At 37.1% G+C, this 60,948-nt stretch overlaps 6 protein-coding genes across 6 annotated transcripts; 5 read left to right on the top strand and 1 right to left on the bottom strand.

Moving 5' to 3' along the window:
• Window positions 1-14,288: 14,288 nt before the first annotated feature.
• On the top strand, window positions 14,289-17,876 carry LOC145002331 (uncharacterized). The gene is made up of 4 exons (XM_078961626.1): window positions 14,289-14,465; window positions 14,916-14,931; window positions 14,977-15,355; window positions 16,883-17,876. The coding sequence occupies exons 1-4, from the start codon at window positions 14,289-14,291 to the stop codon at window positions 17,874-17,876; spliced, it is 1,566 nt and encodes a 521-aa protein (XP_078817752.1).
• A 1-nt stretch (window position 17,877) lies between these two features.
• Window positions 17,878-18,830, top strand: LOC145002330 (uncharacterized). Its single transcript, XM_078961625.1, has 3 exons — window positions 17,878-18,159; window positions 18,343-18,434; window positions 18,524-18,830. Exons 1-3 carry the CDS (start codon window positions 17,878-17,880, stop codon window positions 18,828-18,830), a joined length of 681 nt encoding a protein of 226 aa, XP_078817751.1.
• A 1,258-nt stretch (window positions 18,831-20,088) lies between these two features.
• Window positions 20,089-23,522, top strand: LOC144999815 (pollen receptor-like kinase 4). The gene is made up of 3 exons (XM_078958977.1): window positions 20,089-20,951; window positions 21,710-22,312; window positions 22,681-23,522. Exons 1-3 carry the CDS (start codon window positions 20,312-20,314, stop codon window positions 23,358-23,360), a joined length of 1,923 nt encoding a protein of 640 aa, XP_078815103.1. The 5' UTR covers window positions 20,089-20,311; the 3' UTR covers window positions 23,361-23,522.
• A 326-nt stretch (window positions 23,523-23,848) lies between these two features.
• On the top strand, window positions 23,849-25,528 carry EMB2768 (Tyrosyl-tRNA synthetase, class Ib, bacterial/mitochondrial). Its single transcript, XM_078958978.1, has one exon. It carries the CDS (start codon window positions 23,894-23,896, stop codon window positions 25,385-25,387), a length of 1,494 nt encoding a protein of 497 aa, XP_078815104.1. The 5' UTR covers window positions 23,849-23,893; the 3' UTR covers window positions 25,388-25,528.
• A 3,459-nt stretch (window positions 25,529-28,987) lies between these two features.
• Window positions 28,988-30,688, bottom strand: LOC145000953 (large ribosomal subunit protein eL13z-like). The gene is made up of 5 exons (XM_078960255.1): window positions 30,578-30,688; window positions 29,879-29,994; window positions 29,666-29,796; window positions 29,409-29,567; window positions 28,988-29,332 (listed from the first exon to the last, which is right to left on the bottom strand). The coding sequence occupies exons 2-5, from the start codon at window positions 29,985-29,987 to the stop codon at window positions 29,111-29,113; spliced, it is 621 nt and encodes a 206-aa protein (XP_078816381.1). The 5' UTR covers window positions 29,988-29,994; window positions 30,578-30,688; the 3' UTR covers window positions 28,988-29,110.
• A 21,977-nt stretch (window positions 30,689-52,665) lies between these two features.
• Window positions 52,666-54,099, top strand: LOC145002965 (Ankyrin repeat family protein). Its single transcript, XM_078962141.1, has 2 exons — window positions 52,666-52,853; window positions 53,363-54,099. The coding sequence occupies exons 1-2, from the start codon at window positions 52,732-52,734 to the stop codon at window positions 53,943-53,945; spliced, it is 705 nt and encodes a 234-aa protein (XP_078818267.1). The 5' UTR covers window positions 52,666-52,731; the 3' UTR covers window positions 53,946-54,099.
• The last annotated feature ends 6,849 nt before the right edge of the window (window positions 54,100-60,948 follow it).

The raw sequence follows: 60,948 nt of genomic DNA, 5'->3' as shown, positions 1-60,948 counted from the left end.
CACACACAAATTCCGATACATGTTGGTAGCCCTCGGATGAATAGAAAAACAAGATCTATGAGCCTCCTCTAAAGCGATCTGTCTGATCCACCAGACATCGGAACCCAGACCCGACCACAACGGGTCAACAATCCCCTGCTATCCAGCACAAACCGGGTGTTTTCACCCTCAATCCTCTCCATTTTCCAATTCTCCCTACGCGTACCCTCTGCCTGAGCTTCCCTAAGTAATCCCATGAGTAGGTTATCCACTGATATCCTGAATGCCACTGAAATAGAAGATCTGGTTGTCTTGCAACTTAGAGCATCCGCAACCACATTCGCTTTACCAGGGTGGTAAAGGATCTCACAGTTATAGTCCTTGACTACATCCAACCACCTGTACTGCCTCGTTTTGAGGTTTGGTTGATCCATAATATATCTCAAGCTCTTGTGTTCCGTGAAAATGGTGCATCGGACCCCATGTGTGGGGTATCTCGTCTCGTGCGGCTTCAGTTGCCGCGAAGCGTAAGCTATCACTCTTCCTCTCTGCATGAGGACCGCTCCCAGGCCTGTGATGGATGCATCACAGTATACCACAAAGTCATTCATTCCTTCAAGAAGGGTCAAAACTGGAGCCTCGCATAAACATTGTCTGAGGGTCTCGAACACCCTCTGCTACTCAAGGCCCCACCGAAACTCCACCCCATTCCTCGTTAGACGAGTAAGAAGTACAGCAATCTTGGAGAAATCTTGAATGAACCTCCGATAGTACCCTGCCAAACCCAAAAAGCTCCTGATATCCAAGGGAGATTTCGGAACCTCCCACTGCATAATTGTCTCAATTTTGGCCGAATTGACCAAAATCCCATCCTAGTTAACGAGATTCCCCAGAAACCGGACCTCTCGTAACCAAAACACGCACTTTAAGAATTTGGCATAAAGTCGTTCTCGCCTAAACCCCCCCCCCCCCAATAACTCCTGCAGATGCTCATCGTGCTATTCTCGAGTCTTGGAATACAACAATATATCATCAATAAACACAATGACCGAGCAATCGATCATCGGTCTGCAAAACCGATTCATCAGGTACATAAATATCGATGGCGCATTGGTGAGTCCAAATGGCATCACCACAAACTCGTAATGCTCATACCGTGTCCTGAACGCAGTCTTATCCACATCCTCTTCCCTTACCCTGACCTAATGGTACCCGGACCTCAAATCAATTTTGGAGAACCACGATGGCCCCTGCAACTGATTAAATAGGTCGTCTATCATGGGGAGTGGGTAACGGTTCTTCACCGTCAACTTGTTCAACTCCCTGTAGTCTATGTATCCTGTGCGATCCATCCTTCTTCTTTACGAAGAGTATCGGTGCTCCCCATGGAGTATTGTTAGGTCGAATGAACTGCTTGCCCAACAGCTCCTGTAACTAGGATGACAACTCCTGCATCTCAGGTGGTGCCAATCGGTACGACGCCTTAGCAACAGGGGCCGCACCTGGCACTAGGTTGATCCTGAACTCTACCTTCCTCTTCGGAGGCACTCCAGGTAACTCCTCTGGAAACATGTCAGCAAACTCCTTGACCACTGGAACCTCTGCAACTGAAAGATCGCTGACCCATGTTTCCACCACATATGCTAACCTGGACACCCATGCTGAATATACTATCGAGCCCTGGCGGCTAAACAAAACCTTGATCCCACTCTGGTGCCCTCTCCATAAACAAACAGCTCCCCCACTTGGGGTTCAAACTACTACCCGCTGACCTTCGCGCTCAATCAGGGTACCGAATCGAATGAGCCAATCCATCGCCACAATCACGGATACATCTCGCATGGGAATCGGAACTAGATCTATCGGAAAGGACACTCCGAAAATCTTCAACTCACATCCTCGATAGACTGAGGAAGCAGAAACTTCATGTTCATTGGCGATAGAGACATGCAACGGACACTCTAGCTCACCTACCGGCACACTGAACTCCCTACTAAAATTCTAAGATACAAATGACCGACTCGCCCCGAGTCAAATAAAACCAAAGCAGGAAAAGAGTTTACTAAAAATGTACCTAAGCACATGTAAGACAGATAAGCATAACACAAATATATAATAAATGAGATAATAGAAACATACCAGCAACCACATCTGGTGTTGCCCTTGTTTCCTCTGTCGTGAGCTGAAAGGCACGCCCATGAGTCTTTAGGGACTCTTCCCTACCTGTCCTCCCGTCCGTAATCCTCAATGTAGCTGGAGCGGGAGCCTGTGCCGGCTTAGCGGAAAGCAACAGACAGTTGGCCTTCAAGTGGCCAACCTGATCACAGTGATAACATAACCTCATACTTGGAACCATGGTGGGCTGGCGAAAATCCTTCGCATAATTCCCATCATTTCCACACTTGTGGCATCCACTACCTGCTCGACAAACTCTAGAATGGCCCTTTCCATACTTCCCACAAAGGTGCATCTGCTGGCTCCCAACCCTAGAATCAGCGGTTTTAGGTTGCTTCGATGCCGGCCGAGACTGTGTAAGGGCCTGCCGCTGCTCCCTCGTCTGTAGCTCAATCTCTATTTCACACCGCTTAGCAGCCTCCTGCAACTCCAGAAGAGTATCGCATCGTTGTGTGGCAACAAACTGACGAATGTCAGTCTTGATCATGCTCAGATAACGCGCTATCTTAGCCTGCTCCAAGGAAAACTCCGGGTAGAACATCGCCCTCTCTGTGAACATCTGAGTGATCTATGTCACTGACTCTCCATCCTGTCTCAAACTAAAAAACTCATGAGCTAATCGTTCCCGCTCAACCTGGGGAATGAATCGAGCGTGGAACATATCGTTGAACTGCTCCTAAGTAACAGCAACTCTCTGATCATCAGTATATGACCCAGTCGCCAACCTCCACCAGTCCTTGGCCCCGGACCTTAGCAGGTTCATAGCACACCTGACCTTCTGGTCAGTAGGACATGAGCAAGTAAGGAAACATCCCTCAACATCTAAGATCCATCTCATAGCCTTTATGGGATCCTGCATCCCATCAAAAGTAGGGGGCTTCGTATTATCGAAATCCCGGTACTAAAAACCCCTACTAGCTCATCCCCCTACCGCGGATACAACTGATGCAGCTGTTACGACAGCTGTCTCTGCAAGGGTTGCGTAGCGCTCATGGAAGTACTCAACCATAGCGGTCTTAATAGACACAAACATCTCCGACAGCTGTGCCCGAAACATAGAAGCAACCTTATCTTGAAGGATCTCTTGGATCCTAGCATCCAACTCCTATGTACCCATCTGCACCACAGGCTCAGGTGTCGCTGGCCCCTCCTAGCCTTTGCTTCCTGATCCTGATCCTGAACCGGATCCCATCACAAAGCACCTCGTCATCACCATTCTGAAACAAACCAAACGATATTAGATAATTATCATAATAACTAGGAACCAATTCCCAACTATACCCTAGGGATTGTGACTTCCTTGCTACGCGTATGGGTCATGTGCTTTCAGTAGTACGGTCCCATACTACCTTCCACTCCTACCCGAATTTATCTCAAGTATCACCACAATACCCTAACCATATACATATATAAATATAGCGAGCACTCAATCCTCACACCTAGAGGAATGTTAAATATCTCAAAACTGGCCTCCCGGCCTCACACAACCCTCCCATCCATGAAACTTCCACCAACTATGCAACACTATTGTATACTAGTCATGCATAACACTGGACCCTATAGGCTTTCGAATATCCAATCCTGCCCTAAGCTCCCAATTAGACAAGAACAGAACGTAAGGCCAAATCAAACATTCTCAGGCTATAAGATCTAAATTATGTATAAATGTGATGCATACACAAGCATCTACAGTAATGATGTCAATTTCATATAAACAAAACCCTATGCTAGCAGGCATCATGTAATTAGGCAAGTCTATCATGCAATTCCTGAAGATCCCAAGCCTAGTACTAGCATGATGTTCTAGCATATCACACAATCAAATAACTGTATGGTATTTTGGGATCTACTTACTAGCTCCAGCTAATCGTACACCCTGCATCATCCTTTACTTATTTTGAAAAAATATTTAAAAAATCATTTTGAAAACCTTTTCCCCTAGTTTGAGACTGGGTTCACACAAGTGTTCCTCCAATTCGCTCAAACCAAGGCTGTAATACCAACTTGTAACAACCATAAAATTCGAGCCAATTTTAAACCCTTCAAAACATTTAAAATCAATTGTTAATACGAACTTGTTTTCAAAAATTTTCTAACATCAGAGTTTTCCCAGAAACATAAACAAATCATGAGGAGTTGTACAATCACGCATTCGCCTTGCCGTGATCCCCTGATGTACCTGAAACAATAAACTGAAATTGTAAGCCTGAGGCTTAGTGAGTCCCCCAAAATACTGATACACTGTACATAACACATATGCAAATAACAACATGAACTGGGTCCACAACTTTGCAGACTGGATTACCCCTGGACCCACAGTGTGAGTCTGGATTATCTTCCGGGCCCACAGCTCACATCTGGATTGCCACAGAGCCCATAATGCGAGTCTAGCATGCCCCACCTGGCCCTCAGCTCATATCTGTAATGCTCCCGGGTTTGTTGGTTACCGTACAAAGCAGTATCCTCAACCCACCCCACATAATATGTCGAAATATAAAACAACGAATGCGCATACAGATAAACACATAATAACATAGGTAGTCCTAAAGATCTACCTAACTGTATAATACTGACTCATACTCGACATACCGCCAACTACTGGGATATCATATCCGATGGGCCGGCCTTGGTGTCTTAGACCCCTTAGTATAGTGAGGAAACTCACCTCGTAAGTAGTGCTGAAATACTGTAAATCTCTGGCTGCTGACTCACCGGAAATACCGAATTGTTACATAATGAAATTACTTAGTTAATACCCAACATTATTTCCTTAACTAATTTTCCTCATTACTCATTAAGTCCATTCCTTTTTTTGGGCCGAAGGCCCACACCAAATCCCTAACTTACTGGTCAAGTCATAATCCACTATTTGGCCCATTTACCAAATTGGGCCCAACCTCCTTATTGGGCCTAAACCCATGATCCACTACCACTAATGGCCCATGACATCTTATTTGTTAAGCCCAAAACCCGAAGTCCAAAATTTTCATGGCCCAATAGAGGTCATACGCGGGGAGTACTCCTCTGGTACGCGGGGCGTACTCGACCGGAGGTTGACCACCATCGGGGTGGTTGACCCAATATGTTGAGCGTATTGAAACTAAGTTGGGCGTACTCCATCTCTTGACAAAACCTTATTAAGTGCTTAATTGCTTAAGCACTTAAGTTCAAATCTCAGATCCAGAGACCTAACATGCCCAGGGTCCATAAAGTCACGACCTTTTTGACTTTGGACATCCATAAGGTCCTAAATGTTTGGTCTTAATCCATTAAGACCTTATTCCTCTTGCATGGGACACTTATAGCTAATGGGACCTGATTTTTATCACTAAAAGTCCCCTCAAGAGCCTGGAAGGACAGCTCTTTATGTTCATAACACAAAATACACCACTTTATGGCTTTTGGGACAAAAGATGCCTCTAATAAAGTAAAAATTATTTGTTCTAAGCATATGTGCATAAAGTTTAGAACTTTATACTTTTAGGAGCTTCTTGAGCACAAACTAACTTCATATCTATGAACTTGATCTTCTTCTCTAACACTTTAATGCAATGATCTTCTCTTGAAACACTCCAAAACACACACCAATCAAGATTACACCCACAAAGAAGAGTTAGGGTTTGGGGAAGGACGAATGTAGGCTGTGGAGGCTGAGGATAATCAAGGGAAATGATCCATAAGGGTGTTTATATAGCCCCGAACCCCTAAATATTAGAGTTTGCTCTAGTCATTAGTACGCCCGACGTACATGCGTGTACGCCCAGCGTACTAGGACATGCCTAGTACGCTCAGCGTACCCTTATGTACACTCACCGTACTCTCTCTTGACTTAAAGTGGCAACTTTAGTCCTTATACTTCTCAGGCCCAACTCAAACATCTCAGGGGCTACAATTGGAAACTTGCAAAAGAGGAGGGATTTGAAATTTACCTACAAAGTTCGGGATGTTACATTAGTCTTCTATTGTCATTCTCGACACACATATCCTTGTATGTACTTCTCTATACTCACATATAAGGTTTAAATGGAAAATTGATTTTGATGCAGATGGCCTCGCGTACCATGGAGATCCAACCCATCTGAATGGACCCAGACCATTATGGGTTTAGATGAGTCTTAATTTTCATAATTAACTTGTTTTTAAGTTTAAAAGAACTTGTTTTTATCTCGTTTGGTTGTTAGCTACTTTTTAGGATTTCCATTGGGTTTTTATTTGTCCGATCAATGTTTTATGAGGAGTGTTTTCTTATTGATTAAACGTACATTTCCTGGGAATTCTCTGTAGTTTTCGTTGCCAATTAAATTGCCACAAAAACTGGATCAGTTGGTATCAGAGCTCAGAGCTCATAAATCGCAATGGTTGCCAATCAATAAGGACATCGACAACAACCATGTACAGATGACGATAGCGGCAACAAGGACAACGTACGAGATCCACATGATATTGCGGCACGGTTGCAACAACAAGTCCGAGACATGGAATTGAAACAAAAAGAATGAGAAGAAGAAACTGAATCAAACATCGGTTTTTTTGTGATGGTGATGGTCGAAACCCTTTTGGGAGACAAGACCAACCACATAGGTGGTATGAAACAGACCTGATGTGCAATATGGGAATGGAAATTGATATTCCTGGATTCGAGGGGAAGAATCAACTTGATGACTTTATTGACTTGATCAACACAGTGGAGCATTTCTTTGACCTGAAAGACATTCCCGATAATTATAATGTAAAAAGGGGATATTAGCCTTAGGTTACGTAATTATGCATCATTGTGGTGAGAAATTTTGAAAAAAAAAAAACAAACACAAGAAGGGAAATTGAAAGTGGAAACCTGGGGAAATATGAAGAAATTATTATGTGCCAAATTTCTTCCAATAAACTACCGCTAAGAGGCCTTTTTAGAATATCTCAACTTGTCCAAACGGAACACTACTGTTGAGGAGTTCATTGCTAAATTTGATTGGTTGAGAATGCGTTGTGGAGCCTATGAATAAGAAGAACAAGTAATTGCCCGATTCTTAGGTGTTTTACGGTCCGAAGTCTCTGATGTTGTATAGCTTCAACATTAATGGACCTTCACAGACGTGTGTAGCTTAGCACTAAAGGTGGAGAGACAAAGAAACAACAACAACAAAAAAAAAAAAAAAAAAAAAAAAAAAAAAAAAAAGCGACCCTACTCAACACTTCCAAAACCGAATCAACACGTTTTCCCAACAATTCCTCACCCAGAAGTGGAAGCACAACAAGTCTATTCAAAACCGAGACCTCACGAGGACCCCCACCTGCTCCAACAACCACTCCAACTTGATTAAGGTTTTGTTTGTTTTTTCGAAGCAAAAATTCATGAAGTCTGCGGACCACCTCTGTAATCCTCTGTAGCAGAAGAGGTGGAACAAACAAATGCAACTTATAATAAGAAGCATGTTTGTTTTTTTAACATCTACAGACTGCTACAGTAAGCTGAAATTTAAATAAACTAATTTTATAAACTGAAAATAGTTCTCAAGACCGAAATTTTAATAATTCTAGTCTTAAACATTGAAAGAATACTAAAAAGAACATGTAAAAAAACAAAAATATAAACTTAAAAAAAAACCTTACAAAAATATAAAAGAAGTTAACAATTTTATTCTAGAAAAAAAAACTAATTTTAAACAACATAAAAATAATAATAATAATAATAATAATTAAGAAAGTATTGCAAATGATGTCCACAAAGTTCGTTAAAAATTACACACGTTAAAAAAGATGCAACTAAAACTGAAAATTTTAACAGAAACGGTAAAAAAAAAATCAAGTTAAAAAAATTTATGGAAACTATAAAAAGAAATTGTATCAAATCCATAAATAATATAAAAAAATAAAAAATAATAAAAAAAATAAAAAAAATCAAAGTTGTAACAAAAAAAACTTAAAAATAATAATAAGTTATACCAAAATTTAATAAATAAATAAATAAACACACACACACTTGGAAAAAAAATGAAAGCTAAAGAGGTTTGAAGAGTCAAGTCAAGTGTTGTGTCACGCAGCACACGCGCAGAGGTTTTGTAGTCTGAAACCTACCAAAAAACAAACTGTTGTGAGAGCAAAAGTGTTGTGAGTGTGCTACGCCGCGCATCAGAAAGTGGTTTAAAGAGGTTTTTTTTTAAATGTCAGGGAATGGGTGTAACATCATGTTTTGAGTTGTTTTATAATTCAGGATCGTGACCTGAAGATTAAGTATTATAAGGCTTCGAGCTTTGGAAAAGAGAGGTTTAAACCCATTTAGATGTGCGTAATATAGATTGTGTGATCCAAGAGTTTGGACCACACAAAATATTACTCTTATAAGAGAAATAGATAATTTAAAGGATAATTTCATACTCACGGTCACATACTCCATTTATGGCAACCAAAACCAAAGAAAAACCCAAATACTCCTTATTCAATTGAAATGATACTTATCAAAATGAACATATAAAGAAAAATTAGGATTTCTAGTTATGCTATTAAGAAACATTAATCAGAAAAATAACTTATGTAATGATACTAAACTACATATGATATTTTTATGCAAGCGTGTTATTGAAACAATTATCATATCTAAAAGTAATATTGGAAATCATACATTTATTCCAAGAAGATCTTTACTTCTTCTGAAAAGAAAAACCATTCAAATTCCAAATGAGACATTTTACAATAGTTATATGTTTTACAATGACAATTATTAAGAGTCAAAAGACAATCATTATCGAATGATGGTTTATTTCTCGAACAACCTGTTTTTATATAATGTCAATTGTATATCACCTTATCTAGAGTTTAAAGTAGAAAAATGATTAAAATTGTTAATTTTAGATATGAAGGCTTACAAATTCATCTTCTAATGTTTATAAAGAAATGTTTAGAAATTAACAAAAAATAATAGCCTTTTATTATTTATAACATATTTTATTTGTTAATAGTAAAACATAGTTTATTCATCATTTTAATTTTTAATTTATTTTGTGTTCATGTATCTTATATTATTTTATTTTATAATTTGCCTAATTAACAATGATATTTCTATTATTGATTGTCTTTTGTTTTTGTTTTCAATCTATTCATTTTTATACTTCATTGTACAACATAATTATTTTATCATTATCTAAATATCAAGAATGTCATTTGTATCTTTAAACTATTTTACATGTTGATTTGAATTAACTGTTATAAAGTTATGGACAAAATAACTAACTTTGTAAATAAATAATCGTTGCAAATATATGATTAATTTTCTTTCAAACTTAAAAAAAAAAAAAAAAAAAAAAAAAAAAAAAAAAAAAAAAATCTAACGCTTGTACATGGTGATCGATGCTAAACTTATAAAAAACAATACAACTAAAACGACAAAACATCATTTCATATATAACTCTTAGTTATATCTTTAAAAATATTACCACTGATGATCATATAATAATCATGAAAACAACCACATTGTATCTATGATTTATGAATTGATTTATGAATAATGCTAATACACGTTTGAGACTTTAAACTTTAAAGTATGAAAATGAAAATTAGTTCCTTTCTATTGGTTCGATCAGCAAAAAATTAGTTCTAAGATAATATTTACTTTTTTGTTTGATATTTTTAATTAATATGATAATAGATATTAAAACGACTAAACTTTAATTTTTGTAAGTTTTTGTTTAAGAAAATACGTCATAAGACTTGGCATAATAATAAAACAAAAATATGTTATCAATAATTAAAGAGTTATTATGAGAAAAGTCTTCCTAAAAATATATTTAGCTTATCTCATTGAAAAGAAATGAGAAGATGACATGTTTTGATGATTTATATAGGAATCAATTGCAAGTCATTTCTTCGTTCCTTAGGACATATCTAAGAGCATGTTCAAGATGATATATTGTTTAGAATTTAAAATTTTCGAATAACAATATAACTTTCATGTGTTAAGGATCGTGATTATATAATTTTTCAAAATTTGTAATTTGTCTCTATAGTCTATAATACATGTGATATGTTTTCAAAGAGATATAGAGATGCTAATGATCAAATTTCGAGTATGAATGTTGTAACCTTTTTTTTTTCTAAAACATTCATTTTCCTTTTATATAAGAAAGAATGCGGTTAAATGGTGGTTATACACCAAAGTGGCGCCAAAAAGGTTGGTTGAGTGTAGTTATTAGACAAAATAGCATCCTACATCATCATGATATACTGATGCAGCAAGAAACACAATGAAGAGAACACCAACATGTTCTTGAACAAATTATGGAATCCACGAGCCGTAGGAACAGGAACATATCACTTTATTGAATTTCCAAGATGAAAAATTTTCGAAACAATATGCTAATGAGCTTTATATAACAGCTCAAAATTCAAAATCAAGATAACTCCTAAGTTTTTAAATAAATAAACAGCTAATATCTAAAATTCAAATTCCTAAAATTACTGATGTGATCTTTATCCTGCAGCTTCTTATCTTCCGGCTATTTTCTGGCACGTCTTTCTCTATCTATTTTCTCTTCAAACTCAAGGACTTCATGTTCTACATCATATCCTCAATATGTTTTTGGCAGGAAAGATATATCCGGACCGTTTCCTTTTATACAAAACCACTATGGGATATGCCCCTTGGAACCTTATACCCAGGGGTGCTACCCCGAAATCCTTGTATTCCTGAGTATGGATGAGTTTTTCAACCGAAAAACCGAACCGAAACTGGTTTGAACCAAGTAGTGGTATTCAATCCGGTTTTTAGTTCTTAGTTTAAGGCTTATTCGGTTTTTGGTATTTTTGGTTCTGGTCTGGTTCGATTCAATTATGATTCCGAACACCTTCTTGGATGACACATTTCTTAATGAAACCAAACCCGAACCGATCGAAGCCAAATAGTGGTATTTGATCCCGTTTTCGGTTCTTAGTTTGAGGCTTATTCGGTTTTCAGTTTATTCAGTTCCATTCTGGTTCAGTCCAGTTCCAGACCAAATAACATCCTTATTTCTGAGTCCACATTTATCACTCTAAATGTGCATCCCGCACCTCCAGTCTCGGATAGTAAATAGAACAACCTATGTCAATAGTAATAATAACAATAGTAACATATGTTGATAACACTAAAATCACCAACATTCATCCCCAACTTTTGTATAATCCTTTATTAACTAAAAGCAAACACAAAACCAAACTTAGGCATAAATGAAAATGTAACACCCGATTCCTGGTATGCCTACTATTCAAGTATTTTGTGTTTTTCTCTGGGACTCGACGAGTTGGTGGCCCAACTTGTCGAGTAGACTCATGACCCGTGGACAGTTTAAGTAACTTACTCGACGAGTCGAGGGACTGACTCGGCGAGTAGGTGCTGGTTGAGTGAAACCCTAAATATGAGGGTTTGCACCCTATTTAAACACTTTAACTCAGCCTTCATCGCCCTTATCACTCCCAGAAAGTTGTGTATCGAAACCCTAGCTGTTTTTGTGTGTTCAAAGGCCATTTTGGTACTTTTGGTGGTTTGTGAAGCTTGAGAAGAAGAAAGAATCTTGAGAGTTCGAGTTGGGGGCTTAGAGATTCAGAGATCTATTTCCATTTTCAGCACAATCAATGTAAAATGCCCCTGTCTTGGTCTTCTATGTGTTTTTTCATCTTTAGACTTGGATTTTGGGCACATTTAGGGCTTTCCAAGCCATTTTCGGATTTGTGGAGTGTTATATAGAGTCTTGACTTCAGACTTGAGTCATTGGAAGGGTCTCATGGCATAAAGGTGCCAACTTTATGGCCATGAGATCCCCATGTATCTTGTAGAACACCTTTTATGGCTTTTTGAGCCAAAACCCCCATGCATGTGCACCAAGTTTGGAGCTTTACGTATGAAATGGACATTAGGGGACCAGATCTATGGTTTTGAGGTGTTAAGACCCATCTAAATCGACTGCATAGTGTTGGTAAAGGATAGACTCAACGAGTTGTTCTTGGGACTCGGTGAGTCACGGTATAATGACCACTAAATCCTTTCTATGGATGGACCAGTTGTTAGGGAGGAAAGTCCCTTAGATGTTTAGACGTAAAGGTACCTGGAAATCATAGGACTCAACGAGTGCTTAGAACAGGCTCGGCGAGTCCAAGGCAATATCCCAATCTTTGAAGATGGACTCGACGAGTTGTTCATACAACTCGACAAGTCTTAGACCGGACACGTTCTTATGAGGGAGATGAACTTGCCGAGTTCAAGGAAGAACTTGGCAAGGCAGATGAAGATGGTCCCGATGGTTTGAATGAAGGAGAACTCGCCGAGTTCTTGCTAGAATCGACGAGTGGAGTCAGGGTTGGATCGGGTTAGTGGAGTATGGACTCGGCGAGTTGGTAGACCAACTCGGTGAGTCAGGTCAACGAGGTGTTGACTTTGACCAATGTTGACTTTGCCTGGTTTTGGCATTGACCCTGGTTAGGGTTGTATGTTCTCTTTGATGACTTGAGGGTTGTCGTGTAGGGATTGAGCAGTCGAGGAGAGCCGACCTTCACGCCAAGGACAGTTTAGACACTACATGACATCGAGGTGAGTTACCTTCCAGTAGAAGTGGGTCTAAGGCACCAAGGCCAGCCCACTAGTAATTATTAGTTGGGATGATTATCTTTGTGATACTTGTCTAGTCTGTTATTGTTGGATATGTAAGTATTCTGGACTATTAGATATGTGAGTATGCTAGTTGCTAGATGCCATGTTATATGAGAATTGAGATAGTATCGGTAGGAGGGGACTTGTCCCTGATTCGGTCGTTAAGACCAATGGGTAGGTCAGACACCCCCAGATATGTCTGACAGCATGATTATGATATGATATTATGTGTTAGTAGTAGGGGGTGTAATAGTCCCTGTGTTCGGTTGAGATAGACCGGAGGGTAGGTCAGCACCCCAGAATAGCTTCACATGGGTAGGCCAGCACCCCAGAATAGCTTGACATGGGTAGGAAGGAAGGAGTCAGCGGTGTAGGAGCACATCACACATACACACATGATTTCCGCTTAGAGTTTTTTGGGATTGTACTCTGATATTTCGTTACTTCAGATGATTTGATTTTGAGACATGATATTACGATTTTATGTATTGGTATGATCTTGGCAATGTTTTGATAAGCTAATTTATTAATCACCTAACAAAAAAAAAAACGAAATTTTTGGCCTTAAATTTTGGGATGTTACAAAAAATGTCTTGAAGATTAAACTTTCACTTTAGCATAACAACATTTCAAATAATTGAGAATCAAGGTATCCTAATTATTGAACCTTTCAACTCATTTGAGTAACTAAATATATTATACACATAAGTTTTACATAAATTCTAATGTTCCATATTTCACACTATTACAACCATGTGTCCTATCCATTCATGAGTGCATAAAAGTTAGCCCAAGCTTTCTGAAGTGGCAACACTTCACACTCATATAGGTGATCTTCTATATTATGCACCTATTTAAGGACTTTTTCAAAAGAACTATTAAGAACTTAATTTAACCTACCTTAACTCTACATGTTATAAGGACATACCTTGGGATGTAGAAACGTAATTGTATATTTTACTAAAACTTAGTCATAGATGTATATGAAGATCGTGTTGAAATGGTTCAACATAGGAAATTCTGTACGGAAAGATTATGGCAAGAGCTTGAACAAATATCAGATCTTTATATAAGATATGAAGATCGTGTATGCTAGGACTGTTTATCCTGTGGTGGGATAGCCTGAGGATGGGAAAATCCTAGCCTTATCATTCCTTTAAATAGTGAGCAAACCCGTAAAATTAGGGTTTTTGCCATAAGGTTGCTGCCACATCGTGGCCTCATGCTTCCACGTCGTGACGGTTAAAATGAAACATGTGTTTAATCTTGACCTGCCACGTCGTCAGGGACACATCTTTCTTAGGGCCAGGAGGGGTCTTCCCCCCCCCCCCCCTGAATTTTGGGTTAGAAGTAGTCCAACTATGTATAATTTTTCAAGACATAGGCCCTGTAGTATGGAAAATGGGCTTTGGCCCCTCCTGCCCAATTCGAAATGAAGTGAACTCATGAAGGACTTACGACGAATTGAAGTATCGAACCCCAAATCCCAATCCTCATCTTCCGTCAATCCGTTGAATACTTGAATATGTTCTTCATTAATTCATTGGTCGCTGTTCTAGTTGTCGGACACCTCAGTGCCTCACGCCCACTCCGCCTCCGGCGGCCTCCACAGACCACAGCAGACGCAGCAGTCGGCACGCCAACACAGCATGCGACAGCAGCTAGCAGAAAAATCAGGAAGAAAAATCTTCAGTCTCCATTTGTAAATTTTTTTTCTTCCTTTGTGTTCTTCATTCTGTAAGTTATGTTCTTCCTTTGTGACTTTGTGTTATTGTGTAATTTGGAAGAAAAATCAAAAAGTCAAGAAATTAGAATCTCAAACAATGTTATGTTTTCCTTCGTGTAATCTTGTTCACTGTTTAGTCTCCATTTGTAAATTTTCTTAATTGCTTGTTTTGGTCTTGTGGGAATTTCACAGTTTAGTGTTCACATAGTCAAATGATTTCACACACTTTGTTCCTTCAATTGCTTCTTGTTTGTCCAAGAGTCCAAATGACCTAAGATTGTTGATTTGTTCCTCTAATTGCTTGTTGTTTGTCTTAAAAGAGCTGAGATTGTTAATTAATTTGAATTGTTCCTCCATTTTATTGTTGTTGGAATTTGGAATCAAGAAATTAGAATCTTAAACAATGTTATATGTTTTGTTTTGCAGAAATTAAAGTTAATTGGTAGATTTTGAATGAATTGTTCATACATTTTGCATTTTTTTATAGATACAATGGGCAAGATGAAAACCATTCATTCTTTTTTCAAAAGAATGGGTGATGATGAAGAAACACTTAACGAAAATCATGAGAGTAAACGTCAAAAAGCTTCAACAAGTGGGCCACAACCACAACAACATAGAAATCAACAAGAGAATGACATTTCTGAAGCCAAACAATCAAATCCTAATGAGGTGGATCTTAAGCAGCTAGAAAGAGATCCTGCTATACGGAAACAAATGTGGGATTATCTGGTTAATTTAAGAGAAGAAGTAAGACGCGCTTATATGACTTTAGGACCTTTCCAAATACGTCTTAGAGAGTATCATGCTAAAGGATCAAAGAAACATCCTCGTAGATTCCAATACTCTTGGTTCAACATTGTTAGGTGCATTTCATGTACCCATTTTGTAGCTTTATTTCATAAAAGTACATTGCATATAGGCTTAAACTCAAACATTTTGCATGTTTTTCGGGATTTTTCATGAGGCAATTTCATTCAAATAATTTTGTGATATTTCAAGGACTTTTGGAGGTAGGATATTGTTGGAGGAGGTAAATAAAAGTTGGGGACAAAATTTCAGGACTTGCGGAGCACCGAGGAGCAAGATATCAAAGAAATGAAGATTTTGGCTTTACGAAGATTTACACGGTCGTGTAAATGCAAGCCTTGCGTTTACGCGGGCTATGTAAACGTAGATTTATGTGCAGTATATTTTTGCGTTTACGCGGTCCATGTAAATGACAGTGTTAATTTACGCGGGCCGTGTAAACGTAAATGTGGGTTTTAAAGTAGTTTTTCACCATTCTTAAAAGGGGAACCGACTTTTTACTTAGGGAATTCGACTTTTGGAGTGGAGAAGGCGAATTTCTTGAGGATTTAGAAGTTGATTAACACTTGGGAACATTTGATTTCATTTTGTAAGAACTTTAATTTTATTTTCTAGATTTGTGATCTTGTTCTAGTCATGAGTGGCTAGAACCCTAGATTATCCAACTTTATGTCTTGACTACTAGTTGTGATTTCAATCATATGACTTGATGTTTTCTTTTAATTTTCTATCTAGTGAATTTGCTTTTTTTTCAATCGAATGTTTGATTCTAATTGTGATTCTTATTGGCCATTTGAATTAGGGTTAGATCATTCAAGTTATCTAATTGCAAAATCTGTAATTGTTTTGTAAATTGGATTAGGTAACAAGCACTAAACTGATTTCTATTGAATGAATTTAGTGTAAATCTTATTCACACATTCTTATGCTCCCGGGCTTATGAGGAGTATTGAGTGTTGTTGGGAACATTCACATAAAGTTTAATTCAATCTTTCAACCTAATTCTAAGAGCTTGTTTAGATTAGATTGGTAAGGTTAGGATTAATCAAAGAGCTTATTTTGGTTAATCAATGTGGTGAATGGGAGGTGCATTTCCATGTACCAATTTAGATAGAATTAAACAAATATCATTTCATCCTTGGAATCACATTGCTAATTTGTCTTGCATGGAGTTGGAGTCCTTACAAATCTTGAATCTACTTCATTAAATCAGTCATTTACTTATTGCTTTATTCTATAGTTTAAATCATTGTTTATAAATTCCCCCCATTATGTGACCATTTTTGTACCTTACGCAAAAATGTATAAACACTTGTCCCGTGTCTCTGTGGATCGACCATGCTTGCCTTGTACTACCTTTTAGTGCAATATAGTGGGATTCTTTTGGAGTATATCGTACCCCATTATTTGTTGGGTCTGACACACTTAACAAACATTTTCCCTAATTGGTTAGAATATTCTCCAACAACACACTCAGCTTATTGTTTTATTTGTTATATATTTAACGATAAACCAAGTGTGTGTCATGGTTATGATGCATTTACTGTTAAAGGATTTGATAATTGGAAAAAAGTTAATGACAGGAAAATTTGTGCATTCTTGAAACACATTGGTTGTTCACAACATAGAAATGCAGTTGCATTCGCTGAAAACTTGATGAACCAAGAAGCACACATTGAAAATATTATAGGGAAGCAAAATGAGGCGCAAATATTGAAGAATCGTTTACAATTAAAAGCTTCCATTGACACAGTTCGTTGGTTAACATTCCAAGCTTGTGCTTTACGCGGAAATGATGAAAGTCCTAATTCCAAAAATCGTGGTAATTTTCTCCAACTACTAAAACTTCTAGCATCTTATAATGATGAAGTTGCAAATGTTATATTAGAGAAAGCTCTTTATAATTCAAAGTATACTTCTGGAGAAATTCAAAAAGAGATTCTTAGTATTATTGCAAATAAAGTTCGAAAACATATTCGTAGTGAAGTGGGGGATTCATACTTTTGTGTCATGGTTGATGAGTCACGAGATGAGTCTAAAAAAGAGCAAATGGCCATAGTTTTGAGATTTGTTGACGTAGAAGGGATCATTCGGGAAAGATTTTTGGATTTGGTTCATGTCAAGGATACGTTATCGTTAACCTTGAAAACAAATATGTGGAGACTACTTTTACACTATCAGTTTGATGTTAGTAAAATTTGTGGTCAAGGGTATGATGGTGCTAGTAATATGAGAGGGGAATGGAATGGATTACAAACACTTGTTCTTAAGGATTGTCCTTATGCGTATTATGATCACTGCTTTGCTCATAGATTACAACTAGCAGTGGTGGCTGCTTCAAGAGAAATTATTCCTGTACACCAATTTTTTTCAAACTTAATTTTTATAATTAATGTTGTTTGTGCTTCTAGTATGTGTCATGATGAGTTACAAAAGGCAAAGGCAACTGAGACTGAGCATTTATTGGAACTTGGTGAAATTGAATCAGGCAAAGGATTGAATCAAGTTGGGACATTAACAAGAGTTGGTGATACACATTGGGGTTCTCATCTTCGTTTTGTTTGTAGTTTTGCTTAACATGTTTGATTGTACTAGTGTTGTGCTCCAAGGAATAATTGATGACGTATCTGCTACTTATTCTCAACACCGAGATGCTGATGCAGCTTATTGTTACCTGAAATCATTTGAGTTTGTGTTTATTCTTCACCTGATGAAGGAACTAATGGGAAAAACTGATATACTTTCTCAAGCTCTACAAAAGAAATCCCAAGATATTCTTAATGCCATGGAGTTAGTTTCAGCAACAAAGGAGGGTCTAAATGATTTCAGAAACAACGGGTGGGATTCTTTACTTGCACAGGTACAATTTTTTTGTGAGAAACATCAAATAGATATGCCAGATATGAATGCTTATACTTCTACTTGATATCGGTCTCGAAAAACAGATAATCATGTTACTTTTGATCATTTTTATCGAGTGAATTTGTTTCCATCCACATTGGATAAACAATTACATGAGTTGAATAGTAGATTTAATGATCAGGCGATGGAGTTGTTACGTCTTAGTTCTACTTTAGTTTCAAAAGAATACCCTAAAGTGATTAACATTGATCAGATTTGTTTTCTTGTTGAGAAGTATATCCTGAAGATTTTACGGAGCAAGAGAGAATTCAATTACGATATCAATTGGAGATTTTTAATATTGATATGACAAAGAATCCTAGGCTAAGTGGTGTATCAACTATTGCTGACCTATGCAAGGGACTTGTGGAAACTCAGAAACATGAGACGTATTATTTGCTTGATAGAGTGGTTCGGTTAATCTTGACACTTCTCGTTTCTACCGCAACAACAGAGATGGGGATTTTCTGCATGAAAATATTCAAGAACCGCCTCCGCAATAAGATGTCGGATGACTTTCTCGCAAACAATTTGGTGGTTTACATTGAAAGGGAAATTGCTGAAAACATTGATTCGAAGTCGGTAATTGATGATTTTAAAGGTCATAAAGGTCGTCGGGCTGAATTATAATTCTTTTTTAGGTATTTTTGATGTTTAATTGTTAAAAAATTTGGTTTTTTTATATGTAAGAATGGTAACTTTAGGTATTTTGGTGTTTAAATGCTGGAAAAAAAAAATTGTAAGAACGTTTATTTTAGATTTTTTTACTTTCGCCCCCCCCCCCCCCTAACTATATGTTCAAGCTCCGTCACTGCACATCGTGGTGGTCCTTCACCACATCGTGTAAGCCCTCAATATAAAAGAAAATAGTTTCAAAGTACCTCAAAATTCGGATGTCACATTTTCTGATAAGTATAAGAGGTATTTTGTAATTTGTCACTTTTTTTGATGAAAATGAATGTTTTTCATCAAATTTTTGGAGGAATCTATTTTCCTCCATATTGTGGAAAGTTTATATATATATATAACCTTAAACGTTAAATAACTCATATAGCATGCTATCTCTCTCTCTCTCTCACACACACACACACACACATATATATATATATATATATATATATATATATATATATATATATATTTACTATCTTATAAAAGAAATCTAACTATTTCTAAAAATATATTGATTATAATAATAATATTTTTTTAAGACGTCCAAATGATGAAGCTGATAGTACAAGTAACCATTAATAAAATAATATTAAATTTCAACCAAATTTTGAATTCAAATATTTATCATCAAATCTCCTTATATTTCTCAGCAATTTGATGTGGTTCCCTCAAATCCCGGATTCATTCAAATTTTGAACCCTTTTAGATATCCTTAAATTTAGCATGTTGATTCAAATATCCCTTCACTCGTATATACCTTTTTGTTCCCTCCTCTGCTATAAAGCTTACCGTCCAGGAACAAAAAATGACTTCATCTCCCAAATTAAACCATAGTTTGATTATTTTGTCTTCGACATGTACTTTCTTTTGTAACATAACATTTTTATAGAGGAAACATATTACCGAAAGAATTTACACACACCGCCGCTTTGCGCGGGTACACTGGTAGTATATATATATATATATATATATATATATATATATATATATATATATATATATATATATATATATATATATATATATATATATATATATTTTTTTTTTTTTTTTTTTTTTTTTGAATAAACAGGTATAAGATTTTTGTATACACCAAATTTGGCCCCTACCCAGTAACCACAAACCTTGAAACTCATCAAGATGAAAAGAACATTCCAAATAATAAGAATCATTTACACGTTGCATATAGTCAAACCTGGATTTTATTTGTTTTTTCTTTCTTTTTATTAAAACAACCCTAACTCCTTGACACTTGGACTTGTAAGTTGCATAAAACTGGCAAAATCATCTCAAATCTCAAAGCCGGCCTTCATTCATCAACAGCTAATCATCCAAACGACTTCGTCAATGTCACCATCTCAAATGTCTTCATCTCCATATCCTTCAATATTTCAGCCATCCCTCTGCACTTCCACCTCCTCTCTCAACCTCCGGCCACCATGGCCTCAAAAAAATGGCTCTTACTCGCGTTTTTCCTCTTCACAACTGTGTTATCTGACACCACCGACATCACCAACCTCATCGCGTTCAAGAACTCACTCGGAAACCCGAAACCGCTATCCGACTGGAACCCAAATGTTGAACCGTGTAATCTGGACAAAGAGAACTGGACCGGAATTATCTGCGGGAAAAACGGGAGTGTATTAGGGTTACAGCTCGAGAACATGGGGTTAACAGGGACAATCGACATGGACATTTTGTCTGAAATACCAAGCATTCGAACCCTGAGTTTTGCGAACAATGGTTTTGGAGGATCGATGCCTGATGTGAGGAAAATTGGGCTGTTGAGGAGTATTTATTTATCGAACAACAACTTTTCAGGGGTGATTGGGAACGATTTGTTTGCTGGAATGAGTTCGATGAGGAAAATTGAAGTTCAGAGTAACAAATTTAGTGGTCGGATTCCTGAATCGCTTACAGGGATGAGCATTCTTGTTGATTTGCAGATGCAGGATAATGAATTTGAAGGTGAGATACCGAATTTTGAACAGAAAAGCTTGAAGGTGAATTTTGCCAACAATCGACTTAATGGGCCAATACCACGTGGGCTCATGAACCAGAATGCAACCTCGTTTGCAGGTAAGTGCCTTCTATTCGTTTTCAAATGTTTTTTTTTAATTATTATTTTTTTTAACGAAACTACAATTACAATGATATATGATAAATGATAAAAAGTGTATATAGAAATGAGTAAAATCTTTATAAAATGACCTTAAAATTAATTTTTGCGAAAGTGATGGTTATTTGTGGAAATTATGAAATGTTACGGCGTGTTGATAACTATGATACTATAGTAACAAAGTTAGTGTTGTTTGATATATTTCTTCTTAGTTCTTATTGGGTCTGATTCATACTATTTGATATCATATACAAATATCATATTTAGAAGTCTAATTTATTCTTGACTCCTCTAAAATCTAAATCAGTCGGTTACTATCAAATATTTTTTGGATAAAATAATCAAGTGACGGTCGAATTAAAATGTACCTTTGTTATAAAGTAAATGTTATGTTTTCTTTATTCAAAGTGATAAAAAGTTGAAGGATTTTTTTATCTCAAACTTAACACCATAGAATAAAAGCTTGGAAAGTGCCATGCACGTTGCTCTCAGTTAGTGCGCGTCTAATTCGATTCTATCAATCATTTTTAAAATGGCATGATTATAATATGTCGATTTAATATTTAATATTATACTAAATGAAATATTATATTATTATACGTGCTTTCTATGTTGTTATATGTGGATTTCTATGTTTTAATTGTAAGTTATATTAATATCATATTTAATGTTTTATTTGTTAGTTACAACTTTTAACTATTTTACCTGGTCAATGTAGGTAACAATTTATGTGGTGAACCACTTACCAACCCTTGTAAAATCTCAAAGAACAAACACACTCTAAAAACCTTCATCATCGCGATTGTCGCCATCATCATAGTTCTAGCCATCATTGTACTCTCTTTACTTATTATTCGATCCAAAACAAAACCAAAAAATAATTACAAATACCAACAAACAACAAAACTCAACAACAATCCATACAAATTCAACACAAATGAAATTCAAATGCACCACCATGAAGAAGATGAAGAAAAGAACCCTAAACGAAGCGAAAACGGCGGAAAACTTCAGTTTGTGAGGGGTGATAGAGAGCGGTTCGACTTACAAGACCTTTTACGGGCCTCGGCTGAGGTTTTGGGCGGCGGGAGCTTTGGATCGTCGTATAAGGCGTCATTGATGGGTGGTCCCGCGGTGGTGGTTAAGAGGTTTACGGAAATGAACAATGTGAAAAAAGAAGGATTTTATGATCATATGAGGAGGCTTGGAAACCTCTCTCACCCTAATTTGCTTCCCCTTGTGGCCTTTTATTACAAGAAAGATGAAAAACTTTTGATCACGGATTTTGCGGAAAATGGTAGCTTGGCTAGTCATCTCCATGGTATTTTACACAACTTACCCTATTTATTACTTATGACATGACATGACATGTACTCCATTTGTTGTGCATTAGAGTGGGACCAAAACTAATATTGATGGGATAAAAATTGCGATCTTTTGTCGGGCCAAAAAGGGTGGGACATAGAATCTGTTTGATATTTCGTTTGTGTAAAAGACCTAAACGACCTCAAAAGCACTTGGAATGAAAAAAAAAATACATTTTGCCCCATTCCCATCCTTCTCCAACATTTTTTAAGGAATGGAAAAAATAAATTTTCTGTCCTATTGACATTATTTTCAGTCTCTTGTGAAATGTCTTATTATTGGTAGGTTTATATTAAACTTCATCGTTGTTTTCGAAAATTATAGGTAAACGAAAGCCAAATGAGCCAGGGTTAGACTGGCCAACACGGTTAAAAATATTAAAGGGTGTAGCTCAAGGGCTTGATTATCTCTACGAGGAGCTTCCTAACCTATCACTACCCCATGGCCACCTAAAATCATCCAACGTGCTTCTCGACAAAACCTTCAATCCCCTTCTAGCAGATTACGGTCTAACCCCGGTAGTCAACAAGCACCACAGTCAAGAGTTCATGGTAGCCTACAAGTCGCCGGAGTTCACCCGCCATGATCGGACCACCACCAAGACAGACGTTTGGTGCCTCGGAATCCTGATTCTAGAGATGTTGACGGGGAAGTTTCCGGCGAACTATTTGAAACAAGGGAAGGGTGGGAGTTCGGATTTGGAGACATGGGTAAACTCGGTGGTTCGAGAAGAGTGGACGGGTGAAGTGTTTGATAAAGAAATGAAAGGGACGAAGAACTGTGAAGGGGAGATGTTGAAGCTTTTAAAGATTGGAATGTGTTGTTGTGAATGGAGTATTGAAAAAAGGTGGGATTTGAAGATGGCTATTGAGAAGATTAGTGAGTTGAAGGAGAGAGGTAGTGATGAAGAGTATTCGTCTTATGCAAGTGATGGAGATGCTTATTCTTCGAGAGCCATGACAGATGACGATTTCTCATTCTCGGCTAACCTTAAACCAACCTAATTTGTTGATGATGATTTGTTTTTCTATATGATATCTTGTAATTTATAAAACAAATTTGTTATAATTTGTTTTTGTCACAGATATTGGGTTCTCTCGCACGAAGTTAGAGTGCATAAAGAGTTGAATGCTAGATATACTTTCATTGATTTGTTTATTACAACATTCTACTTTTATTTCTTCCTATTACAACATCATATTTTGTAAAATATATACAATGGTAGCAAAAGTTATGCTACTTCCATTTCTTCCTATTATAGCATTACAGTTTAAATCATACTTGTATTTCTTGTTATTATATTTCAAATTTTTATCCGGTTATAGCAATCCAAAAAAAAATCATTATTTGAAGCTATAATTTTGTAGATTATTCAAAGTATAATGCCCAAAACTTTTAAATAATTTTGTTTAGTGTCCATTTTATCAAAATGAAATCTTTGGTGGCCAAAATACAAGTGTATTATCTTATCTGGATTTAGACCTCCGGCCACTCCTTCTTCGACTCTTTGCTCTACACAGCGGCACAGCATACATCAATGGCGGCGGCGGCTGCCTCCATGCTGAAAACAACCTTCTTCATCCTTAAACCCACATACAAAATCCCAGTCTCCTCCTCTCTGTTTCAATCGCATTTCATCCGATCGATACCCAACAAACGAACCCTACACTCCAACAACCGACGGCATTACCAATTGACCCGCAAATTCTGCTCTTCACAATTAACCCAAGAGCAATCCCACACCAGTCGCTCCAACGTCATCGAAATACTTGAAGAAAGAGGCCTACTTGAAGCCATCACCGGCGATAACCTCCGTTCAATTTGCACAGATTCATCTCTTCGGGTCTACTGCGGCTTCGACCCTACCGCCGAAAGTCTCCACCTTGGTAACCTTATCGGCATCATCGTATTGTCATGGTTCCTCCGATGCGGCCACTCCGCCGTCGCCCTCGTTGGAGGCGCCACCGGTCGGGTCGGTGATCCATCCGGTAAGTCCCTCGAACGCCCTGAACTCGATATTGCATCCCTAGAACGAAACATCGCGGGTATCTCCGATATAATCCTGAAAGTCCTCGGGCATATATCAACCGATAACAATTCAATCAAGGTTTTGAACAATTACGATTGGTGGAAAGACGTGAAGTTGCTCGATTTCTTGAAAGACGTCGGAAGATTTGCTAGGGTTAACACAATGATGGCTAAAGAAAGTGTTAAAAGAAGATTAGAAGCCTCCGATCAAGGTCTAAGCTACACCGAATTCACTTACCAGCTCTTACAAGGCTACGACTTCGTTCACTTGTTCAAAACCGAAAACATCACAGTTCAAATCGGTGGATCAGATCAATGGGGAAACATCACTGCTGGAACTGAACTAATTCGAAAGCTTCATCAATCCGATTCTGCTTATGGTCTCACATTCCCTCTGTTACTAAAATCCGACGGCACAAAATTCGGGAAATCAGAAGACGGGGCAATCTGGCTTTCACCATCGATGTTATCACCTTACAAATTCTACCAGTATTTCTTCTCAATTCCTGATTCCGATGTTGTCAGGTTCTTAAAGATTCTTACTTTTTTGAGCTTGGATGAGATCAAGGAGATTGAAATCGAGATGAAATCAACCGGGTATTTGCAGAATTCTGCACAGAAAAGGTTGGCTGAAGAGGTGACGAGATTTGTTCATGGGGAAGACGGATTACAGGAGGCGATTAAGGCTACTGAGGCTTTGAAACCAGGGTCTGAGACCCGATTGGATTGGAAGACGATCGAGGGTATTGCTGAAGATGTTCCTTCTTGTTCTTTGAGTTATGATGAGGTTTTGGATCTTGGTGTTGTTGATTTATCAGTTTCTACTGGATTGATTGAGAGTAAATCGGCTGCAAGGAGGCTGTTGAAGCAAGGTGGATTGTATTTGAATAATGGGAGAGTTGATAATGAAGGAAAGAAGATTAGTGTTGATGATATTGTGGATGGGAAAGTTCTGTTGTTGTCTGCTGGAAAGAAGAACAAGATGGTTGTAAGAATTGCATGAGGGTTATTGCACATATGTTTTTCTTTCCATTTTTGGTACATTCTACATTGAATTGAGTAGAAAGATAAATTTTAGTTATTGTGCAATTCCCCTAGAGGAATTTTAAATCAACTTGAATGGTTTTTCGATTTTTCACATGAATGATTATTTGCACCATGATGCCTTTTATAAGCAACTCACTCGGACTCGATTATTTAGTTACATATGTCTCAACCTAAAGAGCTTTTATCCTATGGCTGCAAAAAAAAAAGGTGTTAAGATACGTAAAAGGCACTCGATTTTGGCAATTATGTATACCAAGGCAAGTATTGTTTTGATAGCTTACACTAGTAGTGATTATGCAGGGTGCCTAGAGGACACGAAAAGCACTTCCAAGAAAGATCTCAAACGTATATATTTTATAGCAATACAACTTTTACAATTAGATGAAACTAGCCCTAAAACTTTTGGAATGGGTTAAATGGTTGAGACCGGATTTGAGATTTTATAATACTTATAGTTTTATCATTAAAGATATATATATATATATATGATTTCTTGATCATATTCTAACATTGATATTAAAATATGAAGGTTGACATTTTGTTCTCAAATTTACAAGTTGACGTTACGTCGAGTGGTTAGCACCATCATTCAAACAAGAACCAAGAAGCAACCTAGTCTCGTAAGAATGGAGTAACAGGAAAGAAAATAAAAAATTCTTCTCATCAAACATGATTACATGCATACTAAACTTAAGTTCATCATTAAGAATAGAAAAATAATTGAATTATTAAATAAATTTTATACGCAAGTCATTTGTGATTATGACTCCGGTAATGTTGATGCTGTTTTGTGCTTGCGATAAGGGGAAAAGAAGGTATAAATAATCCAAATATAAATAAAATTGTTTAATGTTAAATACATTCACATTGTAAGAATCCACACTGTGTTAGCAAATAGCAACAATAAGAAAGGAAGCAAAGAGCAAACTCATAGGAACATAGGTCACCCTAAGAGGGCCACAAGTACGAACAATATAGGCGAATACTATCAGTAATACATGCAACAAACGTATGCCTTGAAATCGGATCAAATACTAGCAATACATGCAACAAACGTTCACCATGAAATTGGATCAAATACTAGCAGATACATGCATACGATAAAGACGAGACAAATGTCAGACTTATAAAGAAATACGCGTACAAAACAATGTTGAACCAAAGAGCCACTCTTATGCATCAGCATCCTCCTATATGAAATCATGTCCTCATAAAAGACCCAACTCCTTCAAGTCTAAAATCACAAAGACACAAACTATCCACAATAATCATCTCGACACTCTTAAGCACATGAGTCCTGTCTACTACAGACATGTCCGAACCCATCATTTTGTGAATTGTGATTAATGTATGCGAGAATATGTCCCCAACATTATTTGATTTTCATTCTAACATGTGATGTTTAAAGCTGTCATTTTTTTGTTTTATGTCCTTTTCTTTATTCTTTTTTTCCCTTTCTTTGGTCTATTTTTTATTTTACAAAACAATGCAAGAACATATATAATTGTGTTTATATTATTTAATTGTACCTCAAGCTTTAAAATTTATATCAAATTGTGTTTGTATGTTTTTTTTATTAGTTTGTGAATTAATTTTGTATGTTTTTGTTAATTAATTTTGAATAATTTTAATTAGTGTGTATTTGTTTTAAAATTAAAAATTGAAAGGATTGAATGGGTTGAGAAATATAGGGTTTACATATGATATGGGTTGGGAGGTTTGAAATAAAGATGGACAGAAGTCGTAGACCAGCAATACATGTCACAAACAGCCTTAAAAAAAGATGTTATTAAATGTCCATTTGACACCTCATAGACATTTTTATCAAAAGTCAACCTATAAGTAACTTTATTATTGTCTTTTTTAGAAAACAACACAACTTCAACCAATAAAAATACCTTAATTACTTCAACCAAAGAAGTGTTTTTAAAAAAAATATTTACCAAATAGGTGTAGTTTTAAAAATATTTACCAAATAGGTATATGTTTATAATTTTATATAATTTTCTTAAATTTCCAGCTTTTATTCTATTTCTTATGTTCTTTAATTTTTTTTTTTATTCATGTCTACCAAATTTATTTACAAATATTTTTTCTTTTATAATATCTTATAGTAATTCAGTAATTTTTTATCTGAGCATATGATATATTAATATATTAAGAAATCAACAAACAAAAATGTATGAGAGATGTTATTATATAAAAAATTAAACTTCAAAGATAAGAATGACAATTATATAAACTCACATGTTAAAAGTTAAGCAATTTTATTTTATCAATAGATAATCGTTAGTCCTCCATTATACTTTTATTATGTTTAATTTTATGATTTCAAATACAAAATGATATCAATTATAATAATATTATAGCATACAACTAAAAATGTATATTGTATTTAACAGTAACATTTTTGTGATGATAATCCGTTTCGTTCCTAAATATGATAAAACATATATTCATAAAATGTAATCTCCCTTTCTATTATGTAATTTATTTTGTATTTTATTTATTTATTAATTTAAACCGTTCATCATTCTATTATTTAAGAAATGAATTAGAAAAACTCTAATTATATAACCGTTAATAAGAAAATAAAATATATACTATTAATTTAAGCAATAAAAAACCAATTACTATGCTTCAGAATTAGAATAATAATTAACGAAAATACAAACATGTGTTAGGACTTTGGATACGTTTAACACGCTTTAAACTTCATTTGGAAAAAAATCAAAATCTTCTTTTTCATGATATTTATCATTGTTTAGTTGTTCAAGTGAAGTTTTTGACTAAACAAGCATTATTATTTTTTTCAAAAAAAAATTGTTTTTTTAAACAACTTTGATAAACATTAATTTAAAAAAAAAAAAAAAAAAAAAAAAAAAAAAAAAAAAAAAAATCCTATAAATTTTGAAACTACACCTATTTGGTAAATATTTTTGAAACTACACCTATTTGGTAAATAAAATTTTAAAACACACTCATCTGGTCAAAAACTCTCTAAACGATAAAATAAAGTGTCTTTCTAACAAACCAGTTAACAAAACTCATTAAGAAACTTCTAACTACCAAAAGTCCTCTAGGTTATCTCCCTTGGAACAATTTCAGGTTTTGGTTTCTTCTAGGTCAATAGGTCCTCATTTTTTCTCTAAACTTATACATAAGACCTCTAAGAATGTGGATTACCTGAGTCATCAACGTGCCAATTCATAAATGGTTTTCAGCCATCAATGTATATTGTTTCAAAGGTTACACAATTTAGGGTATCCCATTTGTTCGTACATATTGGCCTCTCAAGTTTCAATCAATTGAGTATGACCAATATGATTGGGTGATGAGGTAATCGTTAAACCACATCGAACATCATGAGGCAAAGCTTGTCATAATTCAGTTAGACCTATAAGTTGAAAGTTAATAGGTGCAATACTTGAGTTAAAATTATAAATACAGTGGTATCCTTTAAAAAAAGGCTGATTCAAAAACTTTGTTTAGAAAGATGAAAAGCATACTATTTGTCCTTGGTAATAAGCCAACAGAACTGAAGCCATGTCACAGCTACAAAAACTAAAACATAACAATTCCAAACACATAATACCAAATGTCAACATATCAAACAAAACAATACCCAAAATTGGTTCAACATAAGTTTCCATGATAATACCCAAAAAACAGTCTCTCCCTACTTCTTCTCTTCCTTCTCAGCTTCAGCTGCCCTCTTGAGCCTTGCACCCAAATGGCGTTTGTTTGTCCTCTCAACACGCAGCTTGGAATAAGCACTGAATGACTTCATCTCCTCAGTCACCTTCACAAACTCAGCAGCTGCCTTCTCCCTAACAATTGGCAACACAGATCCTTGAACCTGTGTAGCACTTGCAAGCTCCTCTGGAGTAGAGTCACCAGCCTGAATAAAAATATTTATATTTGTTAGATCTTGAAATTAGAAAAGTTATGAATTTCATAAAAGGAAAAAGATTTACCTTAATCTTCCTTGCACGTCTTGGGAAAATGACCAATTTAGCCTTGAATGTCTTGAGCCTCTGGACATTAGCTTGAAGACCCTCCAAAGAACGGTTCCTGCGGCGATGATCCACAGCAATGCCAATGGTTGGAGCAAGCTTCTTAGGAATACCAGCAGCCTGTTTACAACACACAATGTAAATTACACTTCACACCCTCAAATAACTACAAATTACACTTTTGAACCCTCAAAGTTATGGTGATAAGTTATCTTTACCTTAAGCTCTTCGAGAGAAAATCCTCTTCCCTCCCTAAGTTTCATGTTGTATTTCAGGGTTTGTCCATGAACCTGGGGACGAAGCTTTCCAGCTGGCCTTGGGAAATCTTTCACAGCCTTTGCTTGTCTAGCTGTATTCCATCAAAAAGAGTAAAATTTTAAAATCTCATTGACATATGTATAAGTTAAAATTCATAATAGCAAACAACTGACCATTTCTTCTCCTTGTTTTGCGTGCAGGTTGGTTGAACCATGTCTTGACATAGTTCTGCCAATGCTTCTTGAAGTGACCATTTGGAATGACATTGTTATGCTTAACCATGGTTACTCTGCAAAAGACATCACATCTTGTTAATTGTAACGAATGAAAATAAACAAATACACCATTATCGCTTCGGAAGGGTTTAGGTAATGCTGTTCATGGTTTCAAATAGCAAAAAGTAATAATTTGAATGTTATAGAAATTGATTAAAGCCTACGGAAAACCAAAACTTTTGTTAATGAAACCAAAGCAAATCGGCCTTTTGTATATACACCGAAAAAGCACAGGTTTTGTAAGAAAAACAGCGCCTATTGATTTGATTGTGAGGAGGCAATAAATGTTAACAAAGCAAAACAGCATTCACAGGATAAATCCAGGCCAACGAATAGATAACAGACAAGAACGTTCACACAATACGAGAAAACTACAACTGCGTAACATGATAATACACATTCTTAAACATTCACAAATAAATCTTCCAAAAATGAGATCTGAACCTTCAAAGTTCACATAGATTTAGCACAACAGGTACAGACGTATACTCATCGATGAATACAATTTCACAAATAAACACAACTCCAATTACTATCTTTCGCGAATTACATAGCGTAATGATTGAAAATGTTCGATAAGCATCTGCTCAAGCATACCTGAGTTAAAGGCGAGGCAAAGTGCTTCGTCTTCAGAGATGGCAACGCGGCGAATTTGAGAAAGAAGACGCGCAGAGACTATTAAAAGGATCAGAAGGGAAGTAAAACCCTAGACCTAAATGAGCTCCGAATTATTTATCTTGGGCCTCATATTTTGCTTATGGATAAGCCCAACCTTAGATTCATTAGATCATTGTCTCTAAAGTCTAAAAAGTAGGCCTGATATGGATTACAATTATAATTTTATAAGTGTTTAATGTTAGGTAATTTGATTAAAGTTTAATAAACAATAGAGTAAATTACATGAATCGCCCGTCCATGTTTGCTCGAATAAAATGTTTTGTATTTATATTTTGTTTCATTCCGATTAGTTAGTTTGAAACTTGCATATTTATCGACTTAAAAAGACTAAAGACTATGATAACCTTATACATTTCTTATTTATTTGTTTATCTATAATTAAAAAACAAAATAGGACTTCATCACGGACAACATATGAATTTCAACAAAATCTCTCTCTTTATATCTCTTTCTCTTCCATTTATTCGTCATAAACCCATATATAACCCCATCCAAAGTGTACCAAATGTCTTTTGTCGTCCCAAAACCTACAATTTGACACATCTATATATCAAGAAATACCAACATTATAGCCTATAAAACACATACAAAAACATAAAGATGTAGATCTGAAACTGCATTTTTTTCTAGCATGTAAAAGATGAGAGAGAGAAGGGAAGATAGACATGTTCATTTTTTTTTCCCCGGTGGAGATCTAAAGAGGTATATATCAAACCTATGTTTTTTTCTTTTCTAGTAGAGATCTAAACCTATGTTTTCTTTTTTGTCTTTTTGTAATGAAGGTTTATGATTAACATCAATGATCCAATAATGGTGAGTGTTTGCCACAGTGTTTCACTAATTTAGGGTTTTGAAGCATAAACTATAATGTTGCATATATCATACAACATTAAAATGCTAATATTCTCATGTATATAGGCTTGTCACTCCACACAACAATAATCGACTATAAATGGGTATTAAACGTTTCATTTTTTAAAATTATGTCAAACTAATGACAAGTAATAGAAACTAGTGGGTGAGTCCGTGGTGAACCACAGGTCACATTTGTTACGTTTATTACATATACAAATATTTACATAATGAGATGCATTTGTGCTGTTGTAGATGGTGATTCACTTTTCTTTTGTGTTGTGGATCATTTCTTTTAGAGCAGGGATGTTGTGGTGGATAGATGCTTGAGTTTTCATGTTGTCGAGTGTTTTTTTGAGATGATCTAGTTCATGTAAGTTGGCCTTGTGAGGTTGTTTGTAGGAACTGGTTTTGTATTGATAATAGATAAGGATTAGAAAAATAAAACATCGATTAAGAAAAAATCGGAAAATTTAACAAACAATAATTAAGGTGTGTTTTAACGTATATTGTTGAGATTTATGAAATTGTTTTTGGGATTGGGTTTGAATCGTGGTTATCTGTTGATCGCTATTAATCCTAGTGTCTATTGCTACTTACAAATTTGTTCTATGTGTAAAGTAGTAAAGGTTAAATGATGCTTCTAGTGTACCAATCCTTCTAGCTTCCATATATCTTGTTGAGAATGGCGAAGTTGTCTTTGGGGTTTTGTCTCTTTAGAAGTTGATGAAATCGACTCTGTAGAACGCACTTGTTTTTCTATAAATCTTTATTTGTAACGTTTTCTGTTTGATTTGTTTGGGCTATTAATTTTTTTTTCGTATTCAAGCATGATATTTGACTATGTATTTTTTTATCCGGTTGTTTGGATATTATGTGAAACAATAATTTACATTAATGAAGTAAAATAAAAGAAGAAGAAAGACGAAAGAAAATACAAGAAAAAGAAAAAGGAACGGAAAGATAATAGTAAAAATGAAAAAAGGGAGTAAATAATAAATCAGGTGTGGGCATTCTGAGAAACACATAAAGTTTGTGTGCAAAGTCAAAAGCAACGAAAAAAGATACATGTTGATGAATATTATACAATAATAAGGGGAAATGACTTATTAAGGTAACTAACTATTTCAGTTGTCCATATATAGGTAATGTTCTTTTTTTTTACACATTAAGGTAACTAACTTGTTATGTTTGTTCACATTTAGGTAATATGACTGGCTATCACCTGCTTTTGCTTATGTGGCATCCACCTGGCATATGACTTGAATACGTTGCACCGTGGTATTGTGCATATATGGGAAAATGACTTATTAAGGTAACTAACTATTTCAGTTGTCCATATATAGCTAATGTTTTTTTTTCGTACACATTAAGGTAACTAACTTGTTTTGTTTGTTCACATTTGGGTAATATGACCGACTATCACATGTTTTTGTTTATGTGGCATCCACCTGGCATATGACTTGAATACGTTGCACCTACGTGGCATGGTGCATATATTGTCTACATTCGATTAGACTATAACTGTGTCATACGATTCTACCCCTAATTCTAAACCCTAGATCGATCGACGATGGCTTCTTCTTCCTCATCTTATTCTTCAAAATGACAAGATGAATTTCAAGCTGATCATCCATGTGATTGCGGTTTATCATCTCGTGTGAAGATTTCAAGAACTCCTGCAACATATTCAACAATATTGATTTACCATTGAGTTTTGACAAACTCTAAGGTACTGTTTGTTTTTTCTGAGGCAAAATGTCTGCAGTCTGCGGACCACATCTGTAGACCTCTGCAGTAGAAGATGTGGACCAAACGTCTGCAGTCTGAAAAAAGAAGACTGTTTGTTTTGTTAACATCTGCGGGCTATTAAAATAAACTGAAATCTAAATAAACTGATTTTTTAAAACATCAAAGCGAATTTTTTATATATTTTTACGACTTTATTATAAATATATAACGAATCTAGATTAACTTTTATGTATTATTATATAAAAAATAAAAATAAAAATGGTATTAATTCATATACATATTTGATAAAAACCAACAACTTTGATTGCAAAGTTATAACTAAACATTATAATTAGTGATCAAAGAATTTGATACATAAATAGATGGAAATAAACTTCGATTTTTTCAAATAAATCTATTAAAAACGTACGATAAATATTTTCTCGAGAAATTGATGATACTCTATTAAATAAAGTTTTACAAAATTTTGGCAAAAAAATATAAGAATATATTATGATTTTTTTTTCATATTTATATAAACAACTTCAACGAATATTATTATAATAAATTTTTATTTATAAATTTGTTAAAAATATCATGTTTGTATCGTTAAATGTTTTTTTTTAAGTTTTGTAATTTTTTTTTCATATTGTTTATCATTAATAAAGTTGGAAAAAATATAAATTAAAAAAAAAACTTTAAAAAAATAAAGATATATATGTTTTTTTAAGCTAGAAGATGTCTGAAGATGTTAGAAGACTCTGGTCCACATTTGCGCCAAGAAGAGGGCGCGCAGACATTTTTAGGTCTGCAGTCTTCAAAAAAACAAACAGTCTGCGAAGACTAATGTCTGCGCGTGGTCTGCGCGGCGCAGACAGAAGACGTCTCGCAGCTCTGTAGACTAAAAACAAACACTACCTAAATTTTCTTCCATGGTTGTCAGGAGTTCTTGAAATCTTCACACGAGATGGTAAGCCGCAATCACATAGATGATCAGCTTGAAATTCATCTTGTTGTTTTGAATAATAAGATGAGGAAGAAGAAACAAAACAAGTCATATGCAAGGTGGATGCCACGTAGGTGCAACGTATTCAAGTCATATGCCAGGTGGATGCCACATAAGCAAAAACAGGTGATAGCCGATCATATTACCTAAATGTGAACAAACAGAACAAGTTAGTTACCTCAATGTGTACCAAAAAAAAAACATTACCTATATATGGACAACTGAAATAGTTAGTTACTTTAATAAGTCATTTTCCTATATATGCACCATGCTACGTAGGTACAACGTATTCAAGTCAAATGTCAGGTGGATGCCACATAAACAAAAACAGCTGATAACCGGTCATATTACCTAAATGTGAACAAACAGAACAAGTTAGTTACCTTAATGTGTACAAAAAAAAAACATTACCTATATATGGACAACTGAAATAATTAATTATCTTAATAAGTCATTTTCCCCAATAATAATAACCGGTGGCAATATAATATTTGAATAATAATGGTGGCCAATATGGAATAAACAAAAAGTGTGGTGGTTAATATGCAATAAGTAACAACTAAACTATTCATAAGGACCATCTCCATTAATAAAGTATAGTAATTTAGACACTTGTGGTCCAAGAATTGCAATAAAATACGTTTGAACAATATAATTGGTAAATATGAGTTGGACATGACGGTAACATTTGGTGGATAAGATTGAACGTGACAGAACAGAACAAGCCTCTTTGAAGTGGTGTTTGGTAAACACGGAACATTGACAAGGTAGAACTTTGAACAAGCCTATTGGGAGTAAATCACTAAATTTTAGTTCTGCTAAAAACATTGGAACACACTAGGACAAAATATACAATGAAAAAAATACCCATGAGACTCTCTTCTCCACCATCCTTTTGTCCAAAATCACCATCCTCGACGATACTCTAGTGACCCCACCCCTCTCAAATGAATAGGTGTGTTCGTTTAGATGGATAGATTTGATGTGATCTAATCAAGTGATTCCAAATTGATTTCGGTTTTCAAAACATGTATCCAAATAGTTCAAACCAAAATCAAATCCGATCTTATCCGATCCAATTACAGTTCGGTTTGATCGGTTTTTTATAATTCGGCTTTCAAAAACCGAAATATTTTGAAACGACATACAATTATAATATTACTCAACTTTACACAAGAAGCGGAAACAAATTATATAGTTGTGATTTGAAATTTATAAACAACTAATAAGAATATATATTATAGTTAAATATTTTACAAACATAAAACTTTTGAGAGAAAAAACATATTAATGTTATTTTATCAGGTGAAAAGTTTTGAACCTATTTGAAAAAATAAATTACCAAATTAATAAATAACTATAGATATATATTATAAATAAATAAATAAATAATGTTTATTTGTTTTTTTGGACTATTCAATTCTTATTTTAAAAACCAAACCAATGCAAAATCCAAAATAATAATTCGGTTTTGTTGAAAACCAATCCAAATATCCGATTATCCAAACCAAATAGTTCAATCATAATTGTCCAATTGGACAATTCGGTTTTATCCAAATAGTGAACAATCCTACAAATGAATGTATGTATTCATCTCTACCAGCCATCAACTTTATCTCTCCATATTTTCTACTTGTTCTGTTGGTGAATGCATGATTTAAAATAAAATAAAAAATAAATAAATAAATAAATAAACTTGTGATATATTTCCTTTCGTCTATCGATCAACTTCATAGTCCTTCCTCTTGATCTTCTTTCCTTTCACTCTCCGTCTCAATTGCTTCCTCGTATCCAGATACGAAGTTTCTTTTCGTGATTTGTTCCTCGTTGGTTTATGATGTGCACCTCATAAATGTAACAACCCAAAAATTAAGGGTAAAATTTTCATTTTTTATTTAGCTAGAACATTGATACCATTTATTTCGAACATTTCAAATCATCGTTAAGTAAATCATTTATCAGAGTTCATCCTAAAATCATTCATTGCAGAAATCATAGGTGTGTGTACTGCAATCAATCCGAGCTCTTCATTTTCAAATCGATTATACCTGAAACCAAAACTATAAGCCGTAAGCACAAAGCTTAGTGAGTTCCCCAGAGCATACCCCATACACAATCCACATAACACATATCAGATTAGCTATACAAGCTATCTCTACCACATATCACATATCATATTAGCTATACAAGCTATTTCTACCACATATCACATATCATATTAGCTATACAAGCTATCTCTACCACATATCATTAGTTATAAAAAGTTATCTCTACCACATAACATTAGTTATAAAAGCTATCTCTACCACATATCCATGCATAAGGACGCCATGGGCTTCCCCACATGGTCTTACACCTAAGTGTCATGGGTTCCCCCTATGGTCTTTCCCTGTCGGATAATCATGGGCTCCCCTTACATCCAAGTGTCATGGGCTCCCCCCATGGTCTTTCCCTGCTAGATAGCCATGGGCTCCCCCACATGGTCTTACATCCAAGTGTCATCGACTCCCCTCATAGTCTTTCATGCAAATATCACATAATCACTAGCATACAACATAACATAAAGTTAACTATCATACCACATATATATACTACAGTTAGTGTACCACATATCATAAAATGGGTCGGCCTTGGTGCCTTAGACCCATTGGTATGGTGAAGAGACTCACTTATCGAATGTTGAACTAATAAGCTGAAGTCAGACATATCCCACATGTTGCTCCTTCTTAACTTCCCATAATCATCAGGTGATTAACTTGACACAATCCCATAAATACCCTCAAGTCAACCCTGGACAAAGTCACGGTCTACCGTCAAGGTCAACAGTCCATGATGACCTCAACTCGTCGAGTATAGCCAGCCACTCGTTGAGTTCTTGCTTAACTCTTCAACTTGCCGAGTTCCCTAATGTTCGCGGCCGCAAACTCGCAACCGTAAACTCCTGACCGAAAACTCCTTGGCCGTAAACTCCTTCGCAGACTCGTCGAGTTGATTAAAGGACTCGACGAGTTCCTTTATTCCCACTCGTTTTCGTCCTTTTTCCAGTGGGACCTAGCATCCCAAACTTCAGATATAGCCTTCCTTAATGTAGATGCCATGTAAAGTTGCAAACTTTACACACATGCAAGGCCCCTCATGACCATAACACCAAAACTAGTCTTCATACAAGGTTTCATTGCATGGAAAAGGGCTAAATTGCATAAAGGGAGCAGCTTTATGTCATTGGGGGCTTGAGGAGGTTCAGATCTGGAACCATAAGTCCAGATTCAATTTTGACTCCATTTTTCCCCCAAAATGGTCATTCACTCCCAAGAAAGGAGATCTAAGCAATTGGAGGTAAAGGCCACGACTTTTTACCTTAGACTTATGGCCAATATGATATATACAACTCCTATCCTGTTTCTTTCTCCTTCAATCTCCACAATCCTCCAAAAGATGCTCACAATGGCTCTTTTTCTTACCAAAAGAGGGTTTACGGTCGAAAACGCTCTCCTTTGGGTAGTAAGTTGCTGAAGGAGGCCACAAATGAGCCATAAGTCCTTTATATAGGGCACAAACCCTTAAAACTTAGGGTTTCTCTTTACAGCTCCTACTCGCCGAGTCGGGCCTTCCAACTCGTCGAGTAAGTCCTGATCCCGCGTCCAAAATTAATACTTCTACTCGACGAGTTAATCCTCCAACTCGCCAACTCGCCGAGTCCACATCCAAAACCCTAAAATCAAATAAATCCAATAATACTTGGAATAGGTGTTATAAGTCTCCCCCACTTGATGGTGCTCTCGCATCTCCTCTTTCGGCTCCCATACCCATTCGGAGCCACTTTGATGCTGCCATTGCACCTTTACTAACCCTATCTCCTTATTCCGAAGACCCTTTGTCTTCATATCAAGAATCGTAACCTGGTTCTCGGTATAGATTTGACTCTCATCCACCTGAATGTCGTCCAACGAAGCGACTGCGAACTTGTCGGTGACACATTTCCGAACCTGAGACGCGTGGAATGTGTTGTGAACCTGGTTAAGCTTCTCTGGTAGATCCAAGCAATATGCCACCTCGCCTATCCGGGCCAAGATCCTGAACGAGCCTATATATCGAGGCCCCATCTTTCCCCCTATTTCCGAAACCTGATAATCCTTTTCCATTATGACAACTTCAGCAACGCGAAATCCAAAAATTAATGAATTCCTTGCAACCTGAAGTCTCGAGATGGTTTGTCTCCCTGACAGACTATCCCCATCAAACCATCATCGAACGGGTACCACAAGAAAACCAACTTAAATAGAATACTTCCCACTCACCATACCTTGAGGCTTCCCAAAGAACAAAGTCACCGATCAACTACGACTAATGATTAACAAGCAATTCCACACCCATACCCCAAATCACTGGAGTCACTCCTACTCCTCTTGCTGCCACATGACTGCTTTCATGAAGAACAATCGGGGATCCCCTTCATCCAAACCTGTCTGCCAACAGTCCGGAACACTAGACACCTACCATATTGATGAGCTAAAACACACTCAGCAGTCCCCTGCGACCTCCGAATGATACCTCGTCTAACCATGACTGCCTTATCTCCTTCCAGTCGATTGATCTATCCGATCGAGATAGGCTGACAACCTGTCGCCACTGAATCCGCCGCAAAACGGCGAATACTACCAGAATAGTTGTAGTCTTGCATCATACTCGGTCTCCTTCAACCTACCTTTTCCTGATTCCGACATGTCGTGGTGTAACGATCCAATTTTCACGCCCAAAAATTTCATTTAAAATAAGTGGTTTGTAAAATATTTATAGTAAAATATCATCTGATCATATCATCTCATAAAACATATTTCGTGTCCGAAACCAAAACGTAAAAAACAGCCATAATGCCAGATTACAAATCCTAGAATATCCCGTAGTGCGGAAAACAGAGAGCGTGTGTGTGATATGATGCTACCGCGCCAGCTCCTTCCCCCTCGCTGAAGAGGCACTTGAAACAACAACTGAAAAACGTAAGCACGAAGCTTAGTGAGTTCCCCCACCGTACCACATACCAAATAACCACACAATCATACATATATTATCAGGCATATCTGGGTGCCCGACCTACCCCTTCAGTCCTCTCGACCGGATACTGACTAGCATATCTGGGTGTTGGTCTCCCCTTCGGTCCTTTCGACTGGATACTGACTAGCATACCTGGGTGTTGGTCTCCCCTTCGGTCCTCTCGACCGGATACTGGGGACTTTTTCACCCCTACCATTACCACATAACATGTATCACATAATCTATCTAGCATGGATGGGCATATCTGCCCCTTCAGTCCTATCGACCGGTAATTTGGGGACTATCTCCCCTACTGTCACTAGCACATAGCATCATATCATACTAGCACATAAACATAACACATGTAGTAGCAGCCCTAGATGAATATCACATAGACAATCATCCAATCATACAACTCCTACTAGTGGGTCGACATTGTGGCCTTAGACCCACTGCTACTGGAAGGTAACGCACCTCGAAAAGTAGCTATTGAAAGTCTGCTTGCTAAGCACCTGACTGTTGAATCGGTAATCCTCCGGCTATAAATCATAAACATAGATTAGTCACTCATAGATACCCTTAGTTCAGATGACTGACCCACCCCAGGTCCAAAGTCAACTCCTTGGTCAAATTCAACTTCCAGTTGACTGGACTCGCCGAGTCATGACACCGACTCACCGAGTCCTTCTTCCACTAACCCGGTCCTACTCTACAAGTCCCTTTTCCCACTCCTTGAGTCACCCTTAACTCACTACTTGGGACGATAGAACGGGCTCGCGATCCGACTCGCCGAGTCCAAGAACAACTCACCGAGTCCATACGAGCAGATCTCCTACTCGCTTCAAAATCCTCACCAGAGCATCCTTTATGAGGATTTAGGTTTCTGGGACTATTGTTACACATAGATTGTTAATTCCACATGCAGATACGAAGGGTCCTTCAACACCTAAATCCCTCTTACCCAATAACTGTTCATCTGACTCGCCGAGTTAGAAGAACAACTCGTCGAGTACCAGGCAATCTTCATAGGACTCGCTGAGTTGTTCGTCCAACTCGCCGAGTTCCACTTTGGTACTCGCCGAGTCCCTTGACCCATTTCCCATATCGACTAAATCTGAGACATGCAATGCTTCAAAACCATAGATCTATGTTCCTAGGGCATGCTTTACGTGCATGCATGGCCCTACAAGGTCAAAAATGCAAATCCAAGCTCTTTATGAGGTCATACACCCAATAGGGACCTCAATCACTTCCACCACAGAAACTTTAGGCTTCTAATACGCCCACAAGGTCTAGGTTTGAAGTCCTTTCGGATCATTAAGCACAAACACATGGAGTTTGGTGTTTTAGGGCTTGAAAACCACCAATTTGGGACAAAAATGGTATCTAATGACCTAGTGATCAAGGTAGGAACTTTTCTACCTGAATGGAAGCTTCTCACAGTGTAGAATTTGGATCTACTCCCCTCCTTGCACTCTTCAACCTCCTCCTCCTTCTTCTAAGCTCCAAACTTCCTTCACCAAGCAAAATCACTCACAAGAACAATATGGGGGCTAGGGTCTCTCACTACAGCTCTCTGGAAGTGTTAGGGACAAGGGAGGTCGAGTTAGTGTGCTTAAATAGGGTGCCAACACTCGGGTTAGGGTTTTTTCCCAAACAGGGCCTACTCGCCGAGTCGGGGAACCGACTCGCCAAGTCCAAGGCTTAGACCTCACGTCTCATCCCGCTCCTACTCGGCGAGTCGGTCCTTCAACCCGCCGAGTCCAAGGCAAAGATGCATGAATTTAGAATTATTAATTACAAGAAATACGTACCGGGAACCAGGTGCTACACGTGGCTCTATTACAAATAGAGCCACTCGAGACACATCACAATGGATTAAACCGCCATCAAACCAACCCATTCACCATCCTGGAATTCTGCCCTCGATGCCCTTGTCATATGGATGCCCCATATCCCATCTCACTGAAACAAAAATCTTGCACAAATTCGGATTTGGGTTCCTATCCAAATCCAAATTGTTACTCCTCTCCTATCAAGTGATCCTCGAGTCGGCATTTTCATAATGCCCCATGACTTCTCGTCATCCTTTACTTGACCGATTAATTAAATACCCTTAGCCGATTCCCTGAGACTTCTAGTCTTGCACCCGATCCAACCACCAGGTTCTTATGAGATCCTATAATATTGCTACCCATTCACAACCCTACAAAAACATGCACTACTCGACCACAAGATCTTGTATCACAAGGTCTAACCCCCAGCTCAGCGGTCTCTACCGGCTCTAACCTGAACTCCCATACACGTTCGGGCTCACCCCCATATAACTGATCGATCATTCACCTTTGGTCCTGATCCTAACTAAGTTGTGGCTCTCCCACAACCCTGCGAACTAGCCTACCCTAGTCCATATCAACTGAAAGAATCCATGAACGCTACGGCACCCCCGTAGTCTTACAACACTCTTTACCGCTAGTGAATACTACGACTCCCCCACAATCTTAGAACACTCTCTATCGCTAGTGAATGTTACGGCTCCCCCGTAGTCTTACATCACTCTCTACTTCTAGTGAATGCTACGCCCCCCTAGTCTTACAACAATATACCCTAACTGACCATTAGTGAATGTTACGGCTCCCCCGTAGTCTTACATCACTTTCAACCCAACTGAACATTAGTGAATGCTACATCTCCTTCTTAGTCTTACAACACTTTCACCCTTGCTTCTGACCTGGATACCTGGGCAGTTCTCCCCCACTTAGATTTAACTAAGTCCGCTATACACACAAAAATTGAAGGATTCCCAATCCTCATTATGTTCCAATGCTCACCTTGCTGACGACCGATGCTTACCAAAGCTAGAACACCATGAATAACCCTTCCAAAACAACACGATTCCCGAAAACCAACTAACACATCTTGTGTCCATACACTGCCAATGACTCTAGCTGTTCACACTGATATCACATTCAGATCTCAGAGTCCAAAGGTCAGATGCTTCCACAATACTTCAGTGACAACTTCTCTCTCTCCCTTTCTCTCTCGCTCTCTCCATCTCTCTCTCTATCTCTCTTTCTTTCTTTCTCTCTCTCTCTCTCTCTCTCTCTCTCTCCATCTATCTATCTCCCTCGGCAACTCTAAGAGGTTTTCTTAACATAATTACCAAGGTTATTGAAACCTAACCAAAATCCCCTCATACGAACCCATGAACCAACCCCGACCATACTCAAAATGACACTCAGTTGCTGGAAAATTCGCGATATATCTGTAGCACCTGGTTTCCGGTATGTGAATTTTATTTAAGCATTGCCCTATTTTAGCCTTGGACTCGGCGAGTCATAAGGTCCGACTCGCCGAGTAGGGACGAGACTCAGGACACGTTTAAGTGGGCGACTCGGCGAGTCCATATCCTGGACTCGGCGAGTCACCGCTGCTGGATGAAACCCTAAGTTTCAAGGGTTTGCACCCTATTTAAACCCTCATTCCGCCCCAACTCGTCCCCATTCACCCCCAGAACTCCCCCAACATCGTTTTCCCTTATTTCCTTGAGAGGTTGAAGTGTTCTTGGTGTGTTCTTGAAGGTTTTGAGGAGAAAGAGGAGTAGATCAAGAAGAGGAGAAGGAGATCAGTCATCCTTGTGTCATTTCAACATTTTCCTTGAGGTATATCTCGTTTTTCCCCTGTTTCTATGCTTAGGATTTCATTTGGGACACTCTTGAGCAATTATTCAAGCTTGTTTGTGCTTAATGTTTCGTAATAAGTGGATTAACCTTTAGATCTAGGCAAGATTGAGCTCCAAGAGCTCAGATCTGTGAGCTTTATGGCCCCATGTGGCTTGTTCATCCTAGATCTACCCTTTTGAGGCATTTTGCACCCTAAAATCCACACTAGTGAATATCCACACGTAAAGTTGGAAACTTTACGTGTGATTTGGGTCCTAGAAGTCCAGATCTATGAATGGCATGGACTGAAATCGAGTAAATCTGTGTATTTGGTGGATGCATGGCGACGACTCGGCGAGTCGTATAGGTGACTCGGCGAGTCTGGTCGCGAGTCACCGATTTGGTCCCTTCATGATGTGTCGAGTTGAGCCGTGAGTCACAGGGGGTGACTCGGTGAGTTGGGAGCTGAACTCACCCATGTTAGGACTCGGAGAGTCAATGCCCTGACTCGGCGAGTCCAAGGCAATCTTCATAGATCAAGAACAGACTCGGCGAGTTGTTCATACAACTCGGCAAGTCTTAGCATAAAGTGTTCTTCGGATGAAGATGAACTCGACGAGTTGTTCATACAACTCGGCGAGTAGGATGAAGGAGTTGAATGACAGTTAGAAGGTGAACTCGTCGAGTCATAGCCCGACTCGACGAGTAGAACCAGGGACCCAGGACAATGGTTTGCTAGGGACTCGGCTAATGGTGATCCACTCGGCGAGTCGGGTCAACTGAAAGTTGACTCTAGCATTGGCTTAGAGCTAGACCAGGGGTAAAATGGTCATTTTACCTAAAGGACAGTTAGCAGTGTTTGATTGAGTATGTTGTGGGAATTGCAGCCGGAGGACTCCCGGAGCAGCAGCAGTCAGTTAGTTCCCGATCAGTTCAGCAGCTACTTTGAGGTGAGTTACCTTCCAGTAGTAGTGGGTCTAAGGCCACACGGCCGGCCCACCAGTAGGAGATGTATGATAGATGATTGTCTTTGTGATATCATCTAGGTTTGCTATTACCTGTTATGTTGCATGCTATCATGATACGTTATATGCAATAGTAGTAGAGTTCGGTTGTTAGGACCGCTGGGTAGTCAAACACCCCAGAATTATCTGACTGTATGTGATGGTATGCTTGTATGTTGGTCTATTATGTTATGCGATAGAGGTAGTGGAAGGGGACCAGTCCCCGAGGATCGGTTGTTAGGACCGATGGGTAGTCAGCACCCCAGAATAGCTTGACATGGGTAGTCAGCACCCCAGAATGGCTTGACACGGGTAAGACGGCACCCCAGAATGGCCGTATGGGTAGGTCGGCACCCCAGAATGGCCGTACCGGGTAGTCAGGCACCCCAGAATAGCCTGGCAGTGCGTATGTTATGTGATTGTATGGTATGTGGTACGTTGGGGGAACTCACTAAGCTTTGTGCTTACGTTTACAGTTTTGTTTTCAGGTACCTCTGCATCGAAGGGGAAGGAGCCGGCGCGGTAGCGGCACGTCATACACACACTCTTCGGTTTCCGCATTTACGAGATTTACTGGGATTGTACTCTGATATTTTGATGGGATGTATGGTTTGACCTTTTAGAACATGGTTACGATGTGTTATGGTGTGATCAAACAATGTTTTTATTTATTAATGTTTTCTAAAGTAATATTTTAAAATGAATTTTCGGACGTAAAAAAAATTGGGTCGTTACAATATCAGTAGATAATCACGTACTGTGACAACTGTCAATTTCCGATCAAGTCAAAGTCAAATAAGGTCAACAAGTCAAATCGGTCAACTCATCTAACCCTTGTATATTAGGGTTTACACTATGTTACCATTGTACAACTCACTATTTTAATAAGAAGTTATCACTTGGAAAGTTCGTACGCTCAGAAATTCTGAACCCTAATCGGGTAAGTGATGAAACTATTCGATAAAACATTATTCCATACCCCTTGGGGCATATGACCATCATAACAAAGCTTAATGGGGTGTACGAACCTTCCGTTGCGAAGCTAAACATCCAAAAAGGTCACAAACGAAATCTCTCTCAATCTTTCTTTATTAGTCTCTCTCTCTCTCTCTCTCTCTCCCAAATCTCTCTCATAATCCCCCTCAACTTTTTATAATCATTTGGGGCATCCCGTACCTTAGCTTGGTCAAAAACTGCTCAAAACGGGAAGATTTTGTGAAAAACAACCTCTCAGGATTGAACCCTCTTGAGAACTGAAACCCCTTGTAACCAAAAACCCCTTGGAAGCGAGACCACAGAGCTGAAGCCGAGGACCAGAGAGTCGAACTTGTCAGAACCAAGCTTGTCGGAACCGAACCTCGCATAGGACCGAACTTGAGCCTCGCTTTCGCTTATTTCCCCTACTCTCGCCTTCGCTCTTTCCCAAGTTCGCATGCGAGACTTCCAAGAACCAAATCCTTCTCTCGGTTCTTCTCCAACAACCAAACTATCCTCTCGGTTCTAAGCTTCAACAGGACCGAACCTCGGCCCTGAACCCGAAATTTCGCAAATTCGCAACTTTTAACCGGTTTTCGACCATTTTCGCGTTTTAAGCCCGTTTTTCATGATTTTGACGTGAGATTTTCACCAAAAATCATAGTTTGACATATAAGACTATAAATATTCTTAATTTAAACACATTTTTAGGGAAATATTTATTTAAAAATAAAATCTAGTGGGTAAGATATTGAGGTGGAGTGTTGACTTTACCTTAAAGTTATGACACAAGCAACCCACCACACCCACTCCAAGGCCATACTCAGTCACTATTCCTCCATACGTAGTCAACTACTTTTCCTTTCACACTATTTCACCATCCCATAATCAAATCAAAGGGCTGGAAATCTTCACTTCTCCTCCCACATTATTCACTCTTTCTCAAAGAAGAATCAAACCCATTTCTCTATCACTTTCTCTCTCTCTAAACTTGATTTTGGAAGTTGTTATTGAGCTATTCCCTCTAAGTTTGGTAAGTAAATTCATCATACATTTGATTATCTTCCATCCTTTCACTCAAATCATGGATTCCTTACACAAGTGTCACCATGTTTGCTACTAGATCTTCGAATCATCAAGTATATCCCAAGTGTTCTTGACTTGGAAACTCCTTTTCTTCATCATCCATCTACTAAAATCACTCAAGGTGAGTTCATACCCCCACATTTTAATGTTTTCTTCAAGTTTTAGGGGGTAATACAAGTTAAAACACCAACAACATAACTAAACTCAAACATCGGCTTTCAACAGAAAAGTTAATGTTAATTCATGAATTGTTTTGAACATCTTAAACTTTTTTTGTTTTAAAAACTGTATTAGGTGAAAATATTTCAGGTTTATACCTTTAAAATGACTACTTGCACATGTCCACATGATTTTTCTACAATTTATGGTGATTTTTACAAAACTGCTTATTATTGTAGCTATGAATTCGGACATGTCTGTGAATATGGACATTTCCACACTAGTTAGGGGATTCTAAAAATCATAATAAAATTTATGAACAAACTAGGCACACTTTATAAACTATCATAGTTTACGGATCTAGTTTTCGATCTCGTATGATTTTTCTATGATTTTTCTAAATCAATGCAGAAATGGTAAAAACGAATTTACATATTACAATTTTATTAACACTTTGTAATATGTTGAGCAAAGTGTAAATCTTGGATGACTTCATATTTTGCATGTGTTTTCTGTTAGGATATAATTATATTACAGAAAAATGTTCACTAAAATGTAAGAACTCCCTTTTATTACAATTAATGCATTATGATAAACATAGTATTGTTTTGCTATATTCTACTTACACAGAAAATTAATACGACACATTACAAACATTTGAATAAACTATAATAGGTATAGTTTATGTTGCATATACATTACGAAAGAATACATTTCTACAAAAAAGGGTTTTCATTTTCACACTATGTAAATGTGTTCATGAATAAATTTGTGAGACATTCGCTTCACGTTACTTTCCAGTAGCGCAACAGAAGTCCTTTAATTATAACCAGAATCTCTTGTAGGGAGAACATGATAGTTGTGTATAGATCTATATTGGGTTTGACAAACCCACACCTTAGCTGCATGCAACAGCTAGACCGACATGTCTGGGGTGACAAATGTCATTAACATTCTGACGCCTGGAGAACGCCGTATACAAGGCCAACTAAGTCATAGTATGGTTATAAAAACTCGCATGGGGTATTAACAAACATAAGATTTTCAGGATTTCCATTTAAACTAACAAATTTTTGTCGATTTAAACTTGCATGATTCACAATTTTATATGGAAAAATACTAGTACACTATCAGTCTTGGCATTTAAGACTATAATACATTTTAAAAGGGAAAATATTAGATTTTCTGGAACAAACATTACTTTTACAATGAAGGATTTCAACATTTCATTCAAAAAGCTTATGACCTCACTAACTTAATTGTTGACACTTTTTCAAAACAACTTGTATTCTCAGGAAATCAGTAAAACAGGTAAACAACGGCTTTTAAGGATGGAACGCTAAGGCGTCAAACATTGTATTTTTGTCAACATAGTGTAAATGATTTAGAAACATGTAAACTCATAATATGATGTAACTTTTTCAAATATATTTATGTTGGTTGTTTGTACTTTGAGCACTATTATATTCGTTGGTGGTTTGGGGGTGTGACACGTACTATTCCACCCAAATTCATAATATGCAGATTGCATATAGCTCTTATTGAAGGTGCGTATAACCCAAACACCACCAAAGATAACAACCAATGATACACATATTCATGCTGATGAAAAATAACCGCTACTAGATACATGCAACGCTTGTGGGGAGGCAAACAGTGGGCCCCCTCCCTGTTGGGCTCTGACGCTACCCTCTCGTCCAATTGTGATCCTCAAAATAGTCGGAGCGGATGCACTCACCGCTCCTCTTTGATCCTCAAACTGTCGACCTCCTTGTCACCCTTTTGATCGCAACAAAATAATGGGCTTGCCCCCTGTGGGCAATCCCTGAGACCGTAACCAACCCTGCTACACCCGTAGCAACCCAAATCACTGAACATATTCCGATAACAACTCGAAGCAATCACGGTATACATGGTATCTGCTCTGCAAGATATGTCAGTCTGAAGATCTCTCGAAGATTCCTCAACATGTTGAATGACATCTGACATCCCTTGCTAACCCATACAATAGCAGAATACCGACCCGAGATCCAACTTATCATGATACCCAAGCGATACAATTACCCAATATCCATCGGAAATGGTCGAAGTTAGCATATCCACAAACATCTGAAGGAATATTGACCACCTCCTCTTGTGATACCTCGACTACCCTCAAAACATGATGTAAAACCTCATTACGATCCTAATGACAGTCCAAACCCTTAGAACGAAACTTCATCGCACAGTTTCTGCAAATGTTGCACTGGATACGACCTTACTGGCCTCTCAGATGCTGATCCAAACTCTTGGGTCTCCGCCCGAGACCCTCCAATAAATTCACCTGACCTGAACCTCTCTTATTGAGGTACTCCTAATCAGTCTTCCCTCCTCGGCTCTGTGATCCATATCATTTAGGGTCTCACACCCTGATCCCCTTACTAGCTAAATTGTCTCGGCTACACCACAACAGCTGGAGCAATCTATGCTCTAAACCGGGCTACAAACTATCCCTGAGACTTGGTCTCTAATCCAGAATGTGCAATAGATCGCACAATCCTTGCTGCCTGATCCATGGTGAACTCAAAATACTGGCAGTCCCTCCACTAACTGGCTCACCACTGAAGCTGGGACCAAACCTTGGTCCTACCCATGTGCGCTCATCCTCATTCTGCCAAGTAGCTATTCCCATGATCAAGGTACAACCAAAAGTTCTCCTTCCCATAAGCTTCTTAGATTCTACAAGACTCTCATTGATTCAAGTGTGGATCCTGTGCTTTCAGTAGTACGTGCATACTACGTTCCACACTTATCCATACTTTCCTCAACATCCTCCTGAATCCTCCGAGTCACTTACTCCACCAATATACTAAATGTTTTCTAAACAACAAGAGGATCTCTATTGTAACACCTCCTAGGCTCCCCCTAGGTTCCCAACTTCACTGAGTCGCCCCACAAAGCTCACTGGAGCATATCCTAGGCTTTCCTAGGTTCCCAACTTCACCTTGCCCTCAGCTGCTGAAAGATCCTCATTAATGTCAACTAGCTACCTCATGGATACAACCACATATAGCAAAGATAAGATAATCCTTCAAGTAAAAGACTCATCTTTATAACAGTTGGACTCATACAAGAGCTGCACAATAGGGTCAAGTTCGTCACTCTGAGATTATCTATTTTGTGCTACTATGACTTAGCATATTCACTTAATACCTAACCCACATTAATAAGAGTACTACAAAGCACAAAGCAAACAACATTCAGGTAATCGGTAAACCTAACCAGCATACACTAGACAAGTTAGTCTATCCTCACATCTACTCCGCAAGTAGGTAACACCTATCACTAATCTCAACCTAGGCTTACCCTAGGGTTGTCTTTGATCCACGAATATCATAGAACATTCGACCCATACACCACGACCCATGCTGTCCACATCCACCCTTACTATCGGTTGCCTTATGCATACAAATTATACACATAACAAGATCTAATAGACCGCCGTATAATAGACTCTACCCTAGAACCACAACCAGACAAGGAATAGGAAATAAGGCTAAATCAATTATTCTAAGGCTATAAGATCCTAAATGTATACAATTTTAAAAGCATGCACGTAGCAATTACTAATACCAATAATCCTTCCCATTCTAGCATGGAATACAGTATCTCCAAGACTACAAGCACCACATATCAGGCCAATCCATTGCTGACTACTCAACACTAGCATGCAAGTCTACCAACTCATACAACGTATATAGGCATCTCCCCTAGCCCTAACTAGTATGTGATTCACAGATTCATAAACCAAGTCATATATATAACATATATGGGTATCCTGGGGAAACTTACTTGAGCTCGGTTGACTGCATGCACCACACACTTTTTTGTCTTAGAAAACCTTTTCCTTGAAAACATTTTCTTTTGAAATTTTTTGAAAACTTTACATGTCCTCAGTTTGAGTTAAGACACACCCGAAGGTATCCCCGAATCCCTCAAACAAAGGCTATGATACCAACTTGTAACAACCCAAAAATAAAGGGTAGAAATTTCATTTTTAATTTAGCTAGAACATTGATACCATTTATTTCGAACATTTCAAATCATCGTTAAGTAAATCATTTATCATAGTTCATCCCAAAATCATTCATTGTGGAAATCATAGGTGTGTGCACTACGATCAATCCGAGCTCTTCATTTCCAAATTGATGGTACCTGAAAACTGTAAATCATAAGCACAAAGCTTAGTGAGTTCCCCAAAGCATACCCCACACACAATCCACATAAAACATATTACATTAGTTATACAAGTTATCTCTACCACATATCACATATCATATTAGTTATACAAGTTATCTCTACCACATATCACATATCATATTAGCTATATAAGTTATCTCTACTACATATCGTTAGCTATAAAAATTTATCTTTGCCACATACCATTAGTTATAAAAGCTATCTCTACCACATATCCCTGCATAAGGATGCGATGGCCTCCCCCACATGGTCTTACACCTAAGTGTCATGGGCTCCCCCATGGTCTTTCCCTGCCGGATAGCCATGGGCTCCCCCACATGGTCTTACATCTAAGTGCTATAGGCTCCCCCATGGTCTTTACCTGTCGGAAAGCCATGGGCTCCCCCACATGGTCTTACATCCAAGTGTCATGGGCTCCCCCATGGTCTTTCATGCAATTATCACATAATCACTAGCATACTACATAGCATAAAACTAACTATCATACCATACATCTCTACTACATTTAGTGTACCACATATCATAAAATGGGCCGACCTTGGTGCCTTAGACCCATTGGTATGGTGAGGAGACTCACCTCTCGAATGCTGAATTGATAAGATGAAGTCAGACATATCCCACACGTTGCTCCTTTTCAACTGCCCATAATCATCAGGTGATTAACTTGACACAATCTCGTAAATACCCTCAGAGCAACCCTGGACAAAGTCAAGGTCCACTGTCAAGGTCAACAGTCCATGTTGACCTCAACTCGTCGAGTATAGCCAGCCACTTGTCGAGTTCTTGCTTAACTCGTCAACTCGCCGAGTCACTCGAGTGACTCGTCGAGTTCCTTAATGTTCGTGGCCGCAAACTCATGACCGAAAACCCATCCAACCAAGAACCCCTTGGCCGTAAATTCCTTGGCAAACTCGTCGAGTTGATTAAAGGACTCGACAAGTTCATTTAGTCCCACTCGTTTTCGGCCTTTTCCAGTGGAATCTAGCGTCCCAAACTTCAGATCTAGCCTTCCTTAATGTAGATGTCACGTAAAGTTGCAAACTTTACTTGCATGCATGGCCCCTCATGGACATAACACCAAAACTAGTCTTCATACAGGTTTCACTACATGGAAAGGGGCTGAATTGCATAAAGGGAGCAACTTTATGCCATTGGGGACCTAAGGAGGTCCAGATCTAGAACCATAAGTCCAGATTCAAGCTTGACTCTATATTGCCCAAAAATGGCCATTCACTTCCAAGAAAGGAGATCTAAGCAATTAGAGGTAAAGGCCACGACATTTTACCTTGGACTGATGGCCAATATGATATAGATGCTGGATCTACAACTCCTCTCATGTTTCTTTCTCCTTCAATCTCCACAATCCTCCAAAAGATGCCCACAAAGCCTTTTTTTTCTCACCAAAAAGGGTTTACGACCGAAAACGCTCTCATCTGGGTAGTAAGTTGTTGAAGGAGGCCAACAAATGAGCCATACATCCTTTATATAGGGCACAAACCCTTAAAAGTTAGGGTTTCTCTTTACAGCTCCTACTCTCCGAGTCGGGCCTTCCGACTCGTCGAGTAGGTCCCGATCCCGCGTCCGAAATTAATACTTCCACTCGACGAGTTGATCCTCCAACTCGCCGAGTCCACGACCAAAACCCTAAAATCAAATAGATCCGATAATACTTGGAATAGGTGTTACAGTAAAGCTTCCTTTATTTTCTTCCTTTTGGTTTAATTTTCATAATTCAAGAAGAAAATAGTGAGAATCCATGATAGATCTGATAATTCTTTTATGCACATGAATACGAAGAAAGTAGTAACAGAATAAAGTGGCAGATGAATTGTTGTCCGTTCAACGATCCACATGCAACGTCCAAACAAAAGCCTGATTCGAAATTCACTCGCTTTAACTTCTTTGACTAGCCAGCCATTAAACGGTTATTTTATATATATATATATATATATATATATATATATATATATATATATATATATATATATATATATATATATATTCTTACACCATTTTTTTTTGTCTCTATTAACATACATAACTTTGTTTATGGTTTAAAAAAACATAAATCAAAATACCCCACCAAAAGAAAAAAAATAAGAAATAAATTGTAATGGAAGTGTTGATTTTTTTGGTAGTAAAGAAAAAGAGAAATGTAAATGCACTAAATTTGTGTAAACAAAAATATCGGATGCGGATCAAAAAGCGGGTCGGAGCGAATCCCTTTAAAACGGACAGATGCTCGTACACAAAGCCCTAAATACGATTCGAATTAGAACATTTTGTTGATTTTTGCTTACAAACTCAAAATCAAAATCAAGATCAAAGATGGGGAAGTCGACGCAAGATCTTCACGCTGCAGCTCGATCAGGTGACATCGTTGCCGTACAGACGATCATCACCTCTAATCCGTTGTCTGTCAACTCCAGGGATAGACACTCCAGAACACCGTATCCTCATATCTACCCTTCTGTTTCATGTTTTTTACGATTAACAACTTCATTTTGATCCTACGTCTAGGGTTTCATTTCAAATTCAATGTTAATGTTATTCTGTCTGCACAGTATACTCTTATAAAATTGGTGAAAGTTATACGAGTTTTCCCTAAAAATATTGAATTTCCTCATCTTGTTTGGGAATCGGTATGTTTTAAGCATAATTCCCTAGACAGTTTGTGAATTTCCCGTTTGATTGAACTGTGGAGTGATCATAGCTCTCCCATGCTTAATCCACCTATGTCTATACCAGCAATGAAACATCAGATATCAATTAAATTCTTCTTATTGGACCCGCTAGTGCAAATTGCTACAGAATTAGGGCTCGAATCACTTCATATAATGGCATCCCTTTCATCCATTCATGTTTGAAAATTCAATCTCTTGATAAAACATTTGTGGTGTCATATGGCAACAATCATGGCTTGTTTATTTCTCCTTGATTCAAAATTACTGAACCGTAGACTACATTTAGCAGCATGGGCTGGTCAGACACAGGTGGTGAACATCCTTTGCAAGAACAAGGCAGACATTGGTGCATCTGCCATGGATGACATGGGTGCAATTCACTTTGCTTCTCAAAAGGGTCATTTTGAGGTGGTAAAGACACTTGTATCATCTGGAGTTTCCATCAAATCTACAAATCGCAAGGGCATGACTCCACTTCACTATGCTGTTCAAGGATCTTACATTGATCTCATCAAGTACTTGGTTAAAAAAGGTGCAAATATAAGTATAAAAAACAAAGCTGGGAAGAGTGCTCTAGATCTTGCAAGCAATGAAGAGATCCTTTCATTGTTAAGTTCTCCACCTGAATCAAAAGAAACAGATAAGAATGGCACTGACTCAAAGACTGAAGATCAAGAAAGTCAACCGAAAACAGAGAGTTGTGAAAAGGAAGATGATGGAAAGCAGAAAGATGAATCAGTGAAGAGAAAGGTTCATGATGATGTTGGCAATGAGGTGATTAATGTAGGGATTAAGAAGACAAAAGTTTCTCTTAATCATCTTTTAACATCAGATGACACACAAGAAGAGGAGGATTAGAATTGTTTATACGTAACATGAGAAATATGGTCACAAGAAATGTAGAAGTTGAATTGATGTTTTAGCTTTTGTGTAGACTATATACATAATATGAGAAAGTAAGACCCTAATGTAGTGTCTGATTTGAGAAACTGTTGAGTACCCTTTTGCTTTAGGTTTTTCTTAATGTGTTTCTAATGCACTAGTGTTTTTGTTACAACTCTCTTGTCATGAAAACAATGTAAACTAAACATCTAGAGAGTGAATGTCTGAATGATTATCATAATTTTTCTTTCATCAAGTACAATGAAATCATGAACAAACTATCTATAAAGATAAGGAGTCTAGATTTTTAAAAGATAGTAAGAGTATAATGGTCATTTAGGGTGTTCATTTTGAGGATAATGCTACTCATAACCAACTAACTGTTTTGAACGTACCCACAAGGTCACTTTTTTGCATTAATGTGTGAATGGTTACCTCTAAAGACATTAAAATGCAAAACGTGATTTTTTAGGCACATTCAAAACAGTTGGCTGTATAAGACATCCTTTTATTCTTCGCATTATAAGCTGCAAAACATGTAATAGTAAGTAGTAAGGCCCCTTTCTCTTTTACTTTTAGTGTAGTGGGAATGACAACATAATAATTATTTCCGAGTTGATAGTTAGGTTAGAAGGAGTGGTCGTCACCTCACTTTTTGTTTGCCAACATAATAATTATTCCCGACTTGAACCACCTTTGACACCTTTTTGCTTGATATCTTCCCAAACGATGGCTAGGCATTGGAACCTCAATTGGTTCGTTTAGGCTGAGGTCATGCCGACACGACCATCAAATGATTGGTTGTTTCGGAGGTTTTGGTTCTTTTAGACCCACCTATAGTGAACTATTCCGATGTATTTATTTGAAGCTATTTTCCGAATCCTTCACAACATTTCAAAACTCGCCATGTTTGAAAATACCTATCTTCTCTTTAAGGTAAGTTCTAGAGTGTTGGTTATGATGATTGCATCATTTGCACCGCTTGCCCATAAAGGGCCTCAATGTCCATAAAGTTGCTAACTTTATGGATCCCATGCATGTTACCCAACCTAATTATGAAGAAAAGTGACTAAAACCTAGATATAACATACTTAAGTGAGAAATGCAAGAGATTTAGGAGTTACAAAGGTCCAAAAACAATACAAAGTGGTGAGGAAGAGACTTGATTGCCAAGATAATGCACCAAAGAGCTATAAACCACCAAAAGAGCTCTTCAAGGTCACAATTGAGGCTAACTTCAAATTGGATAGGAGGGAGGTGATAGAGGTTGAGGGTGTGCAAACCATAACCCCTCAATTCCCTTAAATAAAGCGCAAAACACGGAATTAGGGTTAACCCATCGTCACATCGTACCCACCTATACGTCACATCGTGACCCACAAGGATGAACACGAATTTCTGAATCGATGGTCACGCCGTGACCATTTATTAATTATAGTATTACATTTTTTACTTGAATCAAAAGCATAAAAAGATCGAATACCTTAAACAAGTGTTATGTATGAAGGTTAGAGTGTAGTAATACGTGAATGTTGATGTTAGTATTAAAACTGGTTAAAAAAAAGGTTAAAATTTTGAATTTTAATTAAAAAAAGTCTTTTTCTTTCTCCTATCCAAGGCCATGTCGAGAAGCTTAGTTTTTGCAACATGGTGAGGTGGTGTTTGTCGAAGACACTTCAACAATGCTGAAGTTTCCCAAGAGCTACTCCCTTTAGCGATACAAATTTCAATACACACTTTATAAGAAGATATAAAATAGAATCTTTGAAATTATGGTTTTCTTTTAAATAATTTAAATTGATAGAACTCATCCTAAGTATTTTAAAAATCAACCATCATATAGAAACTCATAAAAAACATCTGAGTAACAAAAATTGTTATTATCATTGTGATTACTAACAAAATTTAATCTGTGACGAAAGAAAAACTTTTTAAAATCAAAGTGTAGTGGTCATAAATGAAGAAAGCCAAGTGATAGATGAAGGTAGATTCCTAGATGGTAGTTAGAGATTAATACTTATAAAATACTATAAAAAATAAAAAGAAAAACTTTTTAAAACTGATTTGTAATGGTCATAAATGAAGAATGCCAAGTGATAGGTGGAAGTAAATTACTAGATGTTAATTAAAGACTAGTTTATAACTCGTAGGAACTACGGTTATAAAATTAATTAAATTTTTATAGTAAAAATTCAAAATTATTAATCAATTATTTTAAATAAATTATTAATTTACAAGATATTTTTTTAGTTATGCGAAATTATAATCGTTGATTCAAATAAATATGTAAAATTAATTTTTAATATATATTAGATATTTTTTATTTGTGAATTAATGAAAACATTAATATAAAATAGAGAATAAATATATTGACAAATAACATCACATTAATGAGGAGGTCTAAAAAATTTAAAATGGAGAACTAATATATTGATAAGTGGCAACACATTAATTAAGAGGTCTAATATGATGACACATAGCAAAAGAAGTACTCTTTTATTAGTATAAGAATAAGGATTCTGGTGGATTGCGGAGGGAGTCTATCTCTCCCAACTCATTCAATTCACTTGTCACATTAGCTTCATATAAGATTCTCTCTCTCTCTCTCATTTTTTTCTAACCAACAACATATGAAAATTCATCTTTCCTAAACCATTCAACCTATTCAATTAAAAACATACAATACTATTTTCGTACAAGTCCTTGAGCAAGAAGTACAACTAAAGCTAGATAGACAATAGACAAATAGATTAAAGAAAAATAGAGCTTTGTGGGTTTAACAACTCGTTTGTGTGCCTTTATCTGGTTTTGTTTGCTCCTCCAAATTGTGTCATCGACGATACCGCTAACCCACTCCCTTCATCCGCTAACGACTCCCTCTACCCTTAAGTTTGTTTTTGAGTTTTTTTCAATTTATATTGTATAAGTTTTAATTTTGTAAAATTTTAAATTTTATACCGCAAAAGACTCTTGAATTTTATGTAAAAATAATATTTTATAATTTTAAAAGTTTAAATAAAAACCAAAAATATAATTAACATGCTATACCAAGCTTAATAAAAATGAAAAATTCTACAAAAGTCATTAAGTTTTTACATAAATTAAATTTTGATACTGTGTATTTTATCTCAAATTGGACACCCTGTTTACAAATTTTTTACAATTGTGACCACTTAGTCAATCAATCTACCTGATTGCCAGATGAGGTGATATTTTGACGTATCACTTTTTATAACGTGCCATTATATGGTGATATTCTATTCCGGGTGTCAAAATTGATTTTTTTTTTAAATTTAGTGATTTTTGGGATTTTTCCAAAGTATAGTGATTATTTTTAAAAGAAAATAAGATAACAAATGTATAAGCCAATGCATTGAGATATGTAGAGGTGATGCGCATGGTCATGGATTGACACCATAATGAAACGATTGATGCCAGTTTTTTTGGGGGCACTTTGTGGGACCGAAATCGAACCCATATGTGAGATTGCAGGAGTTGTCCAGGACCGATTCATATTCAAGTAAATTGGTATATGCTATATGCACCACTTATAACCGATTATACAACCCCATGTTTTTAAATCAAATAGTACAAACATCTAACCAATATTTTAGCTCGCATACGTTACGTACAAATATTTTATGGATATGTTAGCATTACTAGGGCCAACTCGCATATGTTTGGTACATATGTTCTATCGAAATGTTTTTTATAACTATTAGAATATAATAATACCAAATAGTGAAATAAAATAGTGACATGTCATTTTAATATGTTACGTCAGTTATCAATTGATTAGATGAATAGAATTCTTTTATATATATATATATATATATATATATATATATATATATATATATATATATATTAAAGGGGAGCACTTCTTAGGAATAATGCTTAACCAAAGTACTAACTAGGGTACTGTTCATCGGGTTCGCTCCTCGACCATGGTAAGGAATATCGGTCCTTCAGTTTCTTTGTTCTTATCCAACCTTTTCTTCTTCCATCAAAATCGTCTAGAAGGCCTAAAACCACCCCCACCCCACCGATCGATTTTGCTCCTTCTACTACGGTGCCTTCGATTTTGCTCCTTCTACTACGGTGCCTTCAATTGATGGCACCATTCTGACCTCCACTGCCTCCTCTCACTTCAGTTGTGGTGCTTTGGAGTTCCGGTGGGTATTTACGTGTGATTCTCGCGTCTCCCCCACCGGTTCTGCCTTATCTTCCCCCCACCGCTTTCTCGCCACTCATATTCGGATTTCACCAAGCTACAAACGGGACGACGCAGATGACCATCGACCGGACTCCGATTTAGGTTCTCACGACGGGACTGGGATCGGATACGTTCCGTTGAGCTCTTCAAATCCTCGAATTTCTTTGATGCTTCCACAGTTGGTATGTGAATTCGACACTTCCACCATCGATGTATGAAATCGACGCATCCTAAAGGTTGAAGTGGTCACGATGCAGATGGCCATCGATCGGGCTGCGATTTAGGTTCTCACGACGGGGCTGACTCCTGATTTGTGCCACCGACAGCAACCCAACAGTCACCGCCAACTAGAGCTTCTAACCCCTTTTCGCCTGCTTTCTCAAACGCTGCCACCGTGGGTTTGTACTGTTAAAAGAAATGGTATAATTTCGAAGTTTGGTTTTTAATTTTAACAATCTGATTGAAGCATGATGTCTCAGTTCTTGATCCCTTACATGCATCATATCCCAATTTTCATGTTCTTTATCCACCTACGTAGGCACACTATTCGAATTTCGATCCCTGGTTTCATTGCTTAATCTGGGCATGTTTTTATTCAATTTATTGCTACTGACTGTACCGATTTATGATGAATATGTTCTTTTTGGGTTTTGATGATCCACATCGGTGTGCTTTGTGTTCATAAGGCTTTAACTTTTCATTCCGGAGTGGACACCATACCATGTGTTTGTGTATATGCCGGACAGAGTTCTGAACCCCTAATTCTTCCAGATGTTCATACTTAGGGTTGAGATTATGACATGTTTGCCAAATTTTCGAGGTTAACAATGCAGTAAACTATAAACCCAAAATAAATAGGTAAATTTATAACATGAGCATCAATAGACTCTAATCGTGTATATCAATAAATGCAAAATTTGTGGTTAACAATGGAGGCAACAGTGAAAAAGTTTCAGCAGAAATTCAAGAGGGTGAAAGATGACATGGATAAATGGGACAACCTTCATGCTCAATTAGTATCACAGTTTAGAAATGCTTCTTCCATCATTGGAAGGTTACAGGTCCTTCACATTTCACATACATATATTCATACATAGATTCAATCTCTTGATTAATTCTTATCGATTTTATTCCCTTTTTTACCCTCTTATCAGTTGCTCGAAAAGTCCCAAAAACTATGGTTCCCTAAAAAACCTTGATAACATTAAAAATACCATCTTCACAAAACAGATGGAATCCCTTCAGAAGATCTTGCTTTCAATGACTAAAACTCTGTAAGTCTATAATACTCTATCCCAATTCGGAACCCTATTCAGACCTTTTCGTCACTTACTCCTCTCAAAAAGGTAATTTTGTAATTTCGACAATGTCATTCTTTTGGGTTTTAGAATGAACTTTTATTTTTCTTGACTATGGCAGACGCATCATCCAGACCAAGTGTGCTTTCTTTGTGTAAGAACTGTTTCGGTGGTATAAATGCATCTGTTGTTTAAATAGGTACGACCATCAGGTAGCCAGCAGCCCTGTGTCGTTGTGTCGGTATTGTTCAGCCCTAATTCCTTCAACTCTTTCGTTCTGCTGGACAAGCTTTTGACAGGTAAGTTGTAAACCCTAAGTATAAATTCTGAAATTACTTGGGTTTTGTTGTCTGCATGTGGAAATTTGGGTTCTTGCACATCAAATTACCTCATACATACATGGTATGTCATCAACATAATCATTCATATGCATATTTGTTGATTCTAGAATCAAATATGTTATCTACACTTTGTAATTTTTGATGAATTATAGATTAGTGACTTCCATTCCTTTTATTAGGCTCAATCCAGGAAGATTGGAAGTTCTTGGGATGTTCACGTTAGAATGTGTTGCTTACAGGCAGATTGGAAGTTCTTGGGACATCATTTTCGTATATTATAAATTTTTTTTTATCAACAAAAGGCTAATACTTTTTTTTTTTAAAATAAAAATGTTTAATGCAGGAACATCTGAAAAAAGGCTGTTTCTATTGACGAAATGGTAGTTATAGATATTAAAACCAAGTTAGTCTCTTTCTATTTCCCTACATACTTTTATTTTTATAAAAAAATAATGATTTTAACAGTTTTTGTTAAAAATGCCCCTGCATATGGTCATAAACAGATGTGGAGATCAAGACGGTAAGCCACGAATACAGGACGAGTGTTAACAGATTGTAAGCAACTTATGACTCTGGAATTGGTACGTTTCTCAATTTTTTTATTCATTTTATAGGGTTTAGACTCCAATTAACCATTCGGAACAAACGTGAAATCACTTTACATTGCAGGTTCCTATTGGTTGATTGGTCACTGATTCGTAATACGGGCTTTCAAATTTCTTTCTTGATTCATGCAGGTTTCATTCTATCTTTCTTTGACATTACAGGACCAAAGAAGGAGTTTTACTCATTATATGGTCGCTGTTTTGAGATCAAAGAGAACAAGTTATTACCTTTACTCTTTTTATTATTATTGTAAAGCTTATATTTATCTTTGTTTAAATTTGGATTTTTTTTAAACAACTTCAGGTATGTTTACAAAGTTTATCCCTTTTAGGATGTCAATCGAGTGGAGGGTCATACCACAACAACTTTAAGGTATGTGTTTTTTTATTTATTGATTTTCACTGAAACTTGTGTATTAAATTTCTCAAATGTTTTGATGAATCATACAGAGTCATGTTCTTCTCAAATGGTGACAAATGCTAAAATGGACCTCAAACAAGCTTACCTTGACCTACCTC

The sequence above is a fragment of the Lactuca saligna genome, chromosome 6, assembly GCF_052625555.1.
Source record: "Lactuca saligna cultivar CGN05327 chromosome 6, ASM5262555v1, whole genome shotgun sequence".
In the NCBI taxonomy this organism is placed as follows: Eukaryota; Viridiplantae; Streptophyta; class Magnoliopsida; order Asterales; family Asteraceae; genus Lactuca; species Lactuca saligna.
The sequence above is the reverse complement of the archived record's forward strand: the minus strand, read 5'-3'. Positions and strand labels throughout refer to the sequence as shown.

Bases quoted from the DNA above. Each gene is read 5' to 3' on its own strand.
- EMB2768 (XM_078958978.1), top strand. From the start codon at position 23,894: ATGGCGGCGGCGGCTGCCTCCATGCTGAAAACAACCTTCTTCATCCTT.
- LOC145002965 (XM_078962141.1), top strand. From the start codon at position 52,732: ATGGGGAAGTCGACGCAAGATCTTCACGCTGCAGCTCGATCAGGTGAC. The intron at 52,854-53,362 runs GTATCCTCATAT...ACTGAACCGTAG, and splicing joins GATAGACACTCCAGAACACC to ACTACATTTAGCAGCATGGG.
- LOC145002331 (XM_078961626.1), top strand. From the start codon at position 14,289: ATGTTCTTCATTAATTCATTGGTCGCTGTTCTAGTTGTCGGACACCTC. The intron at 15,356-16,882 runs GTGCATTTCATG...AGTTAATGACAG, and splicing joins TCTTGGTTCAACATTGTTAG to GAAAATTTGTGCATTCTTGA.
- LOC145002330 (XM_078961625.1), top strand. From the start codon at position 17,878: ATGTTTGATTGTACTAGTGTTGTGCTCCAAGGAATAATTGATGACGTA. The intron at 18,160-18,342 runs GTACAATTTTTT...TTTAATGATCAG, and splicing joins GGGATTCTTTACTTGCACAG to GCGATGGAGTTGTTACGTCT. The intron at 18,435-18,523 runs GTATATCCTGAA...AAAGAATCCTAG, and splicing joins ATTTGTTTTCTTGTTGAGAA to GCTAAGTGGTGTATCAACTA.
- LOC144999815 (XM_078958977.1), top strand. From the start codon at position 20,312: ATGGCCTCAAAAAAATGGCTCTTACTCGCGTTTTTCCTCTTCACAACT. The intron at 20,952-21,709 runs GTAAGTGCCTTC...TGGTCAATGTAG, and splicing joins GAATGCAACCTCGTTTGCAG to GTAACAATTTATGTGGTGAA. The intron at 22,313-22,680 runs GTATTTTACACA...CGAAAATTATAG, and splicing joins CTTGGCTAGTCATCTCCATG to GTAAACGAAAGCCAAATGAG.
- LOC145000953 (XM_078960255.1), bottom strand. From the start codon at position 29,987: ATGGTTAAGCATAACAATGTCATTCCAAATGGTCACTTCAAGAAGCAT. The intron at 29,797-29,878 runs GTCAGTTGTTTG...GATGGAATACAG, and splicing joins CAAAACAAGGAGAAGAAATG to CTAGACAAGCAAAGGCTGTG. The intron at 29,333-29,408 runs GTAAATCTTTTT...ATTTTTATTCAG, and splicing joins GACGTGCAAGGAAGATTAAG to GCTGGTGACTCTACTCCAGA.